The 71,538-nt window shown below is 40.4% G+C and overlaps 4 protein-coding genes and 1 long non-coding RNA gene across 5 annotated transcripts; 1 reads left to right on the top strand and 4 right to left on the bottom strand.

The window, feature by feature from the left end:
* Positions 1-8,001: 8,001 nt before the first annotated feature.
* On the bottom strand, positions 8,002-9,195 carry LOC140928495 (uncharacterized). The gene has a single exon (XM_073378248.1). The coding sequence runs from the start codon at positions 9,193-9,195 to the stop codon at positions 8,017-8,019; it is 1,179 nt and encodes a 392-aa protein (XP_073234349.1). The 3' UTR covers positions 8,002-8,016.
* A 15,960-nt stretch (positions 9,196-25,155) lies between these two features.
* On the bottom strand, positions 25,156-30,510 carry LOC140926968 (uncharacterized). The gene is made up of 5 exons (XM_073376637.1): positions 29,838-30,510; positions 29,216-29,368; positions 28,532-28,714; positions 26,870-27,133; positions 25,156-26,204 (listed from the first exon to the last, which is right to left on the bottom strand). Exons 1-5 carry the CDS (start codon positions 30,451-30,453, stop codon positions 25,432-25,434), a joined length of 1,989 nt encoding a protein of 662 aa, XP_073232738.1. The 5' UTR covers positions 30,454-30,510; the 3' UTR covers positions 25,156-25,431.
* Positions 30,511-32,151: 1,641 nt separating this feature from the next.
* Positions 32,152-38,204, top strand: LOC140926967 (uncharacterized). The gene is made up of 4 exons (XR_012164510.1): positions 32,152-32,289; positions 33,583-33,634; positions 36,402-36,889; positions 37,411-38,204. It is a non-coding gene; the product is annotated as an uncharacterized lncRNA (long non-coding RNA).
* An 11,042-nt stretch (positions 38,205-49,246) lies between these two features.
* On the bottom strand, positions 49,247-53,754 carry LOC140926966 (uncharacterized). Its single transcript, XM_073376636.1, has 2 exons — positions 51,782-53,754; positions 49,247-49,771 (listed from the first exon to the last, which is right to left on the bottom strand). The coding sequence occupies exon 1, from the start codon at positions 53,555-53,557 to the stop codon at positions 52,664-52,666; it is 894 nt and encodes a 297-aa protein (XP_073232737.1). The 5' UTR covers positions 53,558-53,754; the 3' UTR covers positions 49,247-49,771; positions 51,782-52,663.
* A 6,981-nt stretch (positions 53,755-60,735) lies between these two features.
* Positions 60,736-64,243, bottom strand: LOC140926156 (uncharacterized). Its single transcript, XM_073375943.1, has 3 exons — positions 63,680-64,243; positions 62,633-63,637; positions 60,736-60,861 (listed from the first exon to the last, which is right to left on the bottom strand). Exons 1-3 carry the CDS (start codon positions 64,241-64,243, stop codon positions 60,736-60,738), a joined length of 1,695 nt encoding a protein of 564 aa, XP_073232044.1.
* Positions 64,244-71,538: the final 7,295 nt, after the last annotated feature.

Genomic DNA, 71,538 nt, shown 5'->3' with positions numbered 1-71,538 from the left:
TTACATGCGTGTTACTAAATTCAAATTTTGCATAGAACAAATGTCGGTTATTAAAATAAGCTCAAAATGTTATTTTTTTTAAAAAATGATGAAACATTTTTCATGAAGATTTCTCTAGTCTCGAACGTGGAAGGAACGGGTATGTAAAGTAAATTTGTGCGAGTTTTCAGGTCAAACTTTTTTTATATTTTCATCGCGAGATCGGCGTATGCACAGCACGCTTTTTATATAAACCACCCTCAAGAACAAATGCAAACCCGCTTTAGACTTCGTTTCCCTTTGAAAAATGTGATTGTTTCTTTAGACGAGGTGCAAATTTGCTTGCCAAAATTAACATTTTAATAAACTCTTTTTGCCCTCTGTTTAAACATAATTTTCAAAATTGGGTTCGCTATGACTGCTTAAAATATATACAGTGAAGACGAACTGGACCGTCGACACATTTCTGCTAGCATTTAGCAATACCGGATTCAGCTTTCGTATGCTCTGAAAAAGTATGCGGGTCTTAGTCCCCAGGCCTTCTTTGTTTCCATCCCTTTTTTGGGAGTGCAAATGAAGCAAACGTCTTCCGAATTTGGTCAACGCTAGTTTGGTATAAAGTACGTACATATTTAAGTCGGGGATTTGAGCCAATCAGAAACAAAGAAAAAATATTTCACCGTTTCTGTCTGAGTCAAATCTACTGACTGACTCTTTATAACCAGCTGGCGCTAACCAAATTTGGAAGATGATCGAAGCTGGCAATATCCCATCAATCCGAACGGATTTTGCCACCAGTAGAGAGCTTAAGGAAAAACGACAGCGACGTCAACAAGGACGGCAGAAAAGCAAAAGATTAGATTAGTAAAACAACAACTCTGCACGTGCATCACGCTTGTTTTGTATATTTCTTTGCCGTCACTGCTCGACTCTGCGTGATACCGCGAATTCACTACTTAAGTGACGTTTTCGTAGCCGTAGCCGTCACCGTCGTTATTAGGGAGTTTAAGATACGGCGATTAAGGACTACGACTACGGTTAAACATGCTACTGCGCATGATCAAAACCACGTGACTTTTCATTTTTCCCGCGTAGTCCTGCGGCTACGGTGAGTTGTTGAGCTGTTTCGCGTAGTCGGGACTACGGAGAACATTTTGCTCGTATTTTGCCGTCTCGGTAATTCAAGAATCTCGTCTTTTCGTAAAAAAGTTTTCAATTCACCTGCTTTAAGTGAGAGGGAAGCGAAGTATGTAAGTTGTGTCTAATTTCTGCTCAGATTTACGCTTTTAATCCACTGTTGTGACTACATTTTTATCTAGCTAAGCTCATATTTAAATAAGCTTCAAAGCTGTTTATACGCAGAATTCAGATTGACGGCCAAGGAGAAGAGAAATCATGCAGGTAATTTACTTTATCTTTGCACTTGAAAAGTTTCAATTTTTGTTCGAACTGATTAGTGTGTCTTTCTACTTGAGTAACCTTTGTTTATACGAGTTTTTGTATCGCATTTGCTGAATGAAAATGATGTAAACATCTTCGAGACAATCGAAACTCGGCGTTTCAATACTTCAAACTACATCAGATCAGTAGTCGAAGAAGTCCATCCTCTAAATCTAATGAATGAGCTATCACTATTTCTGTCTATTTCTTTAATATTTGATATAAGTATTCATGGGCCACAAAATAAAACCTGTGTAACCAAAACTTTGTTCACTATTTTCACCCGACGTAATTGCTTCCTTCAAGTATGGAAGAATTTGTTCATTATTCTAAAGATAAGATCACATGCAAAACTAACTTGCATTTTTGTGAACTGTGATGAAAACAAGAAAATCTTTGCGTGTTGTTTCCCTGTCCGCCTCTTCTCTCGTGGTCTACTGTCTGTAGTGCAATCTTAACGTTCTATATTTCAACGACGCAACCCAGTGCTACAAACAAAGGACAACGCTCGTCCAGCCGTAGTTCGTAGTCCGTAGTCTCCGTATCTTAAACTCCCTATTATTTGCTTAAGCTCCCTCATATCCGATCCCAACCTCGTTTCCAGGCAACCGTGCGACAGCATAGCTGTTTTGGTAGGAGTGCAGAAAACTGAGAACATGGCTATCCCAAGACGAAATAGCTTAATTACTGACATAAACTGAACGGAAAAATGTACAGATACAAAAAATATATTGCCCGATTTATGTTAAGTGCTTATCGAAGAGTACGTGCTTGAAAAAAAAAAAACGTTAATTCTGAAACGAGCAATGGGCAAATGTTGGAGGACTACCTTAATTAGATTAGTATTTGCAGTGCTCGTAACTTACTGTCGTCGACGAAGAGGTTACCACTTCCTTCAATTCCCGAATCTGAAGGCCTCTCTACCGCCGAGTCTGATAATCGCGACTATAAACAACACAAGTAACAAACAAACAATTAAATACTGTCAGTGATATTAACTGTTGCAAGACGCTTTTAAGTCACCAGAAGATGGCTTCATTAAATGCACTAAACAAATCATGCTCATAATGGTAATAGGTCTAGAGCAAGACTGACTTACAACGGGAAATAGGACTCAGTAAAGAAAACATCGGTCTGTAATCATATAAAAGTCATTTTGCTCGATCGTCCGATTTGTTTAATCACGAGAATGATTACAGGTTGAATTGAGCGACACCAAGAAAACTTTCAATTATGTCAATTAAACTAACTGCGACAAAATCTGAGATAATCATTAATGATAAATTCAGCTTCTCGAGAGATGATGTTAGACTATGAAAACAAACAAGCACTGGTATAGGTTGGCTTGGACTAAGTTTTAAAAAGAGATTTTAGTTTCGGTGCCGCAGGAATCAGTTTGAGGAAAGTGGTTAGATGCGTAAGTTACTGTTTATGACTTCGGGAGGAAACCCGGCACTGATTTGTACCCAAAAGTTCAGATGCAGTAGAGAACAATAGTAACAACAACGAAAAAGGACGGGATGCGTGATTTAAGTGTACAAATATAGATGTAATAATACAAAAAAGGAGATAGAGAATACTTCATGGAAAGTGCTGGCGTACGGTATTAGTGAGTTTACGAAACAGGACGGCAGGAAGAAGAGGACGGCAGAACGCTCGTGTGTGATAAACGTGACAAGGCTATTTCTTACGTGTTTTGTCGTGATCTTCACTTAACATCAATGTTTTCTGGTCTTTTACAAAAAGATCTGTTTAAAGGAAAGTGAATTTTGGCGAAAAGTTATTTCAAACAAAATTATTGTCACGCTTGTCACACAAGGTTTGCCGTCTTCTTCCCTCTCCCGTCCTGTTGCGTAAGTTCACTATTTACGCACGAGTTGTTGACGTATCAGAAATCGAACGAGTGAGCGCAGCGAACGAGTAAGATTTCTGATACAAAAACAACGAGTGCCTAAATACCGTACAAAGCACTTTCCATGTGGTATTGTGTTTATTATATTGTAACGCCACGATTCCCAGTTAAGACACGGCGTTAAGAGAACAACACATGTTTAATCTACTACTCACTCGTCTTACAATCATTTCTTCGCACATGGTTATTACGCCATCTCACGTGACTTACTTAGAGGGGTACCCGCGGGGATTGCCTCGCGCTACACTACTCCCCCCCTACTTAAGCACTGTCCCAGTGCTGGTCCACTATTTCGCAGATCGTTTCCGAAAACAACTTCAATTAAACGCAACAGATCAAGTCTCAAATGTTCATTCATCAACGTGCCAAGCGTCTACAGTTCTTAGGTAATGAAAGGCATTAACTTATATTTGTCTAGTTGCCTAGACTGTCCTATAATGCTAATCAGTCCCTGAACATTTCAGGTTAATCAGTCACCCAAGTTCCGAATCGACTTGGTGGCTTCCGCTGCCTTGACGGTCTCCCACAAACACTTGAATAAATCCCAGGTAAACCTTGTACAGTCGACTCAGCTGTTTGACAGCCAACACCCGCCTGGTTAAGGTCATGTGCAACAGAGGTCGTCAATCTCGCACGAGGCTTAGGTTTCCTCACATCCTCAGGTTTGTCACCGCTATCATCCCCAATGAAATCAGCATTCTGGAGTCTCGGGGGAACATCATCCTTGTCTGCTTCCGTAGATTCCGTTTCGTCGCGCTCAGCTCTCTCTCTCACGTTAACCGGAGCTGACTGTCCCTCGTTGACGCAATTTGAATCCACAACCGATGTCTGTCTCCCCTCTCCTCTTGGGCTTGGTAACCGCGTCTGCCTTTTCGGAATCCATCTCTCCAGTGGGGGTCCCAGGTAAGGCTTTAATCTGTCTGAGTGAACGACCTTAGGCTTGGCCTTTCGGCCCTTCTGAATACGGTACACCACATCCGATAGCACCGATATTACAAGGTAGGGTCCTTCCCAAGGACAGTCAAGTTTGGCGTTTCTCCCCTTCTTCCTCCGAACGTTATGCAGCCAAACAGAATCACCAATAACAAATGGTCTCCCAGAAAGCCGTTTGTCATAGTTCCGCTTCTGCCGTACAGCTGCCTTGTTCAAATGACGCCTGGCCAAATCATGCGCACTAGCCAATCTCTTTTGAACAGCTTGTGCATAGTCCGTCTTGAGTGGTGATGCGTCAGGCGGTCTCTCAGTTATGACATCCAGGGGAACGTCCAGTTCCCTACCCAACATCAAGAGGTTAGGTGAAACCCCGGTTGACTCATGAACAGCACCACGATAGGCCATCATGCAAGTTGGAAGTTGTAGATCCCAGTCTGTCTGGTCTTGCTGGATCTTCCCACGTAACATTTCAATGAGGGTTCTGTTAAAACGCTCCACCTGTCCGTCAGACTGGGGATGCAGGGGAGTGGTGCGGGTCTTCTCAATGTCTAACAGCCTGCAGGCTTCAGCAAACACCCTTGACTCAAAGTTAGTTCCTTGGTCGCTATGAAGCTGACGGGGTACACCGAAGCGACAAATGAACTCGCTCACAAGCTTCTCTGCAACAGTGGTGGCCTCCTGGTTGGGTATTGGATAACTCTCAGTCCATTTAGTGAAATAGTCACTAACCACGAGTATAAATTTGTTCTTTCGCGGGGTTTCTGGCAGTGGGCCAAGAATGTCAATCGCGATTCGTTCCATGGGAGCCCCCACCACGTACTGCTTTAACGGAGCACGACGTTTGCGTCCCCAGGTTTTCTTAGACCCACAGACATGGCACCTGGCGACCAATCTGTGAACTGCTGAAGTAAGTCCTGGCCAGTAATAACGAGATTGAAGGGCGCCTAGGGTCTTTCGTATACCACGATGACTTGCAGTCGTATGACTATGGTGAGCTTCAAGGGCAGCCTGTCGAAGACTCTCGGGAAGAATGACCTGGTCAATAATCTGATCACCTCCGTCACTTTCCCATCTGCGGCAAAGTACACGGTTTCTGAAGAGCAGCCGGTCCCACTGTGACCACAAGGTCTTCACAGCACAACTCTGAGGCGACACATCTTCCCACAATGGTTTTTCTTTGCCGGCTTCCTTCCAACCAATAATAACCTTGAGATCAAAGTCACCTTCCTGTTGTTCCCTCACGAAAGTTGAAGTCCAGGTTGGTTCTAACTTGACAGTGGCACAACGAGCACCAACAGGTTCTTCACAATTCACAGGTTGTTTGATGTCCTGGCAAGGGACATGCATCACGGTCTGAACACCCACATCAACAGATGACGCTCGCTCCTGTGACTTCCAACCCTTACACCACTTACAACGGACATCACATGGTCTACGGGAAAGTACATCAGCATTCAGATGTCGCTGTCCTGGTCGATACTGGATCTCGAAGTCGAAAGTACTCAAGTAATCAATCCAACGTGCAAGCTGTCCCTCGGGATCTTTGGCCTGGACAACAAAACGCAAAGGGGCATGATCAGTTCGAATGCAGAATCTTGTACCTTGTAGGTAATGCCGGTGTTGCTTAACAAACTCAACGATTGCCAAGAGCTCACGACGCGTCACACAATAGTTCCTTTCAGACTTGGACAATGTCCGACTTGCAAACGCAATGGGTTTTTCAACCCCGTCCTGAAACTGTGACAACACTGCCCCAATGCCATGGTCTGACGCATCGGTGTCTAGCACAAACTTTCCCTCCCTAGTAGGGTAGGCTAGGACTCTACCGGACGTAAGTAAACCTTTCAGGCTGTCAAAAGCCAGCTGACATTGCTCTGTCCAAGCAAATTCCGCCTTGGCTTCCGTTAGCTTGTACAACGGCTTAGCTATGGTCGAGAAATCAGGGATGAACCGGCGGTAATAAGAGGCAAGTCCAAGGAAACTTTTGACCTCCGTGCTGTTTTCTGGGGTGGGCCAGGTGCGAACTTGCTCCACCTTTTCAGGGTCTGCAGCAATGCCTTCTTCCGTGACCACATGTCCGAGGTACGAAACCCGTTTCTGGAAGAGAAAACACTTCTTTGGCTTAAGTTTTAGTCCTGCCCTGGCTAGTCGCTCGAACACCTCTTTCAACCGCTCTAATTCCTCTTCAAACCTGCGTCCCATAACTATCACATCATCAAGATAGATCAAACAAATCTTCCAATGTAGGCCCTTCAAAACAAGTTCCATCAGTCTGGCAAAGGTGCTGGGTGCGTTGCAGAGGCCGAAAGGCATCACGGTCCACTCATACAGGCCGCTTGAAGTTACAAATGCTGCCTTCTCCTGGGTGCCCGCATCCATCGCCACTTGCCAATAACCTGAGGCAAGATCCAAAGTTGAGAACCATCGGGAACCACTCAAAGCAGCAAGAGAATCATCAACCCGAGGCAAGTGGAAGGCATCCTTTATCGTCACTGCGTTAAGCTGGCGGTAGTCCACGCACAGCCTTTGGCTACCGTCCTTTTTGGTTGCTAGCACAACCGGAAAAGACCAGGGGCTGGACGATTCCATCACCTTGCCCTGCTGTAGAAGGTTAGTGACTTGTCGTTCTATCTCATCATGTTTCCACGGTGAAGTTCGCCGGGGTTGAATTCGGATTGGAAGAGCATTGCCCGTATCGATTCTGTGCTGGACCATGTGCGTGGTGCCTAAGTCCCCGTCTGAAATTGAGAACACATGCTGGTAATTGAATAGCAACCCCTGCAGTCTCTCAGTTTCACTGTCAGTTAAATTATCTGTGCTTCTCTCAAGTAGTTCCTGCAAGGCCTTCGGTAGAGTCATATCGACTGCTTCTTGTGACACATGTTCATTTATTACTCTAGCTTGGCCCATAGCACCGTCATGGTTCTCTTGATTAAGCTCTAGTGAGGTGACATCAGTAACTGGCTTAGCAAGGGCAATCACAGTCTCAGCAGCCAAATGAAACACTTCATTAGAAACATTGAAAACACGTAAGGGGACCACCCTGTCCTCCGCAACATCAACCAGAGTCCTTGCAACATAAAGTCCCTTTTGTTGCAAATGTGAGTTCAGACATGGTTCTAACAATCGCGTGCCTAATTGAGACGACTGTGGGTCTAAGTTAAATGAACGCTTGTGAACAAGGACTGGGACAATCACCTCAGTGTTAGGTTCAATCATGGTTGACCGTCGAACCATACATCTGGAACTAAGGGGTTGGTTCTTGAAATCAGAACAATCAAACACTTCGCCATTAATTGACAGTTGGTTTGTCGCAATGTCAATACGGGAATCAACTTGTGACAGGAAGTCCATACCCAAAATGCCCTCATCCTCAATCTCGGCAACAATTACATGCATTTGAAACTCGCTGTTACCAAGGCGCATGACAACATGTCCCACACCATAAGTTTTCGCTTGTTGACCATTAGCAAGAGCAATGGCAGAATTTTCTGAACTCAAACTGAACTTAACGCTAGCAGGTAAAGAATTATAAACCTCGAACGACAAAACTGAACGTGCGGCACCAGTGTCTATCAACCACATGACACGAGATCCTCCAAGAAAGCCTGGCAAGTAAAGGCCTCGTGACTTTTCATTAACATGTGACTGTTCCATGGGTGTATTAGGACATGTCATTTCCTGGTTTGGCAATTGCTGAGAGAATGCATTGTTCACATCAGTACCACTTGTGGGGCCAACATCACTCGCATTTAGGCATCCCCCTGGCCCGTGGGCGACACCCTGCGGCCGTTTCCCGAGCCCGGGTTGGCTCGGTCAAGTGACTTGTACTTTGGGCAGTTACGACGATAATGGCCAAATTCTTTACAATTCCAGCATTGAACATTGCGGTTGGAGTAACGTGAAGGAGGTAATCGCTGTTGGCTACCAGAGGTGTTCAAAGAGAGCGACTTGGAGAGCTGCTGTATCTGCTCAACTAACTGTTGCATAGCAACTTGCTGAGTCTCCTGACGTTGTTGTTGCACTCGAATGTCAGAACGTAACATATCCAGCTGAGCTTTAAGCAAATCAGGCTCTTTATCAACTGCATCCACAGAGCGAACATGAAGAGGGTTTCTCCGCTCGTCTCCATCCACGAGACGAAACGCCTCAAGTTCACAAGCCAGCGACAGGGCGTCATCTAAGGTGCGAGGTTTATCTCTACGTAATTTAAGCCTGTCGTCTCGATCCTTGAGTGCATCAATGAAGTGCTGGACGGCAAATCTTTCTTGAGTGACCGGAGATAAGTCCTGATAAGCTAAACTTGACAGAGAGCGAATATCTGCAGCAAGAGCTTGAACACTTTCGTTTTCCAGTTGGCGACGGTTATGAAGGCGTACTTGGTGTAACTCACGCTGCTTTTCAACACCAAACCGAAGCTCCAATTTTTCAACAATTTTGGCGTAAGTTCGACAATCGCTATCAGACATACCATTAAGCACCTTTTGGGCTTCTCCTCGAAGGCCTGCAGCAAGAAATAGAGCGGCTTCTTCTTGGTTCCAACCATTAACAACAGAGCAACGCTCAAAGTGTTTCAAATAATCACGTAGCGACTGAGTACCATCATAATCCGCAGGATTTTTAATAGGCTTGCTTAACTTCGGGCGGTGTGTAAACAAATCAGTGGAGTAAGTATCCTGTTGACTCTCCGATGCGAACGGGTTTTTGGAGCGAAATCGGTGACTTGCACTGCTATCATGTACTGACGGATCCAGCGGCGATGCAAACAAGCTCGCTGATAGAAATCGCCTACCTGGACTCTCCACATGCATTGATGAGTCTACAGATGAAACAGACTTTGATGTAAATGGGTTTCCCGCTTTAAAAGGATTAGCTGGCGTTGAACAACTCATTCCTTTAAATCCTGAATCCACAAGTGAGTTTTCCGCCATTGCAAACGGGCGAGACCACGATAGCAAACACACGAAGAGACTTTGGATGAAAAACAACGGAGGGCGATGAAACTCAGTCACGCAAACCATGAAAATATCGCCATTGAACACATATATCCGTGAAGTTCGTCTTTGTTTACCGCTGCCACCAGTGTAACGCCACGATTCCCAGTTAAGACACGGCGTTAAGAGAACAACACATGTTTAATCTACTACTCACTCGTCTTACAATCATTTCTTCGCACATGGTTATTACGCCATCTCACGTGACTTACTTAGAGGGGTACCCGCGGGGATTGCCTCGCGCTACAATATACATACTGAGATATTCACCATTTTGGTGGCCTTTTTATTTTAAATCTTTCAAAAATGCTAAAATTTGCCGCTACACACTTACCGCAAAATGAGAACGAAAACGAAGTATCAGCTTTTTAGTAAAAAGGTTTGTTAAAAACATAAATGACGGTAAGGATATGAGGTAATCCAAGAACTATAAGTAATCTTAACTGTTTGTTCTCAATGCACAATTGAAAATGAGTGAATTTAAGTAAAATGGCCGGTTTCAATATAAGCTTAAGCTTAAATGAAAGGCCGAGTGGCTCCCACAAAAAGCACAACAAAAGCTTACGTCTCGTTCTGTTTTTCCCTTTCCGCTGTTGTTTCGCCGGCTCTCTACCGTTTTCTTTATCGACAGTGAAACAAACGAAACTATTCCACTCCATTGCCGAAATGTTTTTCACTTTTTTAGCGTGAAAAACTCTTTGATTAAAACCTTTCTCTGTGTGCGAAGCGGCGCTGCAAGCTGCAATAAAAGGCGGGAATTTTGGCGCGAAACTCACACACCTCTGTGGCTTCTGATTGGACGTATCATTTTTCTCACACGTGAAAAAACATCGTTCGCGATTCTGATTGGACGTATCATTTTTTTCACGTGTGAAAACCATCGTTCGCTCCTCTGATTGGCTATAACTAATTTGCGAACGAAAATTTACGACATAGCCTTTTGGTGAGTATTTCTCAGTATGTATAAAATAAAGATTATTACCTGTAATTTAAAACAGGGATGAAAGTAATTTAGGGTTTTAAGAAAAAGAAACAGATCAGATGCTTCCTTTTTGTTTCTGGTTATTTGTTTCCATACTTGAAAGTATGGTAATAGACGGGGGGAAATCGAGATTCAGAAACGGAACTTAGTATATTACGCCATGGTGAGCACCCAGAATTTCTTGAAGAGTGTCAAGTTTAGTCCTAATGCTTAACACAGTCAAAACTTTCAAATTCACCTCAAAGTCTGATCCTGACGTTCCTGAGTATTCCTGATATTCGTCAGTAGCATAGCTCACACTTCCACTTTTTCCAGCACATTGGTCGACCTCTGCACTCACAACATAACCCCGCTTTGATTGATCGGTAGAGTTGCAGGCAATAACCTGCACCCTTGTAGCTACACCATTGCCTTGCCCTTGCCTTGTCGCTGCTTCTAAAGGAACATGTGCCACATCATGTCCACCAGCTGCTGTCTGACCAAGTTGACCTCTTTGTTGCTCAGAAGCTGCACTGGTAATATTCAAACTGTTTAGCTGAGGTGTCAGTGATAAGGATACCATACCCTGCAGATTTGTATGCGGTAGCAATGAACTCTTTGATGGAATACTATTTCTTCCCTCAGCTTGCCCATCTGCGTTCGAGTCCTTCTTCTTTCGTTTTAGGGGAACTGGTTCATCGACGTTTTGTTGTAAGGTCTGTTGAACAGAGCCTGCAACAGCATGTGATTGGGCCATAGATGCAACCTGTTTACAGACACCGAGCATTAAGTAAACAACAACAACAGCAGCAAGAACCATTGAGTTTATATTTACTACGAATGACTTTCCACATGCGTGTTTTCTTTATTTGGCCTCGAAACCCACCCCCATTCCCCACAAATAAGCCCACGCGCAAAAGCGTGAATGTCTAATATCCAGGCTTTAAAGTCGAATAGCGCTAACCCGGGGTTAAATTTTAAGCCGGGTTTTTTTTCCTTTTGTTCAAACGCATTTTCAGATAATTTTCTCTGTTCTTATATCTGAATCATACAGGAGATCTTTGCTGGCGAGTAGAATTTTTATTTTTATCCGCTGGTCTTTCTTAGCTACTTTGGATTGTTGTAGCTAAGAAATATCTTATTGATATGTAATCGATCTGAACACGTGAAAATTGATTATTCATTAAATCGGCTTAGGGCCATGCCCTTAGCCAATTTTACTCCAAATCATTTCTGTCTCTGTGTCTTTTTATCGCCCAGTAAACGAGCTCGGGAACTGCAACCCAATAACTACATAGAAAATATATTTTCGACCAGGGGAAAAGGCACAAATGTGACTTTTTACTAGCCCTGGGTTATCTTATCCCTGCTTCAGAACCACCCAGCCCAGGTTTCTTGCGAGGGTTAAAGGATTCAATGATGATAGGTTACAATACTTTTTCAGCAACCAAAAATGCTAATAAAATCGCTTAACTCTATAAGGTATAAAAAAAAACATCCATTCAAAAATATCTCGTCCTACAACCTTATCTACTGTTGATACCTCTAGAAAAGCAGAAATACTTTTTAAGCCATATTGGATTTAAGGCCCGTTTACACGACCGAAAAAATTGGAACGGCCCGGATAAAAAGACGAACGGCTCCGACAAAATTCGACGTGTAAACGGTACTTGACCCGTTCCAGTTGTATCCGTTCCGTTCCTAAAAAGGTCCATAGGCGGCTATGGACCCCTTTCGGAACGGAACCGATAAAAAACGGTTCCGCACCCACATTTTTGTTTTCTTTTCAACGTGTAAACGCTCGCCCTATTTTCGGTACCGTTCTGTTACGTTTTTTATGAGCCCGTGGTGCTCCACGTCAGTTGTTTAGCGTACGTCACATGCGTGTTAGAAGAAGAAACTGGAAAGTATTCTTCGACACTCGAAAGCTAGCATACCACTGATCGTCAGAGTAAGTGCTGTATGTAAGATCAAACCAAGCGCTTGTTCTTGGAATTTGCCAGAAGCTCCTTTCGACTGTGAAGTGCGATACAAGGGCTGTTAATAGGAGACCCGTAAGCCTTGTTTTTCTCCTAATTCGGTACATTTTCTCAGAAGAACTTCTTTGACGAATCGCACGCGCTGTCAAACATGAATTTCGTGTTCTCTTCTTTAGAAGAAACCAGAAAAGTGCTTGTAAACCTGCATCCATGATTGTCGGAGATACGTACAGTCTATACTGTATGTATAAGCGCATATGAACAACTAATCGAAGCAGTTTTATTTAATTATCGCGGGCTCTATCGTTACCGGTCTCGAAGAAAACAACGTGTAAACAGTCTAGTACCCGTTCCAAGGGGCTCTCAAGTACCGTGGCTTTTTCTGTCGGGCACATTACAGAATTTGTACGTGTAAACAGGAGATTTCGTCTGGAACCGGTACTTGTTTCTAACCGAGCCGTTCCTGCTCTTTTAACGTGATACGGAGTATTAGATTCTGAGATCTCAGTGAAGGAGCCCTCTGGTAAAAGATACATTACCGTGCAGATTATAATTGTATTTTACATTCAAATAGGGTCACTTATCTATAATTAGTGAGTCTGATTAACTTTTTGCTAAAGGTAGTGTTTAACTCGCGAGGAAACATATACTCACAGATACAGAAGCGTTAAACTCGCGAGAAACTATTTACATCGGTCCGCCTAATGTCTGCTACTTGCTAGCGCAAACTCGCGAGACAAGGTCACTAGGACCGAGCGAGGAATCAGTGAGCCATTGTTTTAACCCGCGAGGAGACACTCAAGTCAGGGTTGAACTCGCGTGAAATTAGACAAAAGAAATTATTTAATTATTGGCTAGAAATATTGGCTGCAAAAGTATTTTACAGAAAACATTGAATCAATTTGGGCTAGTCGCTTCAAAATATGAGCGAAAATCGAGATAAAAGAGCAATTTTCAGTGTGCCTCACGAGTTTGCTTTTTAAAATATGTCGCGCTATATGTTTCTCCAAAGTGCGTTTTAGTTTGGCTTTTTGTCATCGAAACCTTGTCTTTTTCTCCTGGGATTTAGCTGGGAATTCTTTATACTCCGGTGGGTTACATATCCAGTTCCTAACCCCGCCCGACAGGGCTTAACTTTAGTGGCCCTACTAAAAAACGTAGTTTCGCGAGGGTTGTTGCGAGATATGTATTTCTAGTTTATGTTGCGATGTTGTACTTGAATTATCCTCGGTGTGGAGGATTTCTTGGCAAGTTTTTAGGGGGTTGTTGTAATGTTAGTTTATATTTACGTTGCTGGAGAAGGTGTGGAGTTAACTGTACATAAGGAAAGTGTTGTTGTAGCGAACATAAGAAGTGGAACTGTGTACTGTACTAGGTAAACAGTGTAATAAATGTCAGTAAGTGAGAGAAGTTAAGGCATTTTGTGCCATCAGTCTCTTCTTTTTGTCAAGTATGACGTACAGCTACAGTCTTGGACAAAAATAGTTGGGAAACTCCTACACAACGCTGTTTCTTGCGTCTGGCCCGTTTCCTCGTCCTCCCAAAGTTGTTTATCGCAGTTAACTCACCAAATCCTGCACACCAAAATTGGGAGCGCAAGATGACAGCAAAGTGTCCCAGCAATTTTGACTGAGACTATAGTTATCACATTGGTCACTGATGGGTTGTTACTGCAATGAAGGCGAAAAAGCTTAACTAGACAAACAGTAACACTACTATACCATTTAATCCCGATACGCAAACAGTGATTAAGTTTATTATTATAATAACCTTATCTGACAATACCTCATCAGTGTAAATGTAAAGAGCGGAGTTTCCCTTTATTTTCTGCTTTATAAGACGTCCATCCCAAATCCGACGGTCTCCGTGGAATTCTAACCTTGTTCGATTGTCAGCTGCTCCTGCACAATAAAATCTACATAAAAGATAAAAAAGAATAATAATTTTTCATGTGAAAAAGGAAAAAAATTGTGATTGAAATTTTAAAAGTCAAAGATGGTTTTTGCAAGTCTTGTTAAAGTTGATGAATATATATCCAGTATCCCCTGTATTTCGTATTACAAACACAGTCCGAAATATGAAAAGGAGAAATTGAAAGTTCATGACAACAAGTCCAGGAGCTAGACCCCTTCGTTTGTACACCTAGGTGGGAGTAGAATTTGCCAAACTGAGTTGGGACACTAAGACTTGCTTCTCATCCACTTTTCACTGCTCACCTTGAGCTCATTCCATTTCCTTAGAATTTCATACCATCACACTATCAAAATTTTTTACTGCATTCATGAGTAAATATCACATGACTGTTTTTATTAAAAGTTCAGCAATTCACCTTTTATTAGTAAGGAAGGGAAATATCTCCACTAATATCCTCTTTATGTCCATTTCATTCATCTTTGAGGAAATCTGCACATTCGTTTTAAACTGTCTTTTTTCTGATTTTTTAAGTTGAGCCATTTCAATGGTGTTCGGCATGAACACCGTGCCATCCCTTTCTACAACATCACAGGGCTTCAACACCACAACACTCTTCCCTGTTAGAGCTCCAGATTCTTTCTTTGCTCGCTTCAGTGTAACTAATTCATTGTCAGCACACTTGAAGGTAAGTTGGACATAGCTGTTATCCATAACAGGTGGCTTAGCCATGACACCTGTTCAGAAATAGAAAGTCATCAGCACAGGTAATAAATGACCAGCCCCTGACATCAACTATAGTTATATACGTACCAAGAGTGTGCCAATAAGAATGCTTTTGATATCTTGTAAACAGCGGCTTCCTTTATTAAAGTGCCAAAAGAGGCGGTTTGCACTTTTGAATGCATTGTTTACGTTGAACACAAACTGCAGAAATACACTTTTGAGTTATGATCCCTCCTTTTGTGGATATTTTTGAGTCAGGAATGAAAATAATAAAAAAGCTAGAAGTTTACATTTGAAAATGTGTGACCTCCACTGTGAGCAACACAGTAGTGCCAGGGACAACAGAACATTTTCCAAGCGGGGGGGACCAGTGAGAAGGAGTACCCCCTCCCCTACCACCTACCCCTCAGCTATATCCTTGAGTGCAAAGACACTAACTACAATACTTCTATTATTTTCAACACCCTAATGAATGCAGATAATTCAATTATTAAATTACATTTAGTTAAAGAAAAAAATACGCTCAGCCTTGATTAATTAATTAATCTGTAGAGTGATCACAATTCAAAAATAAATACTGAATTGAAACAATACGATTAATGCTGGAACGACGTTTACAACAAAAATTACGACAGCTCTCATAGAATAAATCGGGCTCAAGTTATTTACTTAACGGGCAAATCTAGGCAAGCCTATTATAGTAGAGAGACGCTCATTAGTAAACATATACCAAATTACTATGCAGGAAGACCCTCATTAGTATGGAGTAACGCACTTTTTCCCTAGGTTATAACAATGGGTGACGTCATGGACTCGACCCTTCTGCATATTAATAAAAGGAACGTACACGGAACGCAAAAGGAAAAGGAACCAACGAGGCTAAAATTTAATGAAGCATGACTACTACCAAACCATAAAACTAGATCAAATAGTGGGGTTTGAAGTTCCATTAAAGCAAAATGTCAGTCATCCGTTCCCTATAAGTAGAATTGAGCAGTTAATTCCGCTGGGCATTGACAAAACTATCGAGAGGGTACAGCCGATTTCATGGATACCTGTCAAGAAAAATCCCTCTCTGCTAGGTTTAGATTCGCTTTACAAAGGTGTAACGAATTTAACGGGCTCGTTTTTAAATACATTCAACAAGTTCCACTTTTTCTGACTAATTTACCAAGGCGGAAATCGAATTGAATTTTTTTTGCTTAAAATAATTAGACGTTTTGCAACCGTTTAACAACATACCTTTAGATTATCTATTGCCTTGAATTGATCCACAAATCCTTAGTAAATGAAGCTGCAAACACTAATGTTAAAGAGCGAAAACGGGAGTTACACCTCCTACTAAACATCAGTTTGCTGCAGCCTTTGCCAGCTTTTGCCCTTGAAACACTCATTAAAAACAAGGCCTCAAACCGTAATTCAATATTTTCTAAGTCTCGTTGTTTATTGGCTCTCCAGCTGACAAATTAATTGGCGTATCTTATGGCAACGACTTCCGTCGTAAAACGCGCTCAACATCTTGAGTGGCCACTGTCTTTCCGGGAACTTACAAGTTTTATAGGAAGAGAAGAGGACTCGATCACAAATATTTTGCTTTCTACTTGTTTCAAGGTGTTTCATTATATACAAGACTTCCGTGTTTGCTATAGATTCTCTTGTGTCCATTCAAGAGTGCTGGTATAGGTAACAACATGCATGAAACAAGTCGAAATGATGCAAGAAGCATTCCCTTGAGACACGCGCGAGAACGTGTTTTACGGTGCCATCTCGCGACATTGTTCATGTACCACACGATTTCGAATCAAATCGGTTGGCTCTCTCGTTACACTGTATTGTGAGTTATGCTTCACGGTCTCAGTCTTCGGTTTCACTCGAGAGGAATATAAGCCACGGACATTCGGCATTGCATTACCGGATTTCAAGCCTTGCACTGAAACCCCGAGGCCAGGGCTTTTACTTTGGATAATAAATTAACTGAAGAACCTCCCAAACTACGTTTTCTCAAATAAATGAGTAAGCACTCCTGACCAATAATCTAGACCAGGGTAACAAAAATGAAGTATTTATATAACTGGTATCTTTCAGCCCAGCTTAGTATGAAACCCGGGGCCCTTGACGAGACCGATACTATTGAAACCAAGAACCGATTCTCACTTGTGGACAATAGCTTAAGAGAAGTTGATGAATTTATTTTAACAAAGTTAATGTTGATTATATCACGATCCACTGATCTTTGTTCGCTCAAGCTATTCTCTCATAAGCTCGTTTTCAACACTTCAACCCTTGCCGGGTCAGACTAAAGTTTCTTACAATCAGCAAACCGAAACCACCATCGAGATCAAGACTTCAAAAAGCGTAATTCAACAAATTATTTTCATCCCGTTTGAAGATGTATATATTTACTGAGAAATCAGATTTGATCACCTTCGATAACTAGAATTTTGTAATCAGATGGAATAACCTGAATCGTCCAACGAGGCTCATCAAACGATCGATTTTGAGGTTCTCTAAAACCAAAATGTCATTCATCTTAAGGCGATCCGGGAACTAATTTAGTTACTCTAGGAAGAGATTGAAGCAACATCAGATTCCCTAATATTTCTCCGGTCAGTAAGCAGTGTGTTGCAGTGATCACCAGATTCCTGTGATTGATATAGATACACTTGTGTTTTCCACGATTATTGGGTAGTTTAAGATTGACAGTTTGGTGTAGTAAAACGGGTAAGTAGAATTGAACAGTTAATTCGCGAAGCCGCATTCGCAAAACTATCGAGAGGGTAAAGTCAATCTCATGGGTACCTGTTTAAGAAAAATCCCTCTCTGCTAGATTTACATTCGCTTTACAAAGGTCACGGCGAGTGAGAGCAAATGGAACGGACTCGTTTTTATATTCAACTAGTTTCACTTTCTGGCTAATTTACCAAGGCGGAAGTGGAAATCGAACTGAATTATTTTGTGCTTAGTCGTTTCGCAATCGTTTAACAACATACCTTTAGAGCATAGCACATGAAGCTGCGAACACCAATGATGAGAGGGGAAAACGTGAGTTACATCTCTTACTAAACATCAGTTCACTACAGTCTTTGCCCTTGAAACACTCATTAAAAACATGGCTTCAGACCGCAATTTCCGTTGTATAACGCGCTCAACATTTCGAGTGACCACTGGCTTTCCGGGACTTAAAAGTTTTATACGGAACTTACTGCAAGTTTTATAGGAAAAGAGGACGGGTCCCTCGTTTGCTTTCGTTTACCTATTTCAACGTGCCTCATTATTCACAAGACTTTCGTGTTCGCTGCAGATTCTCTTGTGCTGTTTCAAGAGTTCTGGTCTAGGTAACAACATGCATCGGAAACAAGTCGAAATGTCGCAAGAAAAATTCCCTTAAGCCACGCGCGAGAACGTGTTTTACGGTGCAATCTGGCGACATTGCACGTGTTCTACACAATTTCGAATCAAATCGGTTGGCTCTCCAATTACAATGTATTGTAAGTTGTACTTCAAACTTTCAAAATTGAACCCCTAAGTCTTTTACCTCTCTACCAACAGTCGAATAAGGCTATTCAAATCATTGGTGTGATAGTTTAGATTAGTTAGAATCTTTCGATTTTGTGACATTCACTGATAATATAGGACTGCCGGCCATTTAGTGTTTTGAAAACCTTGACCGGTTACCGGCCATATAGCCACAGCGTTGTAACATAAAAGCTCATGAACTAAAACTTATAGCGCAAAATATTTTGCTGAGTAAATATCAGCTGGTTAACAAACCTGTTTTAAGCCACAAGGGGATCAAAGACAAGTTTGAAATTCCGGAGTATGACCACTTCACAACTATCGCATGACAATCGGGCTTAAGCTTACATAAAAAATCACGCTACCTTTTATATAATACACTTACTTTTCGAGGACCTTGTGCAGACGAATTCTATGGATAAAGAAGGACTGTGCACAGTGAGCTCACAAATCCCGGTGGCGAAAAAAGGTTTGTGAAGCATAAAAACATACATACAGCTGTATATATAGGACATTCAGAGCCTGCATGCTTTCTCAGAATCTAAAACCGTCACGTGACTACTTGACCCGGGTCCCCTCACTCGAGCGCGCCCGTTCCTTCTTGCGCCCTGCTACGCAAGCTACCGTAAAATTCCGAAAATAAGCCCCGGGGCTTATATTTTTCAAAGGCCTTTTTTGAGAGGCATATTTTTGGAGGGGCTTATGTACGGACGGAAGTTTGTGATTCAAAATCGATTGGGTCAGCCTTATAGCTGGAAGAAAATTTATCGTTTTTGCTTTGTTTTACTTTGTAAAATTGAGGGCGATTTCCAAGTACAAGCCCCCGGGGAGGCTTATATTTAGAGGGGCGATTTAACGGAGTGTATTTTGTGTTACGAGTTTGGGGGGCTTATATTTGGAGCGGCTTATACATGGAGGGGCTTATTTTCGGAATTTTACGGTACCTTGCTCTGAGTCAGTCCGGTTAGCCGGGCTGGCCATGTTACCGGGCAAGCTAGGCTAATATCTTGCATCCTCAAACAATTTTCGTTGTGTTTACTGTATATGAGACCGGGATATGAGATGGCGGGCTGGCCCGGCCGTTGCCGAGATCCCGGTTGTTCCAGCCGAGACCTCGGGAAGCCCCGATCAGCCCGCCTCTACAATCTTGGACAAAATAAAATGGAACAGCAAACCCCCATCCCCCCCAAATCAAGGATGAAGGCGCGCGAAGGGCAAAAACGCGCCATTTTCCTATCCTTGATTTGGGGGTGAGAGTGGGGGGTCTAGGTTTTCCATTCATTTTGTCCAAGATGTAGCTTGCGAATACAGCAGTCTGAGCCAGTCTCTCCTCGCTTCTCGTCCCTCTCACCGTACGTTTCACCTGGAGGGTAGCCATAAATCGGCTCGGGGACCACACAAGAAAGAGAAAAGCTTATCTTTCTTGAAAGTGAGATTAGCCAATTTTCGTTTAGGGACCGGTCATTATTTATGTGGGGGGGTGGGGGGGATTTTTTTTGTTTTAGCATGAAAGAAAAAGCGTGACCCACCCCTTCAAGCCCATTAGTTAATTCTTGACCCACCCCCATATAACTTTATATAAGAGGTGACCCACCCCCAACCTCCTTCAATCTATACCTCTATAAGGAGTTCCTGTTCACTGAACGAAATCAGCATATCTTGTGGACCAGTGTCCTTAACTCTGCGGCCACTTCTTGTTGATGTGCCTTCTTGTATTGTTACAGTATGACTGTCATCATCTGATTCACTTTCGCTTTCACTTTCATCACACAAAACAAGGTCATTGTCACTGTCACTCTCATCACTGTCCTCACCAACACTGACGCTTATTGATTTCATTAATCGATTATTGAAAAAATAAGTTTTGCAATATTCAAATCAAAACCAGTTTAAAAAATTTGCTTCTTTATTGAAGTCATTAAACAAAAAATAGTAATTCAATTAAAAAACGAATTTTCAAACTGTTTTTGATTTGAAAATTGGAAAAATTTGATTTCACTAAATTGAATAATGAATTCAATAATCCATTATTGAAACCAATAATGATTTCTAGCTGTTCACGCTTCAGGTAGTAAAAGTTCCCAGACAGTTATATTAAGGAAAGGAAGCATGCAAGCCTTCTCAATAGGGCTTATGTTTATTTATTGATATTTAGTGCCCACATCTTTGATTCTCCATACTTAGGTTGGATTGCTACATGTGACATCCAGTTGTGTTATATTTTATGTCCAGCATTGCATTAGAATTTATTTAGATCTTCCACATGAATTGTAGTGAGTGTGATTGTTTGCAAAACACACAATGACCCACCCCCAATCATCGTGAAATTCTCTTCTGGCCCACCCCTTTTCTCTAAAAAAAATAGGCCTGGCCCACCCCATGATTTTTTCCCCCACCCCCCCACATAAATAATGACCGGTCCCTTAAATCCTTTCACATACGAAGCTTACACAAAGAGAAACAATGACATGTCTTTTTTTTTGTCCTTGCAAATCTTTAAATTTTGAAGGTTATTACGCAACAATGCTGCTCATGGTTATACAGTCGACTACCGATAACTCGAACCTTCAAGGGAAATTAAAAAAAAGTTCGAGTTATCGGGAGTTCGAGTTATCATGGGAAGCTCGAAGAAAATAGCCGAGAGTAAGGTAAGAAACAGTTTTTACTGCACAGTGAACATTTTAATCACAATTAATTGTAGAAATGTCAAGTGAAAATTAAAAGATACTTCTAGATTATAAATCAGAACGTAACGTAACAAACCATAGCCTAAATAGAGCACGCATTTTACTGTTTTGAGAAGTAATTTGCTTCACGTTAGCCTGTGACAATCAACATCAGCCTCCACTAGTAAACTATACTCCTACAACACGTCAATAGGAAGCCCAAAATTCAATGTTTCGGACGCCAGTAGACGGCTTTTTCCGGACTTTTTAAAGGCTCAAAACATGGTTCGAGTTATCGAGGGTAAAATTATACAGAAAATGACCTGAGGGCAGGCGGTGTGCGTCACGACCCACAAAGGCTCATGGGTAAAAAATTCAATTCGCCTCATTTCAATCGTGACATGGTAGGGTAAACATCTCGAGAGAGCTTACAGCTGGAACAGAATGGGAATAAAAACATTGCTGCCTTTTTTGAGGAACGTTACAGAGGAGAGCAGCCTAGATGATTTCCGAGATCTTATCGCGGCGGTTGATGCCTCCTGTTGGCTTCATAAAGCAATCGCATCAAGTTTATCGAGATTTGGAGACGAGCGAAGGTGCGATTTCAGCCGTATAACTGATATGCAGCTCGGAAGTTTTTCTGTAGTTTTTGTGGTACAAATGTTAATGTTTTTTATCCTAGGGCGAAAGAGATATGTAGTTCCTACCTGGATCTGCTCAAGTCCAAAAAGATTCAACCATTAGTTGTCTTCGATGGAATTTTATTGCCGGGCAAAGAGAGAGAGCGTGAACATCGTGCAAGGTGAGAAAATTTGCATCGTCTCACATATCAATTTTTATTTTTTTCATCGACAAGCTTGTTTCTTTTCTTACTTTTGTAAACGGTGGAAGTCTGCAAACTTTAACCGCAAATGAATCTTCTTTTAGGCAAAGAGAGAAACAGATGGAGAAAGCCGAAGAGCTACGGCGCAATGGCAATTTAACAGAAGCAAGAAAGGCCCTTGTTGCGGGTGCAGAAATAAACCATGATCATGTGCGTGGATTTATTGAAGTGAGTTCTACAGTGTTTCGATTTTGTTTTAAACGTGTCCGTTTTAAGATCCTGTATGATGTTGTCTTTATGTTCGATCACAAGGCGAATTATTTAAGTCGTATTTTTATTTCTTCACAGATTTGCCGTCAAAAGTCTGTCGATTATGTAGTTGCTCCATACGAGTCAGATGCCCAAATAGCTTACCTCATGAAGCAAGGCTATGCCGATATTGCAGTTACCGAAGATTCCGATCTTCTAGCGTATGGATGCCAAACGGTAAAAAGAATGTAAATAGAACCGATCTACCATGCAATCAGGCCCTCAATACATGGAGGATGGGACTTGTAGGGTCAAAATGCACCTCTTGAGTTTGTGGCCCTCCCTTGACATAAAGGCCATCTTGCATTTAAGAACAAAATTTTCCAGACACCAAACCACCCACCCTTATTTTAGAAGCAGTGCAGTGTTGGTGCTAGGGTATTGTGGTATGATCTAAGCCATGCCAGAGTGCTCTATTAAACTATTAAACTAGTGAGCATGAGCCTCCAGTTGTTGAGTATTACTTCCTTCTTTAAAAAATTAAAAATAAAATTGCATCACAAGTTGTTTATGTCCAAACACAAAAGTAATATATTATTGAATGTGCAAATCCCATACCCTTCTTTGCTTATAATTTTTTGTAGGTTTTGTTCAAGTTGCAGCTAAGTGGTGTATGTCAAGTGATTAAGCTGGAAAGGGCCTTGGCCCACTTGTCCACGTCCCAGAATGCTTTCCTAAACATGTGCATAACTGCAGGTTGCGACTACCTTCCAAATGTACGGGGTATTGGGATTCACACAGCCCAAAAGCTTGTGATAGAGAAAGAAGATTTCTTGGCAACTCTACAGGATAACAAATATGCCCCAATCGATTACAGTGTTGGATTTCAAAAAGCCAAAGCCATTTTTCTGCATCAGACAGTGATCAACCCTGCTGATGTGTCGACCATCCCATTATCTCCATGGGAAGAAGCTCCAGATGCAGAATTCCTAAATTCATGTGGGATGTATCCACTTTTAATACTTATTCCATTGAGTTTATTTGTCTCCCTTCGTGTAACTATGAACTGGGATACACTTTGACTGTAATGGGTATGTGATATAAGGGGTCACTGCTTAAGACACCCAGAACTGTACTTTTAAGGCTCAAAATGTACCTAACTTTCCATTTGCACATCTCCCATTATACACCTTGTTTGGCCCCAACATTTTGTATAAGCATTGTCTTTTATTTCTCTTGGGACTACTTTAATACCCTGGAGATATCACAAAGGTTATACAAAGTTTTGGGGGACAAACATGGAGCACTACGGAGATGTACAAATGGCGAATAACAATGCATTAATGTTATGTGAAGACATGCTATGTGTATTGAAGACAAGCCTGTAAAACCTTTGGTGTGAACATTAATGGACCCTCTTCTCTGTCTTCCAACAAGAGGTTTTTAACTCAAAAGGTCTTGTTGTTAATGTATATTTTCCTTAATACCAAACATTATTATCAGTTCTCTGTCAAATGAATACACTGTGAACCTTGCTGTGGGTAATGTTGATCCAAAGGACAAGACAGTCATTAGAAATATCTTCCCACTACCTGTTCAGGTAAATCATATGATTATCCTAAATCAACCCCAGTGTACATTCTAATTAGTCTGCCTCGCAGCCATTTTTTGAATGTCGCGTAACATTTTGGGAAATGTTGTGTGATGTCCAAAAGCTGGCTGGAAGGGAGACTACATTTAAATTTTCATGCGCCTTTTTAACTGCTGTAGTTCCAAACCATTATTACTACAGTAACACAATTTATGTAAATAGCATCCTCAATTGACAAAATGAGAAATTTGGTACAAAGTCCTCATTTCATATTCAAATTAAAAATGATGTTTCTTTCCCTTGCTAAATACTTAATTTGATTTTTTTCCAGAAGGGTTTGTGGCAGCCTAAAGACCTGGTTTTAACAGTTGACACTACAGAAAACCAAAGCATCAACTGGACTGTCCCTGAACTTCCTGTGTTGACAATCGAGTTTGTGAAAGTAACTGTCAACAACAGAGGGGGGGTGGCAAAACCAGCCCTTTTGAAAGTGGAAGACAAAGATAGATTAAATCCAGGGAACAAAGTGATCTGCACAAAGTGGTGTGATCTGGCAATTGAAAATGTCCAGTTTTTGATTCTCTGGGAATTCAGACAGTCTGAACCACCAGAGCAAAGAGGTAGCACAATGTCTGATGCTGGAGATGCTGACCCTTCAAGTGACGAGGATGCTACTGATGCTACAGAGTACACTGTTCCTTTTAAAGTGCTTGGGGTGGCTTACAAAAATAGACAAACCCACCTTAAAAAAGCGTATGAATGTTTGGAGGAGGAGCAAGAGGTGGTGGCTAAACTGCAACCAGAACCTGACAATGAACATGACGAAAATGCAATAGCTGTCCATATCAACATTGGTAGTGATTGGAACAAGGTTGGTTACATTACCAGGGAGTTGACAAGAGAATTGCATCCCCTTATTGAGAATAGCAATATAAAAGTTAATGTTGCACGCATTCGCTTCAGAGTTAACTATTTGCTAGTTGGTTATTATATAACATTAAATATCTCAAAAAAAGGACCCTGGAGCAAAAAGGTTGTAAAGGCTTCAAAAAAGGCACAATAAAATAGGCTTCATTTCTTTGGCCAAAAAAAAAGCATTTAATTTATTAATTATTTTCCGGTAAAACCACTAGATCTCAAAGCAGGTCTAGGACCAAGTTGTATTAATATCAGTCATTTCCAGCACTTATCTTGAGCTCTTGAACTCGAACAGCCTAAGCCATTAAGAAAATTGCCACTCATGGCTGCAAAAATAAATCCAGTTTGGTTATCCTGGATAATTAATTTTCCTCACTGGGCAAGTACCTCTCTAAGCCCACTTGCCTCATTTACACAATGGTAAAGGCGCCAGGCAATTCATCTAAAAACAAAACTATTTACTATGAAAACGAATTTTTTTTAATTTTTCTTTTTCTTTTGTTTTTGGGTATGGTAATATATGCTAATGGAGTTACCTTGGAATTACCTTGGATAAAAAATTAACTACAACATATACTTTCCCATGTTTCAGAATGGCAATTACTAATAGTACATTTACATGTACATACCTGTATGATAGTAAACTATAAAAATGATAATGATTGAAAAGAGAACAGTGAGGAAAATCACTTGTTATAACTCAGAGGAACTTTTCTGTTGTTATGAAAAGTACTGTTATAGCAATATTAAAAAAGCAAATAAAGATAATGCAATGATTACTGAGCCTCCAGCAGTTTCTTCTAAATACATGCAGCTACACTTTTCACTGACTCCTATATCATTGGCAGGGGTGGCAGTTGTTCTGGAGCTTTATGAAAAGAAGCTCTAACTGTTAAAGAGTTTCTTTGTGGCAAGGAGGCCCTATTTGGTACAAAAACTCCTGGATCTGATCTTCGTGATAGTACGACCCGGTCTAGTCGTTCTGTTGTCCCTGAGGGCTCATTGAATGATGGGAGAGGGGCAGTAGAAAAGCGGTGTCGATGCCCTGTCCAGTAATAGAAGGGGAGTTCAGGGTCTATCTTCTTGTTGAATTCATTCAAAATTTTTGGCTGTTGTTCCAAAAATTGTTTATGATCAAAAACATCACCCAGCTGATCGTGCAGATGAGCAATGAACCCTTCCACATCATCACTGCTGCTTGCCCGTGGATGCTCTGGGGGCAAACCTCGCTGTACATACTCGGTTCTGCGAAGTTCAAGGCTTTCACAGTTTGCTATCAAAGCGACCACTATCTCTCTTGTTAGGCCCTGAATGCCCTTTACTGGTCGGAGAATATCTAATGTCGAGAAGTCTCGGTCATACTTGTGCCAAGGCATCCAGTCATCCAGCAAGAAATTGATCATGTCTTTGTTGTAACTGGAACGTTGCTCCTCTGACAGTCCCCTCCCATCAGCTGCTTTATGCCAGTTTCGAACAACTTCAACAAAACGTGCTTCTGAGCTATGTCCATTTTTTTTCATGAAATCCAGGACACCATTCGAGAAAACTTGCTCACAGTGTGGAACGGACTGTTTCTGCTTCCCTGTCAAGGCCTCATAAGTCAAACCTAAGTTTAAAAAAAAAAGTTTTAAATTTATTTTCTGTCGCACTGAAAAAGAGCTTGCTTCATATATTGATGGATGCCATGGTGTGCTTAAAATATAATACAATTTGTGGTTTACTAATGCACACCGTAATTTTTTATTTCAATATTTTTTTGTCTTTATACTTGAGATTCTACATTTTTATGTTCCTGTGTATGGTTCATGTATGACAATGTATGAATGTATGTATGAGCAAAGAAACAAAAGAAAAACTGTCCATCAAAACCAAAATAAAACATCAGGTGGTGTTCCTTGAGAGCATGAACAGCATGTCCAAAGTCGTCAAGTTAGTGAGCTCCATGAAAGTTACACATAAATTTTGGGATACTTGGTGATTCAAATTGGTCCACCAAAATTGGCCTGGAATGACCAAGCAGATGTATACCTCCTTTAACCTCAGTGATATAACTGTTACTTCTTCCAACAACAAGGTTTAACACAGTCTTCTCTATGTACTGAAAAAGCTTGTTGAAGTACTATACAATGCATCAAAGATTAAAAATGATGGTTCGCCATAAAACAAAACATTCCCAGGAAGATGAAATGTTCAGGATTTTTTAATGAGACATGTACATGTGAAGTACTGGCAAATCGTGGAGTGTACAAAAGTGTATTATAACTAACTCACCAGATTCAGCATCATGAAGGGCTTCCACAAAGTGGCGGACATCTACTCCTGGGATCTCTCCGGAACGCAGACATTCGGTGATGCGTTTTAGGACATGGTTGTGATCTTCTCTCTCATGTATAAATTCACCAGTAGATTCACATTGCTCAGGCTGATAGAGATTTTTGCTGAAATCTACACCCATGTCTTGTTTCATTTTCCTTACTTTGTAGCGGAACAAATATGTTGCCATCAAAGACTTAAGACAGTCCTTGGTATCCTCTCCTTTCTCTAAGGAAATAAATCAACATCAAGATTAGTCCATTTTTGCTGCGGAGCGACCGAAGGGAGCGAGCAGCAACATAATCAGGATTTAAAGGAAATATATAAGGGGCGACGAATTCTCGAATTCATCACTTTTTACCACAATGCATTGCATTTAACCACACTTTTTACCACAATGCATTGCATTTAACCAGAGTGCATTGCGCCACGAACAACTCAAATAAAAACACGGGGAAGTAGTGCATCGTTCGCTGCTCAGTTCTACAGCACGGTTAGAGGTCTTACCAAATTTTAAGACACGCAGGAGTCTTTCAGATGAGTACGATGGTTAACTTGCCGAGTGGATTTCAATTCAAGAGCCTTTGACTCGTCCAGGTGTTAAACCTGACGAGAAGATGAGCATTTACTCTTCGACTCCGCAACACGGGGGATATACAAATTCCAGCTTGCTAGAAGGTGATGTGAAAGTGAGAAAATGTCATGCAATGCTATTCTTAAGAAACTGTATGAGCCGAAAATGGATGTGATTTTGACCATTCGCTTCAAAATAACAGCGGAAATCGAGATAACAAAACATACGATTTGTGTCCTACTTTGCAGACCAGGACGTGTATCGGCGTTTTGAAAAGCATAGTTATGTTCTTTCATTCATTCATTGCCATGGAATATGCGTTTACATTGTTTTTTCACTGTTAATAGCTCGGTTAATGCGGCTGGCGATCATCTTGCCGGCGGAAGTTTCATAGAAAAGGAATCATATGAAACACTTTTCCCCGAAATTACGTAATCAGCCTCTGTGGTGTAGTGGTTAGGTGTAGTCGCGTTGAGTCGAAGGTGCCGGGTTCGAGTCCTAAAGAATTATTTATTCTTACTTTCTTTTTTTTTTCCGTTTTTTGTGTTGTTTTCTATAAATATATAGCTAAATAACTGTTACTTAATAAAGTGCAACAAATAGCAAGAAAAGTATTGTGTTTCCAGAGAAAATATCGTGCACCGTATATTAAATATCTGGATAAACAATCTCAATTTCTATTATTTCCTACAATTTACTGTGGGAAAACCAGAGTTGATAACCACTTGATCATTTTCTAAAAAACGTTCCCACGAGTTCTTTCTACAGACTGATAATAATTATTCTAGTACTTTCCAACATGTAAATAGGACATTCAATGTCATTTTTGATTCTTTTAAGTCTCACTGCCAGTATCAACAGAATGTGCCGCAGCATTACTATCTTTTAGATACCCTAGTTAATATACACATTTTTTCATATTGGTCAGGCAAGGATCTGTGTATCTGTGTGTGATATCAAATTATAACCGATTCTTCGCATGATTTACCTTCTGACATACTACTGCGCTTAATTAGAAAAATATAAACACAAGATGGAGAACTTACTTTTGGGGTCCCATGGACGGGGATCGTAATGGGCTGGAAACAGCCTCCGCTTCATAACATGAATGGCTCTTTCAAATGGCACTGGATTACCATCTGCATTCATGAACATATATAGCCATACAATGTCTTCCTCTGGCACTGCTGGGTGGTAAGCCTGTGCAGAAATAACTGTCCCACGGGAACCTGTTTGAAAATAATAACTATAAAGATCATAGACAAAAAACCTATATAATTTTTCTCAAGCAGAACCAAAAATGAAATTGAACACAGAAATGCTTTTTATTTATATCTCTTGGCAGAAACTTAACCCTTTAAACCCTAAGATCAAAATTTGAATTCTTATTTGTCGCCCCTATTGATTTCCTGCAAAAGTAGAGGGGAGAAGTTGATAAAATATCAAGCAAATTCATCTTGTGTGATCATGTCCATACTTCTCATGACCACTATGTTTTACAAAGCATTGATATTACAAGGAGAAATTTGATGCTGATCACTCTCAGGGCTTAAAGGGTTAATCATTAGGTTTGCTTATTTTTTTAATGACTGTAGATGTTTTTTATGGATCGTCATCTTACACTTTTCCAACTGAGAATGAAAGCTTATGGGGCTACATTTGTTGTTAGTCCAGCTTGCACACATGCAAGAGAAGAAGAGAACATGAGCAAAAAGATAGAAAAAAAATACCTTGAATCCTTTTTGGTGTGATGTACTTGCGTATGGTATTCACATTAATGCTTCGAGCCTCTGCTTTGGCGTCCATCATGACCTGAATAATAGATATTGGCCTTTTTCCTCCCATAGTGCGGAGAGAATTGAATTCCCCATCAGTGACTGTGCCTACAAAAAAGCACTGAAATGATTTCCTTTCTAAAGTCATTGTTTCTGTTTCTTAAAACAATTGTTACATCCTTTTCTATTTTAACATCTCCCAAAAACAGCACTCCTGTTCATATTTATCTCGTTTAGTGTTTACACTGTGTTACAAGAACAAATACAGTGTAAATTGTTACCTCGCTATACACAATTGTTTGTTGATTTATACAATCACAAAACAAGTATATACATGTAGGAGGCCGAGTCTCCAAGACATAATTGTCATAGTTATAATAATACAAACTTTATGCGGGTTAGTCTACACACATTCATTTATAACATTGTGGAAGTACTTTGTCCACATAGCCAGTATTGTAAAGCTACAAATGCACCACATTTAATCTCTCTTCATCATAAAGATATAGGGCACATAGTGGCACATACATGCAAGTATTGCAAAGCACTCTATTATTATTATAATGTGTTCACTCACCAACCACAACCATTCCCAGATTCACCATGACACTCCTGAGCTCTTGACAGAGTTCTCGTAGTTTTTTATCAGTTACACTGTGATAGGGAATGAATCGCACAGGAACAGCATAGGGCTTCATGTCACGTTTCTCATCGGCAATCATGAACACCATCAGATGAGAGGCAGCTTCCCTCTTCTTGGAGAAAAGGTCCTGAGCATAGCGCAGAAGCCTTTCACGCAGACTGGTTAGATCACTGGCAGGACTTCCAGATGTCTGGCTCATAGACATTCTTGAATGTAAGCTGGATAAGGACGACTTGAGTTCCTTGTTGACATTGATGAGAGTCTGGAAGCATTCACACTCCCAAGCCAATGCAAACATGCTGTCTTCAGAAGCATTTGCCTGTCGCTGCTTTGCAGCATATTTGTCTTTGGCAGCTTTCTCTTCACTCTTCAGAAAATTTAAATCTACATCCAAAGCAGATATCACTAGTAGTAGATCTTCTTTCACACTGACACGCCTATCCTTTAGTCCTAAGCCGCTATAGAATGTTCTTCTAGCCATGTAGTCCTGGTATAGTGCTTGCAGCTTCCCATCTCCTAAGTCGCTATCTCCTGCCCATTCATGACGCATCGACTCATCCCTCAGTCCCTTTCTCAAGTCACAGGCATCTGCTTTTATCCACCAACGTCCATTATATTTGTATTGCTCTCCTTTATTTTCTTTAGCACAGTGTGCTGACAGGGAAAATGAAAAAAAAAAAAAGGAAAAGAACTTATGCACATGCTGTATAAGAGAGGAATTAGCAGACATCACCTTTACTTTGAAGGCAATCAGCCATAGATGTTGCCAGATGTTGTGGGTCAATTTTATCTCTTATAAGAAATTTTATTTTCTATTTACAGGAATATTTGAACATGATCATGGAATAAATCAAAATAAATATAAACATTTTACAAGAGTAAAATAAAACCACAACATTGTCTTAGAGACAGTTTGATAACATTACTGTACTATTCTGTGGAGAGATATTACTATAATTATACATGTATTTTCAATAAAGACATTCACCCACCTGAATTTTAGTGTCCCTGGAGAAGTTAGTTGCCTGGATGTGACGTTGGAGAGTCCTGACAGAATGCCCTGCTACATTAACTTTTGCTTTCATTGGGTCTACATCTTTCCGCCTTTTTTTTGGTGGCTGTGGGCAAATACCATGGAACTGGGCAAGGTCTGCTGGATTGTCCCCATTCACAACTTCTTCCCTCTCCTCTGTACTGAGTCGTGCCCAAAGATAGCTTACTGAGTGATCGTAACTGGTATTTTCCACATTCACCTGATCCAACAACTCAGACACGTCACTCCCCCCGACAGTTTCTTCCACCTCCAATACCTGAGGGGAAACGAAAATTGGTTCGAGTTAGCGGGAGTTCGAGTTATCGAGGGTTCGAGTTACCGAAGGTAAAATTACAGTGAATGTATGACGGAAATCCAGGGGAAATGGATTTTGGTTCGAGTTAGCGCGAGGTTCGAGTTAGCGAGGGTTCGAGTTATCGGGAGTCGGCTGTATTTCGAACTTGAGCCGATCTGTGCGATTAAAAGAGATTGAATGTGTCTTGTAGAAAAAGTTATCTTTCAAACCGGCCCTCCATAAACCCAGCGGAAGTCAATAACCTGATTTATTACCCGAACTACCCGGCATGATTATACTTTCTAAAATTTTCTGATAGTGAATTTGGTATGTTGTATAAGTCACTAAAATATGCATTCTACTAAGTATTCAGTAGTGGTAGGGTAAACACGTGACAGTTATGATAAAACTTCCGAAAATAAGCTCCTCCATGTATTGAGAATTCTGTGGCAGAAATACACGAAACTAAAAAATATCCCCTTGAATTGGCGCTCTATCTTTCATGCAAAAGATGCTGACCGAGTTATTGCATGTGGCTTCTACACCCGTAGCTACCCGTAGTATGTGATGGAAGTTTCTAACACACGTTCAATAAATTCAATGGTGTATATTGCACTGAAGTGTAAGCGTGCGGAACGAGCGCTGCCGAGTGATCAAAAGTCATCAGACAGTGACTGATATTTTAACCACGCAAAAATGAAAAGTACATGAATCAACAATTGCATATACGTGAGAGCCCTCAGCTATTGTGGTAAATAATTTTGCTGACAAGAAAAATATAAATGCAAGGCTTTCGGAAGTTGCCTTCGTATTTCCTGAATTACTGATTATTGCATTAGTTCGCGTAAACTTATGTTGGTCAGGGGTTGCGCGGGCAAAAATTTTTTTGGGGATCACTTCCTAGGTTGGGAGCTTGGAAACTAAGCTTAGAATAGTAACCAAGCCTTCCCATTTAGTTTCCAATCCTTTCTGAGCCATTTGTATGCAATGTCAAGTTTAGCTGGCAGCCGAAGTTTTATTGCAGTAAAGCTGGAAACTTTTACATTTAATACCGAAAGGTAAGTCGCAGTCAGTGTTTTAATATTTGTTTTAATATTTTTATCTTCTCTTTTTGCTTGATAAATTTACAATGTGCGTTGTCCAACCCCTTTTAAGCATGAAATAAGCTTAAAATATAATAATAAATTTCTAAGTTCTACGAAATTAGACTTTAGTTGTTTTTTCTGCTATTGTATAACCTTGATCCTGACAAACTAAGACAAGCTGATTTCAATCACTGTTGAAAAATTATCGGCATCTGTATAGATTGGAGTTGAAATTTAATTTGAGGTGATATATACGACCCCACAAGCTTTAATTTAAGAGCTTTAAAAACTGTAACAACAACAACATCATTAACTTTGTTATATTGAACAGATATAATTACATCATATTATTATCCCCCCCTCCCCCCGAAAAAAAAGCTATCGTGTTTAAATAAAGATTATGTATGCATGTATGTATATGTTGTGGTTCAATTTCATCCTTGGTTTAAAATTTTATGTCCCTTTGTTTTACAACTCATTATCATACATTACCAGACCTCAAAACAAAGGGGAATAGAATTGAAATCAAGAATAAAATTGAACCACAGCATATATAACCCTAACCCTAGGAAATGAAACTACTATTTTTACTTAGGCCTAGAAATGTGCTTCTGGGACTCATCTTGCCAATGACAGGAGTTAAAATGGCTTGCCAAACACACTTTTTGTATCTGTTACTAAGGTTAAGCTTTTTCCAGGGTTCTATGTTGAATACTCAGGGACCAGGGAGCTATGGGGCTGGGTGGAGAGTAGAGCCCCCACCAACAACTTCATCAGGATTTTTTTAAATATTAAATTTACAATTTAGTGCTTATAATATTCACAATTTATTCTGTTAAATGCACGTTTTTTGTGCAGAAAACTAACCGAATGGTGATAACAATTTGATAAAATCTCCGAACTGTTAGAAATAAATGTGTTTTTGGTGTTGTCAGAATCTCAAAAATGTCAAAACTTTCCAGTAGTGGCACTGGGGGGAAGGGGAAGAGCTTGCACCTTTAACATGCTCCCTGGTCCCTGATATGGTCTAACCTCGAAACAGATCTGACATCAGTAATCCAACATGACATTAGTGATTTTTCACTCTTGTGAATAACAATTTATTGTTGACGAGTTACAATGAACCTATATGGAGTCCTTCATCTGTGTATATGGATATTATTGTAATTGTTTCAATAATCAAAGTTAATTGCAAGGGAAAATAGTTCTACACATGACCGTATTAATGCTAAGCCATTTCTATGTTTTTTGCCTCCTTCAACACAGTGGATTCAGAACTTCTTTCAGAGATTGCTCTATCTTTTAGGACCAGCATTAGGTAAGTTTTTCTTGATGTTATGGGCAAGATTTCTCTTTCTTTTTTGACTGTTGAATGTTTTTCTAACTTTCATGTTGGCATCTTTGCTACTGTTTGATAACATGGGACGACGACCACTTGGTTGTGCACTTGTAGATTTTATGCCAGATTTCCTTCTGGAAATAGCTGTTGGTTGTACTTTAATTCTGGAGTTGTTATGCAAGACTGGCAAATAATTTCCACCCCTATCTTTTCCAAACTGTTCATAGGCAGTAGCAAGTGAAGCAACTGGTGCTTGTCCCCTACACTTTGAAATGATTTTCCTATACAAAGTCAGGTATTTATAATAGCAGAGCCTGATGTTAGTATCGCTTGTTCTAAGCTTGTACTCAGTATCTTGGGAGACTTGTTGGTGAAGCTTAATTATTTGGTCAACTGATAACTCAGCATCTGGCAAATTGGCATCTGTTTGTGAACTGATGCAGTTGTCATGGTTTCTGTGCTAATACTTTCTTGTGAGTCAGCAGGCATTGAAGGTAATATTACTTGCTGTTCATCATCATCCTTGTCTTGGTCTTTGTAGAAGTGAGGACTGCTTTCAATTTCTTTTTGGTGAAGGCTTACAAACTGCGTGACACTGAAATTGTTGTTATTCCCAATAGTAAGAATAGCAAGGTTGAATCTCTCCTTTGCTGTTTGAGGAACAAAGTTTATGTTGCTTATTCCAAATTTCAATGCCACAGCTGCTTGGTGGGGGCAGGCATTTCCACTTGTTCCTTGTGGGCATGTACAGGTTCCTATTGTACAGTCAACAGTGTATATGATGTTGTTGTCCTCCCTGCTGGGCACATGGAATTTGCTTGGATTTTTTTCATCTATGGTTATTGTGCTTTGACTAACAGAGCTAGCTGAACTCCCAAAACAACGTGATGCAAGGTGTAGATTTTGTGGTTTACCAAAAGCCAAAGAAAGAAGTTTTCTTTGAAAGTACATTTCTAAGTCTTCTGTGATAAATTTAAATAACTCAATAAGGTTGTAAGCTCTCATTCTTCTTAAAACTACACATTTAAAAACAAAGATCATAGACTCTGTGTAGTTGTCTGTATTATTGCCTCGTGTTCTCAGATTTCCTCTGTAAGAAAGTGCCCATTCCTTCCTTCTATCTATGGCCTTGTTTAAATATCCTTTGTATAGGGAATATTTCTGTAATACAGTGTCTGATGGAAAAAGCTGCACAATCTCTTCAAATTCTTGTTGGGTTTTGGCAAACACAAGGTCCTGCACTATGGACATCAGGTGTTGTCTGTCATTCTTTAAAATGGAGTGCTTGGAGTCCAGTAGCCATCTCCATGTTGCTTGCAAAAAGTGAAAAATGCACAGCAGGAGTGTTGCCTGTTGCCAGTGGACTCTAAGAGCTTGTCTCTGGGCAGTGTCATCATCTGTCATGACAATGTCAGGTCCTTTTTGGGGACCTTTGCCACCGAAAGCATGACTTGGCAGAATGAATTTCAATTTTTCCAAACAATTTTCAAGACATGGCTGTGATTGGCTTGATGTTACCCAGACTCCAAGAGGTAATGCTCCACACGGATGATGAGTGCACATAAAGAAGACAGGGTTGTTGTATCGATCAAGGCTCCCTGATGAGTCCATAAAGGCCATCTCACCAGCTTGCCTAGTTTCATGTACACGTGACATCAAAGGGGTGCATATGGATAAGATGAGATCTTGTTTGTCTGGACCATTTCCGTTAACCCTTTGCAAGTACCACTTGCCTCCCTTATCTGCATTATTCTTGTTGTAGTCATCAACAATTTCTTCCAGGCGATCAAACATTGCAGATCCATTCGATGGACCCTTCTTTTCAACCAGCCATTTGTCATGTAAATTGTTAACGTCTCTCAGAGAAGGGCACATTCTCCAATCAGCCAGTAGCATGAGAGTTACTGGATCCTTCATTAACAGGGTTTCATGATGATGAAATGCTTCTGAGGCACTCATACCCTCTTCAAAATATGCAAAAAATGTTTCTTTGGTTGCTGGCAAAATAGGGCAAAATGAAGTTAAATGAAAGCAATCCACACTGTGATTGTGGTTCCACCAAAGCTCTATTTCACACAGAAATGGCATACTGGTACTTTTTTTTCTGTTAATTCTAATGGACATTTTGCTCTCACAATCTGTTTTCTTTTCCCTTGCTTTTGATAGCAAGTGCAACTTGCATCCTTCCTTGTCATTGTTGTCTTTGTGTGTCCTGTGCCTCTTTTCTTTTCTTTTCAGTGCAGCCTCCTTTGCTGCCACTTGCTTTTTTGTGAATTTCTTGCATTTACACTGACAAATGTACCATCATGCATAAATGACTTTTACCCCCTTTCGTTTGTAACCACCCTGTGCATTGTATTTAATATTTGAAGATGTTGTAAATTGCTGCAGCCACTGGTCAACATCTTCCTTGGTTGTGATGTTACTTACAGACAATTTTACATAGAAGTTTTCTTGAGGTTCACCTGTAAAGTTTTGTGATGGAATTTCTCTGAATTCATGGCAGCTGTATTGATAACCAGTTGGCAATACTTTTTGAACAGACTGTGGAATCTGAAGGCTTCTACTAGAATCAGCTTGATCTGCATCTTTGGCATATGTGTGGTCATCTATGTGGCTTGCTGTTGTATTACAGGGTGTAATATGGGAATCTGACTCAGGATCTTTTTTTGGGTCGTTTTTTAGGACTTTCAAAGTCAGAATCCGAATCTGATGGGTAATGTGTCTTTTGTGCCTTTCCTTTCAGACTTGTGCAAGAGGAATTGGTGTCTATTACACTGTCTTTGGAGAGACCATAACATTCCACAGAATGATGATCTGGTTCTGTGGACATGTTGCAAAGGGGGCCACCATTGGCGATATCCAAGATCAAGGAATATCTGAAGTCATTAATTTGCTTCTGTGAAAAGTCCAGTGGCCGTCCCTCTGCAATATGTTGTGCCCATTTCACAACAAAGACACCACAGTCAACTGAATTGGATTGTTGTTCAATTTCAGTAGATGGAATTACATAATACTGCCATTCTTTCCAATCAATTACTTTGCTTTGGCTCACAAACACACACTCTAAAAAATTAGTGAACCTTGTGAACGCAGTTAAGGCACCAACACCATTATACAAAGAGTCAAGGTAAACCATTCTCTTCCGTTTCATCTCAATGACAACAAGGCACCAGTGATCCCCATGCAGTGCAGGGCACAGGATTATGTCAGATGTTGGAAGATTCTGATACAGTAAGTCATATTTACGCTTCAAAAAGGTATTCATCGAGAAATGTGTCATGTTGTTGTAGACATCCGAGTTGACAGTAGAAACGTTGTCTTTACTGGCTCGAGACTGATTTTCTATCAGCAAAAGAAGATAGTCCATTACAAAATTGGAAAGTTTTCCTTCACTGATCTTGTGTTTAGCTGGAAGGAGCTTTTCAACGTCAGTTGGCTCCCATGCTTTAAGTCTAGGATGCCCTACAATTTCAACCCCAGCCATGGCAATCTCTTCTGCTTTTCTGATAGATGCTGTGTCCAAAGTGGAATATTTCCAGGATACACTTCCAGTAGCAGTCTTGAAAATTCCAGGTTTTCCAGCTTTTGATGTGTAGTAACCAGGGGGGATAGAAGACTTGATAGGAAACATCTTTCCTTTTTGGGTCTTAAGGGGCACTTGGGGTTGACAATTTTTTTTAACCTTTAAATTGCTCAACATTGCAGAAACGTGTCTAACCTCTTGCACGTCTTCAACGTCATCTTTCTCATAGAAAAGGAGGTATGCTTCTTGGCTTGTGGCTTTCAGAGCTGAAGACTGGCGGATAGAGGCATCACTTGAATAATACCACTCGTCTCCTCTTTTGAAGTTACAAATGTAATGACCAGAGGAAATCTTGGTGCCTTCATGGACAATGACAGCTTTCAGTTGATATGAGACATCAGTTGCTGTGGTTCCTTTGTCTGAAGAGTTATGGTGTTCCGGAAAAAAAAACTTTCTCCTTGTAATCTATCAAGTTGCCAAGCTTTTTACCATCATTTTGAAATCTTACAATCTGAATGCACAATGACAGAGGGGATTGGAATGTGAGCAACCTCTTCCAATTGCATCAGTACTTTTTGAGCAACTGATGGGATAAAAATGGAACAGAAATAATTCAACATTTACCAGAGGACAAACAGATTACCTAAGGCCAGGTTGAATTACTTTTACATTTTTGAATAAATCCTTTTTTAAATAAACATAACAATTTCCTTGTTTATGTTTTTTTTGCTTGTGTATGTTGGTCTGTGTTTGAGTTGAACATTATTCCACTTTTGTTACCTGCTACAATAATAAGATGATTCCAGTTCCACTGGGTGGGAATAATCCTTCAAGAAGCTCTGTACAGTACAACCCTTTCAATTGAATAAAGAAAGAAAAAAAATTAGGACAGGAAAAAGAGGGAATAATAGCCACTGGTAATTAGACATATAATTTTGGCCCATTGAATCATCTTACCTGCAAAATGTATCTCGCCAGAATTAATAATATATCTACCAGAAATATGTGTATCACAGAACCTCTTGAGGCTCGGGGGGGGGGGGGGGGAGGGTGATAAAATGTCAGGGATGGAAGGGGGGAGAGAATTGGAATGCAGTGTGTAAATTGAATTGAAAAGCAGGTTTCCACACACTCAGGGTCTAATATTGGAAGGTGAAGGTGAGATGTAGTTAATATCCTTTGGATAAACCACTGCTCTAGCATCAAAAAGAATCACATGGTATTTAAATGGGGTTCCAAAGTTGCATTTTCCTGTTGTCAGGTTTGTGTCAACATTCAACATTCAATTTTTTCAATTTAAATAATTATTAAATTTTGTTGAATTAGCAAAATCAGGATCAATGACTTTTATTGTGGTCTGCCTGGTACTATTTTTTTGTGTGTGTGTACTTAGGTATTTGTTTTTGGGACTGCCTTCAGAGGTGTAAAATGAAAAAAAAATAATTATTCATAACATTTACTCATACCTTTGTGATATGTAGTGGGAGAATAGTTTCCATTGTAGTGGAAGAAGTGACACTGCTACATGAGGAACACATTACTTCACTCCTCAGCTCAAAGAAAAAGGATCGCAGAAAGGCAAGGTTGCAGTTGGCAGGAATTAAATTTTGACTCTTGTACTGGTTTGCAGTGTGTCCAAGTACCCTGCAAAATTCTTGAAAGAACTCTGCTGCACACTGTTGCTGGCCCTTTTGAATTAGGCTACTAACTTGTGGTAGACAGGAAACCAATGTTGCTGGGCGAACTATTCCAGGCACAGTCCCATACAAGTTCAGAAAATTGAGAGTGCTACACAGCAAGCACAACCGACCTAGAATAATTTGTGGATTATGGTAGAAAAGCCTTTGTGTCAATACCTGGCCAGGAACATGACTAATAATATATGTTGAGTTTCACTTGTGCTCTAATGAAAACCTTTTATTATTTTCAAAAAAAAGCAATAACACAGTTCAATGATTCAAAAGGACTAGTGAATTAAGCTTATCAAATAATAATAACTCCACTTTTACTACTTGTTCATTTTGTGGCCCGAAAAAATATTGGAATGTTTTCTTTTTACTTTCTTCCTTTTTCATTTCTTGTTTCCAGCTTTATTATAAGCTTAATTACTATAAGGCTTATTATAAATAAATATATATAATAATTAGGTCGTGGTTGTGCGAGGTGTCAAGTTTTCAAATGAAGTATTTGAGCATGAGTTCAGGGGCCGACCATTTAACTCTTGAGGGGAGGGGTGGGTGATTTCCGGTCATAAAGAATTTTTTTTTCTAGCAAGCAATCTGGTGGGCAGGATATTTTTTCCCTTTTTTCCCATAAGCTTTCTATTACATTTGTGCCGCACGCAAATTTTTTCTTCCGACAAGCGCTTGCAGGAAATGTTTTTTCAAAATCACCCACCCCCCCCCCCCCCCCCCCCTTCCCCTCAAGAGTTAAATGGTCGGCCTCTTATGCAAATTGTGTTCGCACGGTAAGCTATTTAAACCTGTAAGTGGATCACAATGCTGTCGAATATATGCCTAATTCAACAATTGGCTGGCCGCCTCAATGTTTATTGTTCTCTTACGAGTTAAACGACAATAAAGGTTTTCAATACCTGTTCTCGATGAGGTGCACTTCTTGCGATTGTGCTTCACGCCAGCGAGTCCTTCTACAAAACATGTCACTGACAGGAGACCTTGAAGGACGCTATTCAAAAAGCAAGAATTCCCGAGGTTGTAAATTCCCTTTGGATTCATTTCGGAAGCGACTGCAGTCAGAATTACAAATTTTAATTCGAAGAAGAAAGAGTAACGCAAAGACAGGACGTTCGTGTACACACACAGCGACATTCGATGAGATAATTTAATTCTTTCCCGCGTAAAAAACCAAAAAGTTAATAGATAACTTTCCCGCGAAAGTTTAAAAAAATTCCGTACCCTGTACCCCTGCTTTCACACTTCTAACCGTCAGGGGATCTGGGCGCAGGCCGTCCAACCCATCAGAAGGCTTGGTTGCTGATTTCAGCCTGGTTCCCAAGAAAGTGATCCCAAAAAAAATTTTTGCGTTTTTTTGCGCGGTCTAACAAAGAAGGGATTTTGCAAGACACAAAGAGAGTCCGACAAATCATTTCATTTTTTCACTACAAAATTCTTAAAAAATAATTCAAGATGCATGATCCAAAACGACTCTATTTTACGATTGTCATGAGTTAATTTAATTTAGTTTTCAAAAGCTAGGCAAGCTTGACACTTCCACCAGTTTTCTTTTCCGGTTCGCTTATTTAATACGAATCCAGCGTTATGTTTATTCATTAATGTTTGTAATTAAGCTGCGTACCCCCTCCCCCCCTTTTTTCTTCAAAACAAAAAAACATTTCAAAGTGATGAATACAATCAGCCGAAAGTATACAATACTACACGGAGTTCTTCTGAGTATACTAACTTTTCGAAAGTTTTGTAAGCAGCATTCAAAATTATTTTTTAAAATGTCGCTCAAAACACTTTTATAAAATCAATTACAATAAGTTAGGCCCCCAGTAGCCGATTGCAGCTTTTTTACGTCTCAGTTAAGTATTAGCACGTTAGGTCCTATGCTATTAAATATATCTTAATCTCTCTTGATACAAATTTTTTTTACTTTATCATTTAGTCCGTTCCGAATCTCCCAAACAGGAGACATAAGGAGGTATGGCTCATATCAAAACGCTAGAGATTGATTGTGTGATTGATTCCTACAGTGCGTGGTTTACATATTTTACAGCATTTCCCGGAATTCAACTTAGAACTGGACGTGTGTTGAGTTTATAAAGGTCAATATTCAAAAATGGTGGGATCATAAGAGTTCTAGGAATACTGTCTTTGGACATTGGATGATAATTATTGTTGTGTGAACTGATGTGTGGTCATTGAACTTCTGTTAAAAACCCTTTTCCCCTTTTTCATATTGTTCGGACAGTGCCTGACCAAATACAAAATAAAAGAGCATTGAGACTATAGATGCCACATTGTGAATGAGGTGTCTTTGAGCTTGGTTATGTTTGTAACTGTTCTTCCTAATTTCATTTTCAATTCATAAATAATGTGGCCAGGTTCGTTGTTTGTCTGAATCATATTAAAATTTCCAGTGCCGCCAACGTTCCGGTGAAAAGAGCTTTCTAAAGGTAAACAAACGCGTTGCGGTTTGTATGGTGGACACACCCTTCTTTCCACAAATGCATCGATCAATTGTTTTAAGAACAAAATTTACTGGGTATTCTGGTTTGTTTGCCATGTACAGGGGGGGCTGGCAACGGCCTTTGATCTTGCCGCTTTTCGGCTTTCCATGATCGCCCCAGTTAAGAAATCTGTCAGTCATTCGAGAACTGTAGCAAGCATGCGCGAAACGGGCTGGGCAAAACAACAAGAAGCTCATCGTCGCAGCGATTCGACTCGATTTTATAATTTTAGTCCTGTTGGTTATTGCTTTCTTTCGACTTTGCTGTAACCAATTTTTTTCCGCGGTAATGTGGAGCTTACGTTTTCCTTTCTTCTGGTCTTGCGTTTGTCATTACATGCGGTTTACTAAGCTAAGAACGAAGAACGAGTGTGGTCAACATGTTCCTCGATTTCCGACCTTCTATGTGTTTCTGTTTAGAAGACCCATAAGACAAAAAGAAGGGCCAGCCCTCCAATACGTATGTAGAAGAGTTTATATTGTCAAGTGAAAGGCTCAAAATTAATTCTTCGCGATATTAACAAAAAGTGCGGTGGCTGTGGTCGAGTAGAAGAGTTGTCAGAGTTGTTTACGGTTTCACCAGGCGAGAAGAAATGATGATTGAGATTCTTAACTTTACATCCTTGATTGTGAAATTATCCTGGCAGAGTTGCGTTGGGTGATTGAGTAGCATGGTCAAATCTCGTAGTTCATGTATTTCTTTATGTACTAGAAGCTAAATAAATTTTGCCAAGAGATCATTCTCTCTTGATTTTGCACATGTTGATATGTTAAAGTTTCGTTCTTCGTGTGATGTAATTTAAACTTTACCGTAGTTTCTAACAAATGAATCTTAGGCAAATGAAAGGGAAATTATTTTTTGTGTTTGGAATTCTCTTTTCATGACAGCAGTTATAACACTGACTTCAGTCTGAGTTCTCATTCAAGTGTGTTTTGTTGCATACAAAGAGGGAAAATTATAAATTCCAAAAGCTACACTACCCCTTGGAGCAAGATTATGGTTTAAAAAAGATGGGATTAGCTAGGTTCAGAAAATAAATGTTCAACGTTGCATCTTTTGACAAGGACCACATCTGGCTAAATATGCTTCAAAGGGAATTTATAAAGTCAGGAAAATGGTGCCATCTATATTTTGCCTTTCCTTTGGTCACTGTGATCAGTTTTTGCCACACAGTTGCATGTAATTTTTTACACCTTTGGACATCAACCTACCAGGTTAGTTTGTGTCTGTATGTAAAAATGTAATTAATGAAATCAAATCCTCTCAAATCCTCTCAAATGGTGGTACCAAAAATGTAACTATATAGACTGCTCTTCATCAACCTTCACAGCCCAGTCCCGTGCTGAGGGGACTGGGCTTAAGGGACAATAACTCCTTTTGATGGTTGATAAAAAATCAATTTTACCTTCTTTGTTTTTGTTGTAAATCAAATTCATAACTTACACAAACAACTGAAGTTGTACATTTTTCAAGCTCCTTCTGATTCTCTTTATAAACTTTGCAAAACATTTAATTTTCTTTTTTTCTGTTTCTTGTACTTCAGTCCTTTGAGAGATTTTCTCAATGCATACCCCTCTTTGATGTACTCACCCTTATTAGCAACTGGATAAGCCTCTTGTCCCCACACTAAACCATTATCATCATTTCAAGCAAAATTCAGAACTACAGGGTAATTTTGTACAAACAATTTCAAGGGAAATATTTGAAACCGAAGTCACTATCTAATACAAAACTACTAAATACAGTACTGCTGTTGGAAATTTATTGATTATCACTCCAATGATATTCCAGTGAAGGTTTTGAAGGTTCAGTAAAACCCTCCCAGCCTTCTGATATTAAAAATAGCTTATACTGACAGACCCAGTATATGTGAAGCAAAGTGACTGAAAAATTTACCCTGGCTTTTACTAAATTGGCCCTGTACTCAGTATTTTCGGCCATAAATATTTGTTGTGGCTCTCGCTTCACAAACAAACTTACGAACAGCGGAGTAGAAAATTGGTTTCATGAACATTCCCATGACTGTTGCAAGACTTATACTAATATAGTGAGCTCGTAGCATATGTTCAGGATAAGGAAGGGAGTTCTTAATACCACTGTAGGTGGAAAAATATAAGAGATGGAGACTAGGCTGGTTGCTCGAAAATTCAAGAAGCTTATAAATAACTGAACTTGCCGAGATGCCGAATTACGATAGGTGTAGTCACCCATGAACTGTTCATACATTACGCCTCCTGATGCCCAAAAATTCCATTAAAAATGTTCTTGAAAACCTTTTCTTGATGTTTGGACGCGGGAAAACTCAAAACCGTACAAAAACTCATCGTCACTCCACGTCTGCATGCATTTATCACCATATTTGTTTTGGAGGAAAATGGTACTCAGTCTCACTCGGCCAAATTTCTTAACTGGGGCGATCATGTAAACTCGGTTCCAGACCTCGCTGCCAGCCCCCCCTGGCCATGTAAATATTAACAGGAATTAGAATTGTTATGGTTCGATGTTGGAACGCTTGAATTATTCTCGTCAGTTCAAATAAATTAATGGGTGCGGTTTAAATTATAATTTGTTAACAGTCTTAACTTGTAGACCACCAAGGAGCTTTGTAACTCAGTTCGGCCACTTCTCAAACGTTTCCTATCAGCCGCAATGAATAAAATATTGCTTTTATCTCACTTGAAGTAACTCAGCTGTATGAACCTTGATATACAGGAAACATGCACTCCGTTTAGTCATACTTTTGTTGCTTGAGGTTCCTTACTATATGGAACATGAATTTTTTAAAATTCATGTTCAGGTCTCATTAAGAACTCTGTTTCTGCAGAGTTCTATTCAGAAAATCATAGGTTATCATTGTAGTTATGATAATATGTTCAAGGTGGAAATTCCTTAGTTAAATATTTATCATGATCATCAACTTGAACCCCCATCTAAGAACCTGCTTGATTTTGCTTGGCTAAACCTACAGGTTGTTATATTTTTGGGTATTAAACATGGTGGCATATTTCTGCCAGCAGGTTCTTAAACCACTAGGTTCTTGCACGGGTGTTTTTACTTTATATCGTGGAAAAAATATTACAATTAATTCAGCCTAAAAGCCTAAACACGTGGAACGTGAGTCCCTGGTGAGACTTTAAATGGTCAGTAAAAAGTCACTGGTATTTTAAATCATCAATAACAAGCCGAGACTCCGGTTTTAGCTGCATGAATCGGCAACTACGTGTGACAGCACCGCTTATTAGCTACACTAAATGTAGCTCACTTGAAAAATAAAAATGGAAAGTTTCCGGAAGTTCCTTCGTGTTTTCCATTTTCCTTTTCAGTATTGGCCTGGAGGCATTTTACCCGATATGAACAAAGTGATTCCAGGAAAAAGTGAAGGAACTTTTAAAGCGGGTATAGCTTTAAATGTTTCTAGCACACAAGAAACATGAAGAAACATACCGACAATCATGATCATTCCGGGAAGAAACGACAAATGGAAAAATAAAAGTAATAAAAAATGGCTTTCAGCATGATACTTTGCTGAAAACATGGGCTACTGTTCAGAGTATACTATACGTCCACGGTAAGATAGATTACTCACTGTTTTGTAACAGTGTTTATTTCTCTTGTTTTGATGGTAAAGATATGCTGTGGCTCAATTTCATCCATGATTTAAATTTTATTTCCCTTTGTTCTAAACTCATCATAGATTACCATACCCCAAAACCAAGGACAAAATTGAACCACAACAAATATCCTCACTTCCCCAAATTGAACTACCGCGTTTTCTCAAGATCATTATTCATAAGCCTTCGAAAGCAGATAACACTAAATGACCATTCACCCTTGCCCCCTACAAAACTTCAGACATTATTAACTAAGAGACTTTTTCTCAGGTTAATCGCGTTATTCTTGCAGGATTGTCAGTTATCAATGGAGCCTGCTTTTCCTATGTCCCACTGATTCCTGACGATATCCATCGTAGTCCTGCTCACAGAGCCCGTGCGGCATGCCTTTTGCATTAGCAAGCAGGGCTGATTGGGATGAACAACTTGGGTCCTTCCACTCATAACAATCGTTCCTTTGTTAGACATGTATTTTCGAGGAAATCATGAGAACAAGCCGACAACGCCCTTGAATCGAAAAAAGTTAAAATAAACTCTATGTGTGCTCTGTTGGCCGGATCAGCCCGTTCCTTTCCTATCAAGTCTGTGACTGCGCAATAAGCGCAATAGACTGTTCACAGTCACCTATTTTTTCACGTCTTACCGTCACGGGTATCTTGATTTTCAAATGTACCGAGGAGGAGGGCGTCGTGGATTATAGCTCTCGGGGTGGGGGAGGGGCGAGAAAAATATTTTCTCGCTTCCTCCCAAACTGCCCCCGCCCCTAAGTAGTTTTGACACTCGCGCAAGATGGCAGCCCGTAACACAAAGTGCTCGATCTCGATGATCTTACGGAAAAATAGAGGACTGTGAACAGTCTATACGTGCTAGCGCTTTAAGAACAAATTTAATGAATCTTTACAAGGCCTTTTAGTCCCAATATATTCTGTTTTTTGGATGTAATGTATCTCACTTCAGTTTGGTTTTCATCGGAAGCCGTCTGAAAAGAAGAATTGTTGCGGAACAATGTTTCTTTTTTCACCAAGAAAGGACAATAAAGGAACGGGCGTGGTTTAATTGTTATCTCTGTTCACAACCAATGGGGGTTTTTTAACTACACTTCATCTTTGTATCCTGAGTTCAGCATTGATTTTCTTAAAAGTATGACATCCGACTGGAAAATACTAATTTAGTTCAGCTGGTTTACTTTTATGAACCTTATATAGTTTACAGAGGATGTAAATCAAATAGTGCACTTTGCATATTGTCTTTTTTGAACGATAAAGAAAGGCAAAAAGTAATGTGGACATCTGTCATTGAAAGCATAAACACGCACAGTAGCAGGAATTAATTTTGATTTTGTAAGATTATCCCGGGCAGTACTTCTCTAAAATAAGTATGGCGGGGAGGCTGTTCCGAAAATTCCAAGAACACTCCTATTAAAAAGCTTTAAAATAGCAGAATTTCACTCAAATTGATTTTACCAAAGGCATAGCGATATGTGCAAGCATTTCCCAGCATCATTCGCTTACTTGCAGAAGAAGATTCTTAGCTAGTACCAGGAAGATCCTTGAAGGCGGAACAACGTTTTGTTAGGTTTACATGCAGACATTTCGGTCCGTGTGGTGTTCCAAGTAGAGAGTGAATTAAAGATGGCGGGAGATAAAAACAAAAATACAATTTGGGCCCTTCTGTGGAGTCTCTTTACTGGCGTTAATAACTACTTTTATTCAGAATTATTACAATAATCAGCTCGTGGTAACGCCAAACGAAATGGTAGGCCTTTATTGCCTTGATTAACCCGGCATTGAACGACCCGCCGCCATTTTTTTCTGGTTTGTCTCTAGTACTAGGATCTTCCTAGTGAAGGCAGGTTACATGATTCTAAGATCCTCCTGGTACTAGGGACTTCCTATCTATCAGCTGAGAAGATCCTAGCGCTAGGGACAAGTGAAACCCCTTGCGTGTAAACTGAATACAAAAAACATATTGTAAAAAGACTTTTTGACGGGGACTAGCTCTAGCCTTTTCACAAAGACAACTTATTCTTGACTCACTTATTAAATTTTTCTTCGCAAAAGACGGCGACGGCTCGCTCTCTCTTTCGCGAAGAAAAATTTCAAGAAAAACCTCTGGGACCAGGATACCTTTGCGAAAGAAACTGCACAAATACAACTGTGTCTGGCGCTTTTTATGCTAGATCAACCGAGTGTTCCACAGCCACATTAAAATGTATCAGAGAATATAGGAAACATTCCATGGTCAATTCAACAATTAAAGTTAACCTAACAAATGCCAAGTGACTATTATGGATTCTTTGTTAATAAGACTTGCTAAACCACAAAAAAGTTCAAAACCTTTACAAATCTAACATGATGGACAATTTTCACGATGGCGTCATTTAAATATAAACAGCAGACGTTTCGTTTCCTCCTTTTTTTAAAACTGTAAAATCCTCACTTGGAATAAGAAAGAAAAATCGTGAAGCGCGGTAGTAGTTCTAATGACGTCATCGCGGTCTATATAATTAAGCTGATTTAGCTGAAAGCAACAGAACGGGAACGTCAGTTGACGACTGGAAAGGGCGCGGAACGGACCAAACTCGACTTCCAGTGCCCAATTAGCCTTCGAGCAAGCTCTCCTATTTGGGCGAGTGAAACGAGTCTCGCGAGAAAGCGCGAGCGAGCGGCGAAGCCGCGTGGGGCGCGTTCTCGCGAGGCTTGCTTCGCTTGCCCAAATAGGAGAGCTTGCTCGCAGGCTAGTGCCCAATTTGTAGCTCTCAACCTTAGCAGACGTTACAATAATAAAAAGCATGTTAACAACTCTTACAAACTCTTCAACAATAAAAAGCAAGCTCCGCATAGCCCCGTGCAAACGGACGCAACATTGTTGGGTGTTACATGTTGCGTCCGTTTGCACACTCTTTTGCATGCTGTAGCGCGAAGTTTGAAACGGGTTAAACTTTTGAGCGAACAACTCCCAACATTTCTTTTGTTCCGTGATCGTCGAGACGTAGCGCAACAATGTTGGATCCGTTTGCACAGTGTTTGCACAGCTCTTCCAACATTGTTAGGGTCACGCACGCCCCAAGATAGAATTAAAATGTTTAAAAAAGTCTCATGGGTTGTATCCTTCCCAAGATGTACTGCAGGTCCGAAGATTGTTGGGAGTTGTTGCATCCGTTTGCACACCATCACCAACACGAACACAACATCTTCCGACATTGTTGGCCCAACAATGTTGGGAGTCGTTGCGTCCTTTTGCACGTAGCTTAAGATAACAGGGAACGGAACAAGAAAGGCGACTGGCATGACTATTACAACAAAGTGACATTGGCACAAGGAAATTCTTAATTGTTATAAGAAGGAGAAAGAAAATTAAGATGTAATGGAAAATGGATAAAGCTATCAGCTGATTTTGCTTTTGAATTTTCGACGTGTAATTTAAACTCTTGCGTAAAGTAAGCTGAATTATCGTCTAGACTTAGTTAGACCATTAGTTTTAACGACTTTTTCAATGGTCAGCGTTCGACCCGGAGTGGAAGACCCGGAGGCTTTCCACATACTTCTATATTTTGCTTGGTTTTCTTTGAGGCCAGAAGGGGAATGGTAAAAATTTCAGCCTCGAAATTATTTTGATAAATCGAATGTGGCCTTTTCTTTTTCTGATTAAGGAAAATAGGCATAGTAAATATGGGCACAGCCATCTTAAATTGCTAAGGTGACATTTGGTTAAATTTGTTGTCACTATTTAAAGCAAAAGCAGCTAGTATTGATATCCCCCTTTTTCTTTCAATTTGTTAATAAAATGAATTGGAATTTTAACAGTTCAAGGTCATTGTCTTGAAAATAATGGAGGAGGTTTCGTTTAAGTACCCAATGCTATATCACCGTCGTAGGTCTTTAACCTCCCTGACATTTACCCCTCACAGTGTTGTGAGGTTTACCCTGGGAGCAGAGGTTTCCCTCTTGCGTGGCTTTTAGCGTTTATGAAGTCAACACGGGGCGTAAACAAACCAACTACGCGACAGATAACCTATAACGTTAACGCTAACAAACCTCTGCTCGCAGGGTATGCGAGGCCTAGCTAAAGTACCGTTTTATAAGGAGAAAACTTGTCCCGGGTACAAGCCGGGTCACTCACCTACCCGAGTTACCCCGGGCGAGACAACTTTTCCTACATTTCCTTAATAAACGTGGTGAACCGTTCACATGAGAAAGAAAAAAACGGACGATTCGGCTATAATTTTTTATAAAGGGTCACCTCTCAATGCAAACACTTCGGCTCGTTCAGTCGGATTGACTCCTTCAAGGCCAGACAATATGGAGTTTAAGCAGCGTTTTTTTTTAGCAACGCACGTCAACCGGTTTTTTACTCTTGTACTCTTATAAAGACGATTTACTCAAAACATTGTTCAAAATCTCGGTTCAAGAGGGCACAAAGCACACTTCCCGTTGACGTGCGTGGCTCAAAAACGTCGCAGCTTAAACTCCCTAGTTATAGCATGCTCGAACGCTTTTGGCCTTGGCCAGCGGGTCGGCTTTGTTCTTATATAAACGCTTGATAAAGTTGACTGGGCTGGGAAGGTGACTCTCTTTAATAGAACAACGTTTCTACATATAAACGGGGCCTAACATGTCTAGAGTCAGGTGGAGTACAGGAAATTCTGTCACAGCAACAAACCAAGACTGCGATAAAGGTACTGATATAGGAAGCTGAAGCTCAGAGGTGGAGAAAATGGTCGCTTGAACAGGTTCTGGCCGGAAAGGTCTAACGTCTAAACTTCTCAATCTTTAACTCCAGTTTGCCTGAGTGAAATAAAATTGCACAACTCGAATAAGCAGTGTATTGACTTTCCAATTTGGAAATAGGGCGTCAACTTTTCATCACTTTTTCTAAGACAGTTATGCAAATCCGAGGCGGATAAAGTCGAGGTTTTCCATAACTTTCGTAACTCAACCCTTTGAGTGTTTTTATGAAGATATGCAAACACAGCAAAAAGGTCCATTGATGTTATAAAATAACGCTCCCGAGAAAAAAAGTTGAACTCCTTGTTACTAACGCTGATTACAAGAGAAATTCTTACTAGTCGCTAAGTGTTGTCCACGTCGTATGCGTGATCATTTCTTGTTTAGCAAAAATAAATCATTAAATATATAGATTTTTGTCCCTTAAAATGTCAGCTTAAGCGAAAAAAATCTTTCATACAGTATGCTTGAAAAAATTGTTCAAACTTTAAATCTCAAAGAATGGGTAATATAAGCATAAACTTGCCGAGTTTTAAGGGCATAATTTTTTTTCAAACTGCGGTTGGTGACGCCACAACTACATACTATCATGCAAACATACTTCTCGGCCAATCAGACCACACGTATACTATATATCTTGGTTATTATGTAATTCGTACTGGCGCATAACGAACTACTCAGTAATAATTCTTTCGTTTTCTTACAGGGCAGCGCTCTTAGAATAAATACGGTATACAGATACACTAAAAAATTTGGACGAAACTCTTGTTCGTACCAGATAATAAATCCAACATAGGGAGATAACAGGCGCTTTGCAACAAGCGCAATTTCAGGCCTTTTCAAACGTCGTGCCACCGCTGTGTTTTAAGCTGGCTCGACTGAAGAACGACTTGGATTCAGACGTCGGATTTAACATCGCGGCTTAACTGACAGACGACCAATAACATCGCGCCTTCATTGACTAATCAGGTCAGCAACCAATAAGCAGACTGACGTGATACAACTCACTTTGACTCTGAAGATGACTACCGCACAGGTTGTCGAAACGTTAGTCACTGTCAACAAAAACCTTGTCCTGTTCAGGGCTACGTTTACCCGGACGGTCATACTAAACCTACTTATTAAATTTAATTCAGTCGAATAAAATACCAATATTGCCCAAAACACAAAAAGAAGTTTCGCCAACTTATCAAATGTCCTCTAACGTATTTATAACTTATGAATTGAGTTCGCACGGCTTAACGTTTCAGCAAAACAAAGTTTTGCTGTCGTGATGTACAAAAGTAGTAAGACTACATCGTTTAAAACGCGCTTAGGTCAAATTCAATCAATTGAGCTCGGCACGACACTAGCACGACCTTTGAAACAGGTCTTACCGGTTTAAACTGTAGATACCTTAGGCCCGTTTCGGTAGTACTACTGCCGTGCCGAACTCAATTGATCGAATTAAATTCGACTTTAGCACGGCGGTAGCGCGACGTTTGAAACCAAGTCGTACTACTGCCGTGCTACACGGCAGTAGCTCGACTTGGTTTCAAACGTCGTGCTACCGCCGTGCCCAACTCAATTCATAAATTACAAATGCATTAGAATACATTTAAAAGTTTGCTGAACCGTTTCTTTATTACTGTGTTTTGTTTTCGGCAACAGCCGTTCTATTCGACTGAATTAAATTCGACGTCTGAAACCAAGTCGTGCTAGTGTCGTGCTGCAGTCGAGCTACAGTCGAGCCAGCTTAGCACGGCAGTAGCACGACGTTTAAAGCAGGCCTTAGTAATTTTTATATTTGTGTCATAAGGGTGTGCTTAAGTCTATATATCTAGCTAAGAATTTGTATAGGTAATAGTACGATTTGTAGTGATATTTGGCATAAATACCACGAGTGATATTTCGAAATTCACGTACAAATCATGCTATTATTTGTTTATACTACTACCCGCAAAAGGTCTGCAATTTTCACATATAGGTGTTTCAAATTAAGCTGAGATACCACTGCTCTAGGCCAATCAAATTGTAGATATTTCTCATGTAGTAGGATAAATCCTGTAATTTAAGAAAAAAAGAACATACCTATTTTTCAACCATTCTGGGTCCATTTTGTTAATGGCGAATTCAAGAGCCTCTCGAGTTTTGTTTGTGGTAACTTTCTTTCTCTTTGTTACTATCGTAGAACTGGACTTCTCATACTTCTCTTTAGCATCATCTCAGGGGTTCCTTCCTTCGTCATTTTTCATATCACGCCAGTTCATCTTCTCGTAATTTGGCCAGAGCTTTTCGAATGCTTCTCGAGTTGACAGACAATTATGTAAAGCTGTGTTGCCTTTCTTGTCTTTACTTTCGAATTTAATCACGCTTTTCCTCTGCATGAAGGTGGAAACACATTTCACATTCCCTCTCAGTAAAGCCATAGACAGGGCTGACATTAAGGGAATTAAGTTTGCGGCCTCTCTGTCGCCCGTTCTGAACCAGTCAGGTAGTTGAGAATTGACGTCCACCATTTTCTTGTTAAGAAGATAGCTTACAATACGTGGACTCATGGAAGGAAGTGAACAAGCTTTAGTTAAAGCTGAGAAGCCTTCATCATCAAGTCTTTCTAAGTCTTCAGTTCCGTAGTTATTCAGGTTATCTTTAACCTTTTTGGGGGTCTATATCTTCGTTGCCTTTGATCCTCATTTTTTCCCTCCAAAGCTCAACTATCAATCGTGTAACTTCGCTTGTACCTCGCATGTATGCCGGGTCTTCTGGAGGGAGTCCTGTAATCTGACTTTTGGTTCGTTTACTTGCAGGAGGAACGTCATTTTCCACATCCTGTTGACTTGCTCCTTTGGCTGCCTTCCTTTCAACAGAAATAGAAAGAGTACGTGTAGATGATACAACTTCTTCTTGTAGCTCAGATTTCACAATCCCTGCCTCTGCCCCCCTGGCGGCTTCCCTGGTTGACGATTGACCTAGCTATACTGCTGGAAGAGCCTCCTTTTGCTCGGTCACGGAACTCTCACCCAGAGTCACTTGCATTTTAGGACTCACGGTTTCTGTAGACGTAGAGTTGCAAGTGCCGGTCTCGATCTTCTTCTTTTTACTTGTTACAGGTATTGTACTATGATCCGTAACCCGTTTACCGCTACCTGGTGCACTGGGTAGAAACGAAACCACTGTGTGCTGTTCAGACTCCAGCTGATTAGCAAATCTGTTTGGATCAACAACCATATCTTCCCCGTCTTCCTTTCCCGACGGTCTTGTCTGCGGTGAGGTTTCCTTTGCTCCGTCGACGATCACTTTCACTGATCTCTTGCTGACACTTTTTTCAGAAACACCAATGATGCCTTGAGGCGTATCAGTAGCATCAGATAGGCTGATGTCTTCACCCCTGAACGATGCCTCGATGACAATCCACCGCAAAAGATGTCGACTGGGGTCCGCTGCTGAAAATATGTCAAATTTAGCCTTTCTTTTTCTCATAAGCTTGGTTTTTAGAATTCCCCTATCTACGCAGTCAAGTGTCATGTTGTTCTTCAATTCGTCTTCTGCTTCTTGGGCACTGACGATGAAAACTATCTTCTCTTCGACAAGACAATATAGCTTCTCCAGCTTTAACAAGTCTTCTATTTCTTGTTCCAGAACAGAGTAAGCAAGCATAAGGATTGGAACTGGCATGGCCAGCGCAGAATTCGCGTGCTTGTTTATTCTCAGCTGTTCTAGCAATTGCGTTGGAGAAATATCAGAGTCGCTATCCTGCGTGTCACTGTATCCAATCTCCCCATCAAAACATTTCTCATGACCCTCTCCGTTAACTAGGCCACGAAGGTGCTCAAGGATAATGCCCTCTTCCAATTTGATTGGCAGCATGCTTTCAGGAGGTCTTTTCTCCACTTTAGTATCTTCTGTCCATTGGAAGATACCTGGAAGGACAAGGCTGTTTATCCAGTCACTGTACTGGACTTTGTGAAAGAGGAAACGATTGCATTTTACCACCCACAAACCTTCTTTGTCACAGTCATCGTTAAAACGTAAGTCTTCCCAGCAAGGCCATGGCCGGTACAACACTCTCTCAGTTCTCAAAGTGGTGCCAATGCCAAGCGCGTAACGTACTAGTTGGACAGTTCTCAACCTGATGATCGTAAACGGACTTCGCTAGCTGTGATGATCCTTCACGTTTCATGAGAATAAAAGGGCTTTGGTCCATGTCATGAGCGTAGGAAAGCCCTCCAATTGAGTGCTTTCCCGGTCCCACAGATAGTTGGAGAAGGCTTGGAGATTCCTGGATTGTCTTCCAGTAGGGAAAATTCCAGTTTTCTGCTTCGTTTTTCTCACCCATCAGTGGTTGGGCAACAGGATCATTGCTTTCGTTGACCAGATAAAACTTCCCCTCATCAAATGAAGCAGATATGGTTGAAGATACGTTTTTCTTTCCAAGGATGTCCTGTCGTAGTTGTTTTATGAGGCACAGGTAGGTTCCAGTTTTTCCGATTTGGGGTTCAGCCTGGAGAAGGATTCTGTTACAGTGCTTGTTGTTTTCTTTGTCCTTGTTTTGGTAATCATAGCTTTCCTTGTCGGCTTCGTAGTCCAACCAACGAAGCGAAGTGAAATTCTTGCGTTTGCTTTTGCTGTTTTTCATGTAGCTATCGGCTCTGGTACAGGAAATGGCGTTTACTGCAGGGGACGTGTCCAAAGACATTTTAAGCCTTTTAAACAACTGCGCTCCAACCAACGCATAAGGAACGTTTTGAACAAAGGATCCATCAGCAGATAGCTTTGCGTAACGGCACATTCTTCCCAGTTCTTGGATGACAGTGGAAAGAATTATAGGCGAACCTTCATCGTAGCTTAGGCGGAGATCCAGGCAATCAAAGCTTTCGGGAAATGTGTCACCCATGCGCCCTTTATCGACAAGGATGAGGACACACGCAAGATTCTGTAAGTCTTCATACTGGGTGATTGGCTTGTGCACGTGTTGGCAATTACCACACTTCGGGCGCCCAGGAGGCAGTTTAAGATCGCTGCAAGGGCAGTCAAATTGAAACTGGCATTTCCTTGGCTGAAGCTTCTGAAAAAAAGTGCTTGATGATGTCATGAGTCTCTTTAAATTAAATCCACCATAATCTCTGATGATCTCAAAGCAGTGTTCTTGAGACGCTTGTCTTCTAGCTTGTATAAGCGTGTGGAAAAATTGATTGGCCGTTTTCCTGCTCTTAGCTCGTACAATTTTCATTTTTCCTGAGCCCTTTTTGCCACTTTTGATCAGACCTTTCACTAAGCGATTTTGTTTCGGATTCCTGAACAAGGCTGTTCCAAATTTTCACCAGCTTCTCGCAGTAGTTTTCTTTCAGCTCTTCTTCGATATCTTGAACAACAGTGTATGTCTCTTCTAAGTCTCGCAGTTCCTGAGGCGAGAGATGCATCAAACAGGCGACAAAAGAATTGACCAGCTCCTCTTTGCGTTTCTTGAATTCTAAGCCGTCATCATTAAATGATTTGCTATTTTGCAGCGCTACAAAGTCATTCTTGAAATCGTCCTTGACCTTCTCGCAAAGTTCTTTTTGAACCCACTCAAATACTTCCGGATCAATGCACCTTGTGTCTTCCTTGAGGTTTTTCACAAAGGACTCGAATGTCTTACAGAACTGAGCAGAGGGAGATTCCTGCATATCTGTGGTGAGTACCTGTCGTACATTGTCATCGCTGTCGTATGTGCTCATGTGGAGAAGGTAGTAGCAGTACTCGGCGCAAAGCATGGCGTCAGTCGTAAAGGATGATGAGTCGATTTTCTGCACCTTCTTTTGAACTCTCGCTTTCTTCACAATCTCTTGAAAGTACTTGTCTTCGCGTATCTTTTGTTCTTTGCTGTTCATTGTACTAAGGTAGTAGTTCAAGCTCACGTACTGCCGTCCAACCATGTCCACTTCTTTTGGCCCACACTTTACCATATAGAACTCGAAAGACACTTCACCCAAGTCATTCCTGGATTTCGTGATGGCAACTCCACATTTTCTTTCCACTTTAGCTGGTTGCAGTTGGACGTGGCCAAGTTCATTAACTGTCAAATACAGATCTAATCTATCAGAGCAAACAAACGCAACAACTCCGACGCCATAATCGAGCCTTATTCTAAACTTTGTAGGCTGCGACGGGTTATCCATAGCCTTTAATGAACCGCTATCATCCTTAGTTAAGGTTAACACTTTCTCTTCGCTTACCACGGCTTTAATTGTAACGATACCGTGGCTGCCTTGTACCTCAAAAACCGTGGCATCGGTCTCTTCTGGCGTTACCTGCAAGTTACCATCTGGCAATACTTGAAGGTATGCAGACAGAGAATCACCCTCTTCAGGCGATTCATTGAGTTTTGCATCTGGCAAGACGTGACGGTGTAAAAAGCGTAAGCCTTTCTCTGATAATGTTGACTTGAGTTTCATTCGCATTCCCCTTTCAAAGTTCTTTACCTCGACTTCTGACCAGTGGACGACGTGAAGCTCTACTTCCTTAGTCGTTTCTTTGATACGATCTTCAATCTCAGGCTCACTTTCTTCGACTAAGAGATCCCCTGCCTCGTACGTCTTTCGAGTGGTAGTTAATTTGTCATGGAGAGCAAGACAACGGACTTCAGGAATGCGAGAGTCTTGAGTTAGTAGGTTGAAAGGTGTTGCGGAGATTTGAACTACAACGACATTTCTGGGTGATTCCTCGCACCATTTATTGATGAACAGATTATGTGCGGATGACTTTTGGTCCTTGTCTTTAGTGATTCCCCAGTGGCACTCGTCTGCAATAATGATGAAGAGGGTCTTGGGCTTTTCTAGGACCTCTTTCTTGAGTTGTTCAAAGTGCATGTCAGCATCCTCGCCGTGACCATACATAAACATTCTCTTCTTTCCATTGCCCCCTTTGTGTGACGTCAGTTCCTCTTCTGATAGGACGCCAGCGTCTGGGTGACAGATCCTTTGCTCGGTCTGATCGCTAAGCATGCGGTACCGAGCTGTGTAGACTGTGAAGTCAATATCATCAAAAGCCTCACTGAGTTTCGCGATTCCGTGATAATACTCCATTATGGCCTCTATTCGCTGCTTAAGGATTGCAGCCATTTCTATCTGTGTTGGAAAATAGTATGGTTTTTCAGGATTTGAAAGCGTCGCATCATCAATTTCTTTCCATTCGTCTGGAGGGTTTTCATCTACCACGCAGTCATCTTTCTCTTCTTCGATACTTGTATCTTCACCAGCTTCAGACTCGGAATAAGAAAACTCAGCAGCGTTAGTCTCGATGACTTTCTGAAGTTCTCCTGAGGGGTCAAAATCGTCCTGGACCGTAACGTCTAAGCTAGCAATTTTGCCATGTGCTGGGTAAGGACAAATGAGTTCTTTGACCGAGCTGGTAATTTTATCACGTAGCTTTTGCAGCAAAGCATCGTCATCAATTTCGAACAGCCATCCCTTGCGCTTCCTGTTCAAATCTTGCAGATCTTTTTTTAAATCCAGTGAAGGATTGAGGAATTTACAAAACTTCTTGGTTTTCCGGGTGATAAAGGCGTCGACGATTTCCGATAGCAGGTCAAGAAAGAGGGAATAGTTCTCGTCGTCATCTACGTTCCTCAACTGGAAGGTACATTTTGTCTCCCCGGATGTGTAATAATTGACCACGAATGGGAAAGTTTCTTGATCAGACATTTCACCTGCAGGATGTAAGCGTATAATGGTTAGCAAGCTGCTTTTTTGGGCGAGGAAAGCTCCTAGCGAGTTAGTCAGACTTACATAGAAAATCATAAAACGATCCCAAGGTTGAAAAAAGACGGGTGGCAGCCCCACCAAACCATATTAAAATATCAAAAAACATTCTCTCGATTCTTCTTTCGACCACCCTAACTACAATCTTCAACAGGCGAAATGATTTAAAAGTGAAAAAATTCTAAATTAAAAAAATAATATACTGTGGTAAAACAAAAATACAATAGAATTAAATCACGTTGAATGAAAATAAGAAAAAATACATTTCAGAATTGAACAAAAAAAATTAAAGCTATAATGTCTTGGGAAAGGGAAAAAGTTTGCTATTCTGCATTAGGAGTGATCAAGGTATGTCAGGATTACCTGCGACAATCGCCTTTGTCAGTAAGGTTATTGAGTTAAGCAGGTTAAACTAGGAGTTTCAATGTGAAAGCGAGTGCAGGCGTTGTTGCTGCACCTAAACTTGTATGGAGAACAAGGTTTCGTAAATATGGGACCGCAATAAAGACCGTAATAAATGAAGAAATATAGAGCAAAGAAAGCTAAGGTACCACTCTAAATAACCAACTGTGATCGCTGTTGCAAAACATTCGCTTGTGAAATAGAAAAGCGCTTGGACAAAATCAAAGCACAATATCGGCAGTGGAATGAAAGGAAAAGAATTCCACCAGAAAAGCAGAAGAAGGTAAGTCGGATAAAATGGTTCGCTTGTCAGGACCCACGCGAATAATACGGAGTACAGGACCTCTCAGATTCTAATGACCAAAATGCCCATGTATGCATTCGAAGACGGTGGATTCGCTCTTTTTTCAAAATTAACCCACATACCTTCTGAAGTGTGGTTTAGCTCCTGAGAAACTTCAGCATCAACTGAACCACCACTTTCACAAGCTATAAATCCTAGGGGAAAAACGTCTTAATTAAAAAAATCACCTTGTTATAAGATTTTAAATAAACATGTTTCCTACTGCAGGGTTCCCAGAATTTATGGGTTATGAGTCTTTTCTGCCAAGTTCAATAGCTATGAAACTTTTAGCAACTACTATGAAAAAAAATTAAAGCGTTTTTCAAGACTAAGCTGCTAAGCAAAGCTAAAAGGAAAAGTGGGAAATTGTCTTCTTCTTACATGGTGTGTAATAAACTGAGTAACAAATAGAACCCTGCAGCAGGTACAACTTTATTTTTCGCTTGGCATATTTGTTCTTACCAATGTCAGACATGGTTCTCTTCAGTGTTTAATCAGATAATAACACCTCCATTATGAATCAGTATACATGTGTCTAGTAAAGGAGAAAATACATTCATTCACTGGAGTTAGGCATGTTAGAAGGAGTTCACAACATTGAACCAGAAAGAAACAAGTGTCATACAAACTTATGTACAGCAGAACCTCGATAAAACAAACCTCCCTTGTATAAATCAATATTATTTGAGGGTTTGAAAAAACTGGCATTCCAGCTCTCCCTTTGCACTTAAGCAAGCAATAACATTTAAGCTTAGGCACCATTCCTTGCTAGTCTTAGTTGATGATTCAGTTTACACACGTACCTGAACACTTGTGCATTTAGACAGTGGGCCTAGAAAGTTACTTGCCCAGCAAAAAAATCTACTTGTCCAGGAAGACTGGACAAGACTTTCTTTGAGCTCTTTATTTTCTTAAAACCTCTATTTCTTTGTTTTCGAAAACCTCTTTTACCACCACCTTACACCACAGTTAGTAAAGAAGACTCAAGTTATGAAAGCCAGCAAACATCAAAGTTGAAAACAACAGGGGGGTTTTATCCTGGAAGCTCCCTGACCGGGCACAATCCTTTGCTTTTTGTTCACAAATTGTGACTGAATAAATTAGTGTGACGTTGATCCTATTAGCCAGAAAGTTAAAAACAATAGGAAAGCTGTCCAGAAAGGTCAACAAAATCATGTATAGGGATCATAACTATTCCACTTTAATAACTATGCTTGCGTGGCCTCTTTAAATGACCCAAAAACCGAGTTTCAATAGATGTTATTTTTCAGCGTACTAGTACCTGTAGTGAGAGCTATAAAACGATAAGAATTTTATCATGGCCCTTTTTCAGCAAACATGACTAGTGGGGCTGTCGTCAGCAATATAATTAGATAAGCACATATGATTAGAACAGTGCAAAAATGATATCAGAGGAACTATAATTTACAATGTTTGCCTGACTTCTGTCATTTTTGGCAAATTAAGATAAACATGACCCCTGGGGAACTCCCATATGAAAGGAATGGAGATGCTCGTTGGAAATTTTGAATCAAACCCCTAAAGAAGACCAATCTGGGCGTGGCCCAATGTTCTTTTCTCCTTGAAGAGACCATTTTAAACTGTAATTACCTGAATCGAGTAAATATAACGAATTGAAAAATCATATATTTTTAATATTTCTTCGCGTGTAACCCTAAGAGAGACCTTTACAGCCAAATATAATGGCGTTTTGCCCAGAACACATTAAGTGAGACCAAAATCCGAAATTTACACCCCTAAGCGAGACGGCGAGCATCCCCACCCCTTTCTTATGGGAGTCCCCTCAGGAACATGACACTTAAATGACAAAAGGCAAACACAAGACACAGTGAGAAATTTCAATTTGTTTGTCTTATTTTCAGTTCTATAAATGCTAACAATGCTAATAGCGCTATCTGATAGATAAATCTCTATCCAGTGGATAACGCAATTGGTTTCCCAAGTACTTATCCGCTGGATAGTGGTTTATCTGGTGTATAGCGCTATCCAGCTTTTGAACAACCGGGGCCAGAAGTTTAATCCAGGGGCTGGCAAAGGGCCGGAGGGAATGGAAAAAGCTCGACCAACTTCACTGCACCAAAAGTTATACACTGTATCTGGTTGTGTTACCTGTCAAAAATCCGACAAATCATTTTAGGTATTCTGTTTGAAAGCAATTTTAGCCATTCGGTATCAAAGATTTTACAATCCAATTGGTATCTTATGGGGAAAAAATGGGTATGTTAAAATACTATCCCACTACCCCCTCGCCGGATCAGAGAGTAATGTTTGTGTCCCCTATTCGTTTTATCTTGGATGGCAAGTATTTCGCTTCAATGATGACCTCAATCAAAGAAAATGCTTTTGAGATTTGAAGGGTCGATCTACGATATTTTATTGCCTAACTTCATGCCGGGCGGGGGCCTCGCACTACCGGATTTTCCCGGAGTTTTTAAAAAGTCCAGTTTCAAAATGGCGGATAGTCAGAATAAAAACTCGAACGAAAGCATTTTTTTTCGAAGAAATATTGATCAATATTCCCTTGGAGAATCTGCCTAGGCTTAGTAAGGAAAGGATGCAGTATTTCTTCCATGCCCTGAAGTTAGACTTAAAGAGCCGACACTCAGCAAGTGCAAGCAATTGTTCGATGAACAGGTCCGCTCGAACCACAGGTGATTATAAATTTTCTATAGCAAAAGATCCTCTGTTTAATTCTATTCGCATCTGTTAAGTAGGAGATCATTGGCAAGAACACAGATGTGATTGTGTAAGTACCGATCGTAACCTAAGTATGCTGGAGCAAAACTTAAAGGGCCGTGCTGTACAAAAAGCAGCATGCAAAGAAAGTAGTGTCCGCAGATAGCCCAGGGCTAGATGATTTTGCCATCGGGCTAGTGAATTCTGTTCTTAACTTGCCCGACGGGTAAGTGAAGTATTTTGAGGAATTCGTCTTACAGAAGAACTGTGAAATCAATTCTGCTCATTAAAAAATTTGGGGGGTTAATTGAAATGACGTTTGGACTAGTAAATGCTAGCTTCAGCTTGCCCGAATGGCAAGCTGTAAAAATACTTTCTTTGCACCCTTAAATGGGCGTACCTGAATTATTCCCGTCGCGGAAAAGAGTATTAAATGTCCGCGTGAAAGGTACTGCGTGTAGTGAACTTTGTGGCGTTATGTATATTAAACCTAGTGTTCTTAAATCACATGCAGGGAGAATAAGGGACTAGTCTACACCTAGTACATGCTAGCCAAAAGGTAGATGTACGTGATATTGTTGACTTTAATTACAAGGTGATTGCCCAAATTGCAAACATGCTCCTAGACCCAATAAGTTCCAAAAAGAGGTAGCTCAACAAGCGAGCCCTTGTAAGCCATTGCCATTTGACATTTTATCCCTGAATTTATACAGTCTTGAGTAAATTACTTGCAATGTCACTGAAAGGTACAGAATCGCACACGCAGAGGCCTCACAAAAAAGCTATACACAATTTATCCCCCTGAGAAAAATAACTTGTGTATTATAACAGTGCTCAATGCATCAGGTCTGGTAACAGGAACTGCAGTGTTACCGGACGAGAAATGCCTCTCAAGTGAGACTGAACTATACTTGCCTAGATAGATAGATAGATAGATAGATAGATAGATAGATAGCTTTATTAAAAATCCATTGCAGCCCAAGGGCTGGATTACGGACTGTACAATACGTTGAATACTAAGACTAACTATTATAAATAAATATCAGTAAATAAATAAAACAAAGGAACAAAATACAACGTCATGAAATTTAAGAAAATAGCCGCGAATTTACAATAAAACCATTAGCAAATAGCCGCGTTATGCATGATAAAACTATTCATTAGTCTATTTGTTCTACAAAGAGGCACGTTAAAAACGCGCTTACTCCTTAAGGCTACAGTACTAAGATTACGTGGCGGCAAAAGGCCATGTAATTTGTGGAGGCTGTTGTCCTTAATCTCATTGAATAGGCGCTCTGTCAGCCATTGGCGCCGTTGGTGGAGGGTGGCAATATTGCACTCTTTTAGAGCCTCTTGATAGCCTAAATCAGGGAAAATAATTCTAAGTGCACGGCGCTGAATTTTCTCTAGCTCTTCAGAGAGATACTCAGGCAGACCATTGTGGAAAACTTGGCAGGCATATTCAGACATGGGCCGGATACACGTAGTATAGAAACAAAGTAGCTGCGCAGGATCTCCTTTTGCACGCTTAAGCTGCCTTAATAGGTATAGCCTAGAGGCTCCTTTTTTGATAACATTCTCTATGTGAGCGTTCCACTTTAGATTGTTTGAAACTGTGAGACCAAGAAGTTTTGCGCTAGTTACAACCTCAATTGGTTTGTTGTTAATAGTAACTGTTTCGAAAGGATCTACAGACCTTGAGAAACTTATCTGCAACTCTTTACACTTGGTCTCATTCAACTGGAACTTATCTATTTCGGCTTGCCTAACTAGGTCGTCTACAGCAAATTGGATTCCACTTGGTTGGCCCTTGTGGACTGTCTCGGCCATCGATGTGTCATCGACGTACTTCCAAAGGTTGACACCATTCACATTGATGTCATTTATCATTACCAGGAAGAGCCAGGGCCCCAATTTTGTCCCCTGCGGGACACCTGCCCTGACAGATCCCCAATCCGAGTAGCAATCGTGGGCGAGTTTCACTCGTTGCTTCCTGTCAGTAAGAAAATCTGCAATCCAGTCCAGCACCCAAGGTGGTAGCTCATAATCAGTAAGTTTAGCCATAAGAATGGCGTGGTCGATGAGATCGAATGCTTTCCTAAAGTCAAAGAGCACCACGCGCACAGTAGAACCGTTGCCGTCAGTATTCTTATACCAGTTGTGGAGCATGCTGATCAGGGCATGCACTGTGCTGGAGTTCGGAACAGTCCCATATTGGTTCTGGTCAATCTTTGCAAGGACGGCAGGCTTGATGTAGCCGTCAACGACAAACTCTTCCCCGACTTTGGAGAGAATTGGAGTCAGCGAAATGGGTCTCAGGTGTTTGTTCACATCGCTAACAAGTGAAGTCTTCGGGAGGGGTGTAATGTCCGCTTTCTTCCACGAAGTTGGAAGGCGACGCTCCAAATAGGAAGAATTCAAGATGTCTGCCACTGGTGCAGCCAATAAGTCCGCGTTTTCTTTTAATAACCAAGAAGGGATTCCATCAGGTCCGGATGCTTTGTTCGTATTAAGCGCCGATAGTTTCTCAAAGACTGAAAACTCAGATATCGGACGGGGAAGATCTTGTTGGCATGTATACGCGCGCGCACGCGCGTGTGCATCAGGCGTGACTAGAGGGGTGAAAGCGGTCATTGGTGACAAAAAAGCGTCGTTAATAACATTGGCCAAATGTCTAGGGTCTTCCCCCTCATCCGCAAGGTGTTGAAGGTCTGCGATGGGGCTCGCGCGCTCGACCTTAGAAAAACCACTTAGCTGTTTGATTTCCTTCCACCATTGGGCAGGTTTACAAGCCTTAAGATCTTTGACTTTGGCATCATAATACTTTGCTCGACACGCCTTCCGATCTCTGTTCACTTTATTCCGGAGCTGTTTGTACTCAGCCAAATTGTTGTTGGCCAATGCCTTTTGCCGGCGGCGAATAAGGCGTTTAAGAGAGTTATTCATCCATGGCGCCTCGTTCACTGATATCGACTTTTCTTTCAAGGGCATGATTGCGTCCATTCCGGAGATGATAGCTTCTTCCATTAACTGTACTTTCTCATCACATGTATCTTTGTTCTTTACAAGGTCGGCGATGTTGACTTTTTCCAAGTATGAACTCAGGGCGACCCTGTAACTTTCCCGCTGGTCTCTTGAAATGATGGATCGTTTTAATGGTTGAGATTTACAGCGAGACAAGGGCTGAAGTTCAACAGATGCGTGATCTGACAGACCAAAAGCTGGGCGTTTTATTGGCTCCTCATATAATTCTTTGATGTTGGTCAAAACGAGATCCAGAGTCTGATTTCCTCGTGTATGGAATTTGACAATTTGTTTCAGCTTAAAAGCGCTCCTAAAACTCGAGGTATCGAGTCTGTTAAAATCCCCCATGATCAAAACTCCACAATTTGAAAAACACGATTCAATTGTAGACACTGAGTCGTAGAGATAGAGCAAGATCTCAGAGTCAGAAACGCCTTTATCTGTCTGTGGAAGGTAAACATTGGCAATGATTATACAAGATAATCCCCTAGGGAGGCGCGAAGGTCGTAATTGAAGCCAAATTGCTTCAATTTTATCATCATGTAGATCTTCTAAAACGGTATACTTCAGCCCTTTCTTGATGTAGGTGATCTATGTTCAGTGAGAATTGTTTCCGACCTGATCTTTAGGATTTCTACTGAGACCGTACGCAGGGACAGGGAGAAAACCTAATGTAAGCCTTGAGGACGTAAGACGATGTTGCCCTTTCACTCAGGGTCACTCTGGCGAGTTTCGCTTTTTGGAAGTCTATATTTTACGGTTTGTAAAGACAGGTACACCCCCTCCCATATCACTCGGACTCCCCAATATTCGGTCGGATCCAGCGCCGTAAAAAAGCTAAAATCTACGGTTCCTTGTTCAAATTTTTTGTCCAACAATTCGGGAATCCTTCCAATACTTCCAAGTAGCGAAAGTCTCCGATTAGATCTTTCTTTTAATCAAAGTTCTTTGTAGCAGTAAAAAAAACTGTTCTTTGCTGTGAATATTAACTTTCTGGAGTCATCTGGCGGTTACTATCGTTTCAACTGCATGCAGTGATCTTTGCTTTACCTCCTATTTATAGGAAACAATTTGAATCCGGAATTTAAAAAGTCCGGGAAAATCCGGTAGTTCCAGGCTCCCGCGCGGTATGAAATTAGGCAATAGTTAAAAATTAATTAATTAATGAAGCTGAGTATCTTATGAAAAATTATAGAGATCGAGGAGGGTGTTATCCGTCGAGGCCGTAGGCCAGGCGGATAACACCCTCCGACATCTTCATAATTCTTCATATGATACGAAAGTCGAATTCAATAATTGTTTTATTATTCATTCAAAATAATTCTTAGTTTATAAACATAGCTACAGCCTAAAACAAGCTTACCTACATCGATGTTAAGTTCATCTTCGACAGTGCACGTTTAGGATTGTTCAGCTCCGCAAATATTCTCCAAGTAGCAGATCTAGATGTCGCCCTTCGAGTTGTCTTCTTGCTGTTCTTGCCATGATTTTAGCTATTATCTCGCCTAGTTCTTACTCTTGAAACGAGTGAAATGTTTGCCATTTTTGTTTTCTCAACCAAAGCAACTCAACCTCGTCCCCAGGTCTTCTCGGTTAACGGTGCATTAACCTGCAAGGAAGCTGCACTTTTGACGTCATCGGTTGATTAATCGCAACATTCTTCCAAATTTGGTCATCAGTAGCTGGTTATGGTGAATTATGCGTGTGCTTTTAGCAATCAGAATCGGGGAAATATTTTGAATGAATAATAAATTATACCATTTCAGCAATAGAAAACTTTTCCGTATTTGCATAGCCTGATATAAACACTCGAGGGGTTGGGAGAATTCGAGACAGAATTTTCCGTTGCTTTTATAAAATAACTTTCGCGAGAAAAAACGCAAAACTCTTTGTAATGGCACTGATTAAAAGAGAAATTGTTACCAGTCACAAAGTCTCGTACATGGAGTCTTGCACACGTGATCAGTTCTTGTTTTGCAAAAAGATGATTTCCAACATACGGATTTTTCTCGCTTAAAATGTCAGCTTAAGCGGAAAAAGATGTCACAGCTTGTTTGTAAAGATTTTCCAAGTTTCAGCCGACCAAGGATTGGGTAAATAAAGTATAAACTTGTCGAGTTCGTGTTTGCCTGATGAGCGCACGAAAAGCAAAACACCTCAACGTCAAAACCATGCTTACAAACTCTCATGCAAACTCTCCCCTCGGCAAATCAGAGCGCGCGTACTATCTTAGTTATTTTATAAAAACTAATACTTATAGTGCAAAATATTTTCCTGAATAAATATAAGACTAATAAACCCTCCTTAACTCAGATAGGGGATCAAAAATCGGTTTGACATTCCGTGGTATGAACCACACCACTATCACGCTTTATAGATGGCTAGAAAATTCACCCAATCAAATTCAATAGCGCGAGCGTGCTACTTGTATTCTCGATGAGCACGCTGATGACGTCAATTCTCGAGTTCTTGTGAGCTTAGCAATCCCCAAGAGGCCTCTTGGTAAACACAAAAACAGTTCGGTTTTGAAGCTTTTGTTAACACGAACTGAAAGAGAATATTAAAATTGGTTAACCTGTAAATGTTCAGCTGTAAATCTCAACAGTAGCGCTTGAAGATTTCGAAATTTACAAGGATTTGTATGGAAAACCATTCAAGCGTGACTAGGTGGCACAAGTTGTTTTTCTCATTCAAATACTTCTGATTTTCGGCGGCCGTTGCCATTGCTACTTTTGAGATATGCGGCTGAAAATTCACACGTTTTCAAATTCTAATGTGCTCTTTCAGCTCGTGCAAAGAAAATTTTTCAACATGTTCAAAAGCGAACTGTTTTCGTGTTTACCGAAAGTTTATCACGTGATCAACTAATGCGAAAGGCCAAATGCACATATTGAAAACGATGAAGCGTTTAGTTTACCATGTGTTTTATGACGTAAATTTATAATAAAACTTTTGAATTTGCTAACCGAGAGTGGGGAAAAGAAGTGAATGTAGTTGTCGTTGTCATCTGCGCGAGCTGTGCGGGCTATAGCGTGTGCAAATCATTCTTTGCAAAGTTGTTGTTGTTGATTTTTTTTTTTAGAATTTTACCGTGGATTAATAGTTTTCCGGCACCTCAGTCATGGATTTTGCAATCTTTTTTAATGTTATCTTTAGCGACTTGAATAAACCTTCTCACAGTTTCAAGATATAATTGTGAGGTAAAAAAAGAAGAGTCACGTAGACTTTGACGCGTACCGCTTAGAGCGCGCGCTACAATAATGAAAATTTAAGATAACTGCTGAATTGATCGCTTGATAATGTTATAAAACAATTAGTTCATGCTCCAGCTCTGCCTATGTCGAGATATTGAGCACCTGGGACGTTGGGAGAGCATTCAAGAGGCTAGGGTCCTCCAGCAACTTATTTTTTTGTACGCCTCTTTCGTCACTCTTTCGTGCACTCCAAACTTCCCGCGTGCTCAATTATTCTTTAACACTTTTAAAAGTACCTTTATCCTTTGCGAGGACTTTGTGTAGACGGATTTTATCGATGAATACGGACAATGCACAATGAGCTAATAAGTCGGTGTCCCGGTGGCGAAAAAAGTTTTGTGAAGCATAAAAACATACAGTACATATTCCAATTCCAAGAAAGATCAATGCTTTCTCAGAATCTCAACACTGTCACGTGACCACACTTCAAGGGTACGCCACCTCGTGGTCTTTCTATTATCCATGCCTGACCCCTAGTCAGAGTCGAACTCTACCCTAAGATAAAGATATGAGGGATGCCAGCCGGGTTAGCCGGCTCGCCCGGTAAACTGGGCTCAAACCTTGTTTCCTCATAAAATTTTTGTTGTGTTGATATGAGATGGCGGGCTGGCGCCGCTTCCCAGATCCCAGTTGTTCCGTAGCCTTCCACGCAGTCGTTTTTACGGGAGCCGTATTTAATACGACTCCCCTAAAAACGCCAGGGTGGTGTAAGGAGAGATATTCCGACTATTCTCTATCTGCCTCAAAGTTTATATCTAGCTTTAGCCAGATTTCAAATATTCGCTTTGACGTTATTTTAGTAATTTACACTGAATTTGCATTGAGATGTTTTAGCTCCGCAAAAGGCTCCAGCCCCTCCTCTATCTAAAGTACTTCAGTGTGATCGTGAATTAATAATCGTAGAAAAGCTAGCCAACAATGTTATTCAGCAATCAAAACTAATTGTCAGTTGCTTTTATTCAATTACACCGTTTATTTCCATGTTGGTCATCTTATTCAGTTTTTGTTTTTGTTTGTTTGTTTTTTATTTTACTTATTTTTGTTTGTTTGTTTGTTTCTTTATACTTATGAAGTCTAGCGTGCATATGTTGCACAAAGTTTTATGTTGATGTGTATTTTCCGTATAATAAAATGCCGTTATATCTATATAAGAAAGTTATCTCAGTACAGTCTGGCTTGCAAGCCAGCCTAATTCCCCCTGTAAAAAAAATTGAAGTTCAATAAACTGCTGTACCAGTAGGTGGTTTGAGCCCCCAGCTTTATTGAGAGTTAAGCAACGAATTCCCGATAAGCCAACCTTTCGTCGACCCTTAAATTCGTTTTCAAGTGGAAAAAAACTTCCGTCACAGTGAGAGAGTAGGTTGTTCGAGCAGAGATCTCGCCTGTTCATATAAACAGAACCAAAATCGGCTCGGCCGGACCACACAAGAAAGAGGAAACACACAACTTAATAAGATAAGCCAGCTGTTGTTTAAATCCTTCCACATTCGAATGTTACAGAAAGAGAAAGGTCGAGAAACAATCGTTAATTTTTATTTATTCTTTCCTATTTTTCATGCAAAGCCTTATATTTTGTAGGTCTACCGACGCAATAATGCCGATGGTTCTATTTCGAGCTTGGACCACGTACCAGTGCGATCAAAGAAAAGAGATTGAATGTCGTGTAGGAAAAAATATCTTTCAAATCGACTCTCCACATACCCATAGAAGTCAATAACCTGATTTATTACTACCCTACATGATTATACTTAAAATGTGCTGATAGTGAATGCTTGTATGTTGTAATTCATTAAAATTTGCATTCAACTGAGTACTCCGGCACTGAGAATTGGAAAAAAATACACAAAACTAATAAAGATCCCTCTGTATTGGTGCTGTATCTTTCATGCAAAAGATGCTGACCGAGTTTTTGCATGCGACCACTACACCAGTAGTTTTTACGTGATGGAAACAGTTCTAAAAACACGTCAACAAATTTGAAAGTGTATATATTGCCCTTAAGTGTAAGCGTGCGGAACCACAGTCGCCCAGTCATCAAAAGTCATTGATCAGAAACTGATATTTTACCCACTCAAAAATCAAAAGCACATGATCCAGAAATTGTTTGTGCGTGACGTTCGCTCAGCAATCGTGGTCATGCTTTTACTGGAAAATGAAATGCAAGGTTTTCGGAAGTTACTTTCGTATTTCCTGAATTGTATCGGCCTGGATGCATTATGCATTCTAACTCAAAGCCTGTTTAAGTTCACGAACTTTGGAACTCAGGTTTAGGGGTCTAACAAAGAAAAGATTTTGCCAGACACCAGGAGATACCAATAAATCATTTCAGGAAAAAAGCGTGAGAAACAAAAAAGCGTATTTTTTTCTACAAAATTCTAATAACATGAATTTAAGATACATAATCCGAACTTTATTTTACTATTGTCACGAGACAATATATTTTTCAAAAGATAGGTAAGCTTGTCACTTGCACCAATTTTCTTTTCCGACGTGTTTATTTACTTTGTAGTCTTTGTAATATACCTGAGTACTCCCTTTTTTTCCTTTAGAAGAAAATAAACTTCAAAGTGATAAAGAAAAGACAATTAAAGTATACCAAGAGCTCTTCTGAGTACACTAATGTTTTTAAGGTTTTGTATACGAAGAAGTATTTCTTTTCTTTTATTTTTTCGCTCAAAACACTTGTTGTAATCAACGATAAGGTATAGGCCCCCGGCCACGCAAAAAAAGTGTTGCAGCCGAAGAACAAAATTTTGTAGCTTGTTCGAGTTTAATCAGTTGCATCTCGGTTTTCACATGACGTCACCAAAATCCAAACTAAGAAACTGTCGCTTCTTCTGAGTTTCTACTTTCATGTGATATTAGAGCACCTTAAAACTTTTATACCAACAAATTTTCAGTTCAAAAGGATTCTTCGTTTTGCGATACACGACGCTTGAATTTCCAGGCTTTTGCGTGACGCGGCATTTAGCTCGCGGCCAAGAAAGCTCTTATGTGGGTTAAAAACATTGCGGATTTTTGGAGATTTTGCTATCTAAACATTCCTTGTCTTAGAATAAATATTCCTTTAAGCTTTATGAGTTCCTCAAGCGAAGAATTCACGCATAAGTAGGAAAACTCAAAAACAGATGTTTCTGTTAGTTTCCGGCGGCCATATTTGTGCCCCTGGAAGGGACACAAACATGGCGCCTCCATACAAAGCTTTATAAATTTGGGTAAAACGTTTTTCCGACTATCTCTCATATGAACTATTTCATAGACCTGATTCTTGGCAAGGCTTTTTGTATATTTATCTTCTTTCATTTCCCAGATTCTAGACTTTCTGTATTAAAAGGTTTTCATTCTTATTTCTGCTTTCTCACTTGAGGGAAAAGTGAGACCAATCTTGGGGTCAATCTTGGCTCTGCTCAGAGGCAATTTTTTTTAAGCTACGTCTTAATTTACGCACATCCTTAAAAACAATACCCATATGGGCAAAAATATTGGCTTCTCGTCTTGAATACCCTAATTAAAACCAAAACCTGTAGTAATTTCTACCTCTAGGCGTGCGAGTTGACTAGCATCTCCGCCATTTTCAGGTTGAGTTCCCGTCGCTGTGGTCGAGTTATATACCCCACCTCTCCTCAAATTTGTTACCATGTTAGGCCTTTCCGAAGTTTCGAATTCTTCTTTGGATAATTAAACTGAGGGCACTCCCTTTTTCGGTCACATGAGTGTTTTAATAGCCAAGCCTGTGACCATAAGGTGCTAATCGACAACACAATTAGAAGGAATCTTAATTCTACGGAGGTTGGCCGTTTCCCTTTTCATGTAACAGACCTTATACTTGATGGCGCTCCCGGTTAGTAAAAATCCCTTTTTTAGAGTGGTTTTCGTTTGAGTGTCGTAAAACCAAAACCAAAGTAATTACTCTAGCCAATCACATAGGACACAGACAATACATTGAACCAATCAAAACTCGAAGTAATTACATGTGGCTGACGCAAAGCGCGGGAAAATGCATGCGAGCGCGTCACATTTGGCTTTGGTTTTACTTCTGATTGGATGAAAAGGTGGCGCGAATCTTTTAAGCCAATCGCATCGTGTAGAAAGTGCAAAACCAATTACTTTTCGACACTCAAATGAAAACCGCTCTATCAGATCAATTGGAGAAAACTGTCGCGGGGAATCAGTATTTTCATTCCTGATCACCATTCAGTGATACGGCTTAAGTGGGCCAACTCCTCTTCCAGTCCCACAATTCGCTTCACTCGCAAGAAAAGGACGGCAAATAAACAAAATCCTCGAAAAGAGTCTGCTTTCTTACCCAGAGCCGGCCAGAACCCTAACTAACATATACGATAGAGAGATTAGGATAGAATTTAACAGTTATTGAACGAGGTTGAGTAT

Source organism: Porites lutea, chromosome 2, assembly GCF_958299795.1.
Source record: "Porites lutea chromosome 2, jaPorLute2.1, whole genome shotgun sequence".
NCBI lineage: Eukaryota > Metazoa > Cnidaria > Anthozoa > Scleractinia > Poritidae > Porites > Porites lutea.
This window is presented reverse-complemented; position numbering and strand designations above follow the sequence as displayed.

What these genes read in the sequence shown, in the direction of transcription:
- LOC140928495 (XM_073378248.1), bottom strand. Translation starts at nt 9,195, where the DNA reads ATGGCGGAAAACTCACTTGTGGATTCAGGATTTAAAGGAATGAGTTGT.
- LOC140926968 (XM_073376637.1), bottom strand. Translation starts at nt 30,453, where the DNA reads ATGCGTCATGAATGGGCAGGAGATAGCGACTTAGGAGATGGGAAGCTG. An exon ending in CACACCAAAAAGGATTCAAG is followed by an intron (nt 28,715 to 29,215) that starts GTATTTTTTTTC and finishes ATTTTCAAACAG; the next exon opens with GTTCCCGTGGGACAGTTATT. An exon ending in CCTTCATGATGCTGAATCTG is followed by an intron (nt 26,205 to 26,869) that starts GTGAGTTAGTTA and finishes TTTTAAACTTAG; the next exon opens with GTTTGACTTATGAGGCCTTG.
- LOC140926966 (XM_073376636.1), bottom strand. Translation starts at nt 53,557, where the DNA reads ATGCTGCCAATCAAATTGGAAGAGGGCATTATCCTTGAGCACCTTCGT.
- LOC140926156 (XM_073375943.1), bottom strand. Translation starts at nt 64,243, where the DNA reads ATGGGGGATTTTAACAGACTCGATACCTCGAGTTTTAGGAGCGCTTTT. An exon ending in CAAAGTATTATGATGCCAAA is followed by an intron (nt 63,638 to 63,679) that starts GTCAAAGATCTT and finishes CAATGGTGGAAG; the next exon opens with GAAATCAAACAGCTAAGTGG. An exon ending in TAGACGACCTAGTTAGGCAA is followed by an intron (nt 60,862 to 62,632) that starts GCCGAAATAGAT and finishes CTTTTGCTATAG; the next exon opens with AAAATTTATAATCACCTGTG.